General features: G+C 41.9%; 1 protein-coding gene across 1 annotated transcript; it reads left to right on the top strand.

The window, feature by feature from the left end:
* Positions 1 to 24,144: 24,144 nt before the first annotated feature.
* LOC144464617 (uncharacterized) lies at positions 24,145 to 58,367 on the top strand. The gene is made up of 4 exons (XM_078172132.1): positions 24,145 to 24,886; positions 24,936 to 25,126; positions 45,280 to 45,422; positions 58,205 to 58,367. Exons 1-4 carry the CDS (start codon positions 24,145 to 24,147, stop codon positions 58,365 to 58,367), a joined length of 1,239 nt encoding a protein of 412 aa, XP_078028258.1.
* Positions 58,368 to 60,948: the final 2,581 nt, after the last annotated feature.

Genomic DNA, 60,948 nt, shown 5'->3' with positions numbered 1-60,948 from the left:
AGTTTAGAGCGCAGCCTTGCCACATCCAATATAGAGGCGACGTTGACATACGGCTCAGCGCTAGATGCGGCATCCACGTATATATCTATGGATTTCACCATGTTGTTACCAGCTTCTTCTTCTGTTACGAATTTACTGCTATTCAACTTCCAGGTCGAAGCCTGGGGCAGAAACTGCAGAGCATGCACAGAGCGCCTCAGCCAGTTTGAGTCCGGTTGTCTGTTTACATGCAGGAGTAATTTGACTCCTAATTGCATTATTTGGGTGTGTTAGTCTGACTTTGAGAAATTTGATTTAGTACAATTTCAGTAAGACTAACTTGTTAACATGTATTTTAAAAGTCAGATTTTAGTCAGACTAAAACAATAAATCCATTTTCTCTAATATCATGTAAACATGACAGTAGCCTTTTATTCAGCCCATTTATATCCTTAGGTCTTCAAACAGGCTTACCTAGGCTGTGTCACACTCATCACATAATATCACAACACATGCTCATCCCAGGTTGTCACATATAGTTGCTTTGTCAGTGGCCTTTCACAACTATATATTACACTCTAGGTATCGTCCTGCGTCTGTTGATGGGACACCACAACCAACGCTGTGTATCAACAAAAGCATGTGGTTAAGTCTAGACAAAAAACATCATGGTTTTGCTCTCCAGTCTCATGGGAAGTGAACTCTGGGTTTCAGGATGAAAGGGCCCATCCACAACCCCTCCCACCCACCCTATAGGGAGTGTCCTCCTCCTTATATTCCATCCTTACTGGCAACATTTCAAAGTGATTCTGTTCATATGTTACAAGGTGGTTCAGCTGTGCACCACATACAGTACATTTACATGATATTAGAGAAAATAGATTTATCATGTTAGTCTGACTAAAACTGGATTTTTAAAATACACGTAAACATGTTAATCCAACTGAAATCATACTAAATTGAATTCCTCAAAGTCAGATGAACACACCCAGATAATGCGATTGGGAGTCAAATTACTCCTGCATGTATACAATCAATCAGGGCCAAACTAGCCTAGGTAGGCCTACTCTGTGGATGCTCCACAGTTTCCACCCCGGGCTTTGACCTGGAAATTGAATTTTAAATGCATAACAGAAGAAGAGAAGAAAAAGTAAAACATACAGCACAGTACAGAATGCACAGAGGTGCAAAGTTGTCAGCTATGGCACCCATTTGCCACTAGCTAATCATAGCTAGCTTGTTTGTTGGTTGTTTGGTCTGTGATGTAATAGGTCAACCGGAAAAAGGTCCACTACTAACATGATGAAAGGGGGCATATCGCCACCTAGTGTAGTGGAGTCGGACATACTTCAGTCAATAAATGGATTCCCCTCCCATAGGCCTACTTGTATACTGGGACAAGGACAGTAGTCCAATTAATTGGCCTACTGGAGCTTTAACCATAGCTCAACTAAACTGTGCATGTAAACATACTGATAGAGACACCAAAAGGTGCCCTGTGTGCCACTTTGAGATGCTGAAGGGCATGACAAAGCTTCCTCCAAAGAGAAAGACCTCTGTTAAGTCCCTTTCCCACTGCACAAAAAACCCACAAACACTCACCATCATCTGGCTTTTAATGCAGTGGAAAATGTTTTAATTGGCATTCACATACGGGTCAAATGACTCTGCTGTAGTCATGGGTATTTATCGCTTCCGGTTCCGATCGGCACTGATAGGAACAGGATACCTGAGTGCTTGCATTAATTTTAGCCTCGGTGAGATGCAATGACGCGCCATCACACAACACCATCCATCTTTACCCAAGCAGCGCTCAGACATTGATCCAAATTAGCATCGACTCTGAAAGAGAGAGTGAATAAGTAAGAGATAAAAAGAACCAACCATCATAAGTTTTCTGTCCTCCATACTGCTGTCTCATAGTGCTGTCTACTGTTTACCTGTTCTCCGGCCTGTCCATGACAGCAACGTGACACACCAAAAAAATCATATACATACACAGAATGGCATACTCATCTGTTGTGGAGCTGTGTACACAGCTCTGCTCTACTGGCAATGGGAAAGCAGTCTATCACCTTTTCTTAGTGAGTTTACTCAAGTTTTTAAAAACCCAAGTACACATGCTAATTTTGGTGGAAACAGGATATTAGTGGTGCCTTTTGTAAAAAAGGAATCAGTAACATGAATAGTTACAGTGGTGGCAGTAGCAGCTGTACCAGTAGCAGCAGTAGTCTGTATTTTATCACTTTTTTCAAAAACAACAATCCCAAATAGTGCTTCACAGTAAATATCAGCAGGAGACATAGTCAAGGCCCACAGGGCTCCATATTTATAGGGTCTGCTCAAATATAAAATTGACTGTAACTTGACTACCAGTGTCATATACATGACATATTCTAATGGAAGATCAACCCATACCACTTTTCATTTCTAGGTTAAAGATTGTTCCACTTTATTGGGCCAACATAAAACATAATGGTGAAAAACACACCACAGTTAATACCTTGGCACATAGTCCCCATGTGTTTTGTTTCATAATGAACAGTGAAATAGGGGGCAGTCTAAAATCCAACCTGAATGGAGACTTCTAAATAATAATTCCATAACCTGTCCTCAAATGTGATATATCAAATGCAGCTTCATAAAGTCGCCTGTCAGTTAAATGAAGAATTAGGCTAAGTAAGAATAGCCTAAAGTAACTTTTTAGTCAGCATCTCTGAACACGAGGCATTTTCTTGGATGAGATCCAAAATATGAGAGTTAAAAGAATATATTTGCTATAGTGTTGGAGATTTACTACCTGCCTTAGCAAACAGACACCAAGTAAAAGGAACAACATCAGCTGCTCTTCCTCCTGCACCCACTGCTCTGCTATCATATCAAGCTGTGTTATTGGCTGCTTGTAATTAGCCAGTTGAATACTGTACCTTCTAACCTGCTGCAGCCCCTCCGTAGTGTTTAAACAGTAACTCACTTCATTGCCAGAAGTATAAACAGAGGCTGCACTTAACATGTCAGTCAGGTAAATTGGATAGTTTTCTTTTACAAGGCTGTTGTTCACAATAGGTGTTATCTGCAATTTGCATTTTGAGTAGTTAAAGTCTGATCAAAGTCCTCACCAAAGTGCTATTCATAAAAAGTTGACGCCCCTGCATTTATTGTTGTTGTCTGATTGCACCACGAGTGCTGCTCACTAAATAATTTTTTTTGTTGAGCTGTTTAACATCAGCCTTAACTTGGATGACCAGACTGGCTCAGCAATTTGGATGGTATCTCACCTTGTAACCTCTGAACTGGAGTGACCTTTCATCTTTGAACTCTGGACCTGAATGCCACATGAATGGAGATACAATATCCCCCCTTTCATTCCTTCTCCCAACCAGAACACACTGGACTTTGCCCCTGAAGCTTCTCACAGAAATGTGCCCCAGGAAATGCTGTCCTTTGACCTCTGATAAATGGACAGATTGTGGCAAACAAAAAGTCTGGGGCTTGTGTGAAAACATTTTGTCATGATTTTATTTATGTATTTGATATGACATGCTCTGTGAGGAGCTGCAGAAAAGAAGGCTGGTTATAGATGTTAACAGACTGCTTGTGAGGCTTGATAGATAGTCTGTGTTTTCTAGTGACAAAAGAAGTGAAGACCATGGAAAAAATGTTGCCTTATTTAAAGGAAGGTTATCAACCATTAAAAGGCCATTAGGAAGGAGGACTTCGTTGTTTCACATGACTGGTTTTTACACTTGTGTTAACAGTGTCGCAGTAAGTAAAAGTGCTGCAGTGGGATTTTGTGACTGCCTGTGATCAACAGCTGTACAGCACAATAGGACATAAAATGTCAAATTTCAGATGTTTTCTTTTGACAACAGTCAAAAAAAAGTAAGGAAAACTGTGTTTGGTACATTATTTCTTTGTTGTAACAATGCTTCTTAGCAATACAACTTATGCTGTTGGAAAGCCTGTTTATATCCCTTTTAAATGGTGCCACATTTGTAAGGAACATGCATTTGTGGGATGAGCAGCAGAGCTGAGTATGTGGGTTGCACCCATGAAAAAATTGTCAAATCTTCTCTGCCAATGCCAAACAGCTTTTTTTGCTGTTGCTATCAACTCTTCTTTTGAGCTTCTGGCACCTGTGAGCATGGGCCCTGCTACAGTGGTCCAACGGCGGTTTTGGGCGGGGGCCAGCAGGGGCCAGTGCCCCCGTAACTCCGAGTCCGGCTTCCCCTGTGGCCCCCCCGCCGAGGAGTCGGAGGGGGAACGCGGAACTAAATCGTCTCAACGGGTTGCCGGTCGGACCACTTAAAGAGGCACATCCAGTGAATCATGCAGAATACACCACACAAGAAGGAAAAGGGCCTGAGTTTTCTAGTGTTTAAATACAGTGTTTCCCATACATTGACTGATTTGCCCTGCCACAGTCTCCAGAAATTGGCCAGATATAAAATGCCTCCGGTAAATGAATGTCACTCTGTAGCGCACCGGCTGGAGTGCCTCCTAAGAATTCTTTGCCCAGAGGCATTCAATTACCAGAGGGCTTTTGAAATGCTCTGATTCAGGGTGCTGTACTTGCAAATTGAGAGGGAGGGAGAAGACAGCAATTTGTGCCTGTTTGTGTGTAATTTATTTGAATCTCACCTTTTGTTTTCCTTTCATTTTGCGTATTTTGTATTGTTTTGCGTATCTGGAACTGTACTTGTGAGTGTGAGAGTTTTAAAAGAATATTTTGTCTGCACATGATTTTAAATATTAAAATAGCTCTCCAGAGGCAGATCAGTACATCAGTCATTTTTCTTTTGATTACTGAAATGTTTAACCACTAATACTTAGCCGTATTTTAAGTGTAACCCTTCACCATAACATACCACTAGTGTTTTTATCAGTAAAAACAGAACATTTTTCACACATAAAAAGCACAAAGATGTTGAAATCTAGGCATATTCTGCCATCATAACTTTGCTCTCAGAATTCACCAGATTGATGCCTTTAAATCAAATACAAAATTTTCTCCCGGGGGAGCATGCCCCCGGACCCTCTTAGACACATATATATCTTATTGTTCAGACTTAGATATTTGACTGTGCTTGTATGTGCCCCTGTATCAAAAGGACTGGCCCCCCCATTGAAACTGGCCTAGAACCGCCACTGCAGTGGTCAGTTGGCGTCTGCTCCAAGAATTGGCATGCAACATTTGACTGATCTGGATAAGGCCTGTGTGATAGGCCAACTTCAAGCTGGTGTTCCGCAGAACCAAGTTGTGGCATTATTTGGAGTGAGCCCTAATACCATCTGCAAACTGAAGGCCAAGTTCCATATAATGGGGGATGTCAGAGACAGGCTGCGAAGTGGGCGTCCCAAGAAGACGGCACCCCAAGAACTTAGGAAGCGTAGACAGTCTTCTATAGATTTGCAGTCAGGGTTTGCAGGACGATATGGCCAATGGCTCTCTGCCCAGACAATCCAGAACAGACTGCGCGCAGCCAATCTCTGGTCTCAGAGGGCTGCCAGGAGGCCTGCCATGACTGCCCTTCACCATCAGGCCCGGCAACACATCCACTGGAACCTGAACATGAGGAGGAATGTTATGTTTAGCGATGAGTCCAGATTCTGGATCATAGGGTCAAAGTGTGGAGAAGATGCAGGGAACGCTTTGCTGATTGCTGCACTGATAGAGTAACATCTTTTGGTGGAGGCAGTGTGATGGTGTGGGGCAACATCTCCCTCACTGGAAGAACGAGGCTTTTCATCATTGGAGGCAATCTCAATGCACAGAGATGTCGAGATGAAATTCTGCAACCAGTGGCAATCCCCTATCTCCACAGTTTGGGACTGAACTCTATCCTCCAAGATGACAATGCTCGCCCCCACAAAGCTAGGTTTATCAGAGACTACCTCCAGAATTTGGGAGTGGAGAGGATGGAATGGCCTGCCAGCAGTCCTGACCTCAACCCCATTGAACACTTGTGGGATCAGCTTGGGCATGCTTTTTGTGCCAGAGTGACCAACACAACCATGTTACCTGACTTGCAACAAATGCTGGTTGAAGAATGGGATGCCATCCCACAGAAGTGTGTGACCAGGCTGGTGACCAGCATGAGGAGGAGGTGCCAGGCTTTTGTGGCTGTGTATGGTTCTTCCACACGCTACTGAGGCTCCTGTTTGTTAAATGAATAAATTGTTAAATTGCCAATATGTCTTGTTTCTTCAGACTTCAATCATCCAATCCAACAAACAAGACCAAACAAGAGTTAACAGCAAGAAAAGCTGTTTGGCATTGGCAGAGAAGATTTGGCAATTTTTTCATTGGTGCAACCCACATACTCAGCTCTGCTGCTCATCCCACAAATGCATGTTCCTTACAAATGTGGCACCATTTAAAAGGGATATAAACAGGCTTTCCAACAGCATAAGTTGTATTGCTAAGAAGCATTGTTACAACAAAGAAATAATCTACCAAACTTTCTACTTTTTGTGTTTAGTTTAGAATATTCTTTCTCTAATTAAACAACTGTGACTTTATATCTGATTAAACACAAGTATTTTGTAAAGCAACATCAAAAAACCATAGGCAGATATACTGCAATTGAAAAACACATTTCAAACCTATGCAGGAGATTTTTTGGCCTGTTGAATACTGTAATAAAGCCAGTTCATCACATTCACCTTTCATGTCAGCATGAGTTCACTGAGTGGTTACTGGGGCAGATTATCATTCAAATCTTTGGACGGGATATGCAGATTTGATTTGTCCCTCATTCCGGGAACAGAGTTCACTGACCCCAGCCCTCTTTGAAATTGGTTTTCTAAACACTTTTACTGCACTGCACTGCATGTTTCAAGGTAAAGAAAAAATAGAGGGAAATCATATGAATGCGTGGGCGAAGGTCGGCTTCTCTTGGCCCAGCAATGCAAACAGGGGAGAGTTAAGATTCAGACGTCTGATTGTCTCAGAGAGTGGGGGCTGCAGTGTCAGCAGATATTAACCCTCCACCTTTGACCTCTACTCCCCAGTTTCAGCTGCAGGTTTGGAGTGAAGGAAGGCTCTCTTGGGGAGGAGGCAGGTGCGAGCTGCAGTGGGAGGGCCAGCTGGAAGTCACACCATACTGTAACCTTTGAACTGGAATGAATATGGGATAGTTGTGACATTCCTCACTTATACAGCTGCAGAGAAGTTCTACTAAAATCATATGACACAACAAAACTTGCCCACAGAGAGACAGATGAGGCACATTTGGATTCTGATTTGCTTGAATATATCCCTGCCAAGCCCACTAAATTCAACATAGTAAACAAAGGAATAAGCAGGTAAATCTACATTCACTTTTCGAAGTAATTTTGACAAGGTCAGTGCCTGAACTTGCCACACATTGAACAACATCATGAAAGGGATTTCTTTTTACAGACTCAACATTGGCCTTGTGATGAGTGGATTATTCATTAATGAGTAAAACTGTCTTTATTGACTCAACAAACTACGGACGGAGAAGAAAATGCATGACCTCTGTTCAAAATAAACAAACGAGTGATTATGACTGGATTATGGCAGACATGCTAAACAGCCATCTCAGTCGTCTCAGTAAATATTTCACCTTTGTCCTTGAAGTGTGTCAGGGAGATATAACTATGTATGGTAGACAAGATAAATAATTCCAGTGCAATGTATTACTGCATGAAGAGAGGAGATACACAAAAGTCAAAGCTGCCACTGTCATATAAAACATGCGACAAACTACTGATTCATTCAGTACATTTACATGACATTAGAGTAAATTGATTTATTATGTTAGTCCGACTAAAACCTGACTTTTAAAATACATGTAAACATGTAAGTCTGACTGAAATTGTACGAAATGTAATTTCTCAAAGTTGGACTAACACACCCAGATAATGCAATTGGGAGTTGAATAACCTGCATGTATATAGTCAATCAGGCCCGAACTAGCCTAGGTGCTCTGCACATGCTCCACAGTTTCCGCCCAAGGCTTTGACCAGGAAGTTGAATGGCATTAAATGTATAACAGAAGAAGAAGCTAGTAACAACATGGTGAAATCTTTATCCAGAGATGTGCATTTGTGGATGGACAAGGAGACACAGTTCATGCCGTGTCAGCTGAAAGAGTTAAATATTTTAAAATACATGGATTGGAGGAAAGGTGGCCTGTTCAAAAACGTGGTGGAGCAGCTAGAAAGCACTCAGTTGTTTGGTTTGTGATGTAATAGGTCAACCAAAAAAGGTCCAATACTGACAAGCTAAAATGGGGCATATCGCCACCTATCGTAGCGGAGTATGACATATTTCGGTCAATAAATGGATTCCCCTCCTGTGCTTGTTTACTGGGACGAGGACAGTAGTCCAATTAAATAATAAAGCTGCAACTGTAGCTTGACTCAACTGTTTATGTAGACGTACTGATTATGAAGACCTCATCTCTTCCTTTTAACATTATTCTCTCATTAGACTCACAATCAGTAAGGTCTATGACTTATTTGAGTTTGTGCTGCCAGAAAAAGTGCTCCAAAAACATCATTATACTTGACTGAGATCATCATGGAATGCTGTGAAATGTTTTCTGGAGTATTGATGTTCAGACAGTTGATATTACAGTCACTGCTCAGGTATGTCAGTGTTATGTAGTACAGCATCTCCGTCTAGAGTTTCTTTGGAGAGCCACTGATCTGACTGGAAGAGTCCCTGTGAGGGGATATCATGATGTTGGACTCACAATAGGGACGGTGTCTGCTTTCCCATTCAACAATTTCTTCAGCCACCCATTAGCACAGAAAGGAACAGGCTTCATAATCACCCAAAAGAAAAAAAACTTCAAACAAACCTGAAAGTATCTCCAAGGCCATCCTGCTTGGAGCTGTTTTGTTAAGTTGTGACTGTGAAGCTGCAGAGATGTTATTCAATATTCTACATGATCTGAATGCACATGGCATGTCATTTTGAGAGGTGAAACAACTAGTTTGTTCTAAAAAGGACACCCTCCCTTATTAAAACTGGTCATTTCATAATTTTATCATTTTGCTTTTAATGTTCTGCCAGGGAATTGATTGTGAGGCTGCTGACAGAAGTGGGAATGTTTACATCTCCCTACATCTGTCCTCATATCTAATGCTTAATCCATACCCACTTGCTCTGAAATAGAAAAATCAAGAGGAATTTTGGAGTTGTTTTTTGGATAACTGTCAAAGTATGGGAAAACAGGTCACTGCGGAAGTGTGGCTGCCTCTTCACTGTGTGCCTGTGTATGTGTGTGTGTGTGTGTGTGTGTGTGTGTGTGTGTGAGAGAGAGGGAGACACACAGATCATGTGTGTGAATAGGAATCCAGGCAAGACTAGGTCGACTCCTGTTAGGGTGTTGCCTCACGTCCCCCCTGAACATGCACTGGCCCTGCTTCTTGTTGACCTAGTTGGTGTTCTTTGACTAATCCCTAATGATTCCGCGGGTGGTCTGGGAGGAGCTCTGCATTTGAATATCGTATGGCAAAGGCGGAGCCTCGCGAACCCCCCCATCTCTGTACTGCCAAGGGATTTGACTGGAGCACCTGCCAACACAACATGCAATGTTTTTTTAGGTCTCCCTCCCTGCACCTCCTCTCTCTCTTCCTCTCTGATATGGCTCCTCTTCTTTCATCCACTTGTCAGACATAAAAGGCACCCATATTTTTTTGCTCATATTGACCCACTGGTTCAAAGCGACACTAATACTTTAATTGTGTTTGTGTGCAAGTGATTAGAATTCGGAGAGTAGTACTGATTATGCAGCAATCCACATCATTCAGCTATCAGTGCTGGTCTCTAAGTTTAACAGGAGTTTATTCTTTCACCTTGCAGTTTTGGCTCCTCTAACCCACTCATCCACCCAGTATAGGCCATACACCTTCAGAGTGAGGAGGCAGGGACTGAAAGTTTAAAAACAAGCCTCCTATTGAGATATTATAAGTTTCTAATATTGCTTTTTGATATGACAGTGAACATATGATGTGCACAGTTGTTTAAAGTGTGTGTGACAAATGTAGCAGTAGAGCAGCGCTAACCTGTAGTCAGAATAGTTTTACACTGGACAAGCTGCTTTGTTTGACTGTAGCTTTACTGGGAGGACACAGCGGAGGCTTAGCTCAAGAGTCAAATATCAGGGATAGAGGCACCTTAAGCCTAGTTCACATTACATGATTTTCACCCTGATTTTGCATCCAGGAGACTATCATAATCTTTTGAGTGTTCATGCCTGGCGACGTGTGTTTCTGTCAGCGGGAGTCTCGCTAACTGTGTTACGACCTGTGTGCGCACACCACAAGATTTCTCCACTGAGGCCTCGCCGACAGAGCCCCAGATAATGCAGTGACGTCACCAAACTTGGAGAAGACACATCGTAAAGGCATGGATATTCTTCCCAGTGTTGAATCAGATCTGCCTCCAGGGCCACCTGTGTCTAAACACAACGTGCTCCCTGTGATCCTGTGGACGCTGTCATTGTTGTTGCTTGCCGGCTTGTCACTGTTGCCAGATCTTTGGAGAGAAACAAGAGAGGTGTGTTTAAATGTGCATACACAGGGGAATGGGTGGGAATGAGAATTCTCAACTATCATTCTCCAGAAATTGCTTGTTGCTGCTTCAAACTTAACCTTAAATTTAATTTAAATATTTTAAACCACTGTAGTTATCTGAACATGCTCGGCTTGCCCACTGTAGAACAGCTAACAGCGAGTTAGTGCCAAATCCGAGCAGCAGGTGCCAGTTGGTGGAGGTATAAATCAGGTCAGGGTTCCAAGCCCTTTTCTGTAGTCAAATTCAAGCACTTTTCAAGCATTTTCAGGGTGCACTTACAAGCTGTTCCAGCACCTTTCAACTGTGGTAATGTACACATATACTTTCAAAATGATTTTTTCACTTCACATTAAATCAGATGTTATTGTGCTATAAACAACCAAAATTATTTTTCATGATAACTGGGGCTGCAACTAACAATTTTTTTCATGATCAATTAATCGGTCAGATTTTCTAGATTAATCGATTAGTTGTAAGAAAATGGTGAAAAATGTTGATCACTGTTTGCAGAAGCCCAATGTGACATCCTCAAATGTCTTATTTTTAATACAACCTAAAGATATTACATTTACAGTTGCAGAGGAGCAAAGAAACAAGGAAATATTAACATTTGAGAAGCTGAAATCTGAGTGAGAATTTGAACTTATATTCTTTGAAAATGACTTAAAACCTAATAATCAAAATAGGTGGTGATTAATTTAATAGACAAATCGATTAATCGTTGCAACTCTAGTGATAATTTAAAATTTAACAAAAACTTTCTTTTCCTGTGTAACCTGGCTGAGCCAAAATCAAATTATGTAAGTATGATGCAGTTAGAATTTAAAGTATTTTATTCAAAATGCGTTTTCAAGGATTTCCAGCACCCGTACAAACCTTGATAAATAGACCTATCGTGTGTTAGAAAATGAACCAGCCAGAGCAGCAATAACATTAGCCTATTAGCTGAAGTGCGCCCGTCCCTGTGGGACATGGCAGCAAGAAGCCTCGTCTCGGACGCTAGTCTGTCTTAGCAAATAACGCAGCCTGAGCGGCAATAGCTTAACCAACAGCTGACATGCGGGCAACAGTGACATGAGGCCTCAGTCTTGGACACAACGAGGCCTGTAGTTTAACGTTAGGCTACTAACTTAGCGAGGCCGGTTCTACGCAGGGGCAAGAGGGGGCAATGCCCCCTTAAGCAAATGTCTTGCCCCCTCAAATCAAAAATGCACAAAACTGAAAAGTCTTCTTATCTGTCTCCACTCAACTCCGTGCTGTGTGCCAGCTGTGTGTGATCTACTGTCTGCAGTCGGCAGAGACCCTTCCCCCAGTAAACACCCAATCACTTTTTAATATGCAAATGAGCCAAGGTGCATCGGCGTCAGGTTTCTCAGTCTCAGTGAGGCAGACTGCAGCGATAACGTGAAGCTCTGTTATAGCGTCTCGTGTCGTGATACTTAATATATAGTGTTTTTTGATAATCACAGCTTTTTTTTTTTTACAAAGCTTTTATTAACTTTTCACTCCTGCAGCTTTCAGCAGCTTAAAGAAGAGTGGAGTAAAGAAAAATCTGTTAAATTGCTAACAAAAACAACAAAAAATGACAAAAAAACAAAACAAAACAAAAAAGTATAAAATGTTCTGCTCTAGCCTGTATCTGTTGTGTTTGTTAGTTCTGTTAGTTTGATAAGTTTTTTTATAAGACTAGCTTTGGTAAATACTGGCTATAGTGAGGTTACTGTAATTATTAGGTTCAAATTTATTTCATATGTCTAGATACCTAATGGCCATCCAATAAGATAAATGTTAAGATGTTGGTTGTGCCTGGATGAAGGATATTTTTTATTTTATTTTTTCTTAATTTTTATTTTAGTTTTTGTTTATTTTATTTTTCAGTTTTCCTCCCTGAGGGATTGCCACCTTATTGTGGTCAGGGGGTTTGTGTGCCTCAGTGACCCTAAGAGCTATACCAGCAGGAGCTTAGTCTTCAGGTGGGACACCCAAGTTGGACAGGTCTTAGGGTAGAGGCCTGACAAAGTGCAATCCATTTCTTTAGGTTGGGGGTTGGACACACAGCTAACAACCCAATTCCATGTAGAAAACACTGTTATCAACAACAAAACAAGTGGTGTGCACATTTGAAACCACGGTGCTTTGACACCCTCTATAGGGCACTCACACAGCCTCCCCACATCCTGCGAGTGAGTGAGTGAGTGAGTGACCTTTATTTGTCAGCTCTACCTATGGCAAAAATATGCTGGAGCATGATGCCCCCTTCATATTTATGACTGCCCCCTCATATGTGCCTGCCTAGAACCAGGCTTGCTACTAACATTAGCATGTGGAGCTAGCCTGTCGTAGCACATGGCGCAGCCCGAGCGGCAGGTCAGGCGGCCATTAGTTGAAGTACGTTCCGCCGGAGAAGTCGACAGAGGCTAGTCTCTTTTAAAAGCAACGTCGCGACGAAGCCGAAATATTTCATAGCTTGACTAACCGTGGTCGTTGCAGTGCTAAATGCTATTTCAGTCATGCAAGCCAGACACGTGCTAACCTAAATTCACCAAACTCTCTAGATCTAAATATAGATGCCAAAACAACCACACACGATACACGAAAACACGGTTTATATTCATTTACTTCTAAAATGACATATTACTACGGCAACACAATGGATTGCAAACGATTAGACTTACCTTTTCACTTTAACGCCTCAGTTGCCCCACAAAGTCGGTCATTCATTCACAGTCATAACCCAGATCCACGGTCAGAGTCAATGCCAAGTCTGCCAGGGGCGAGGGTGAACCCATAGATCACGTGGGTCACGTCTCTTACGTTGGTGACAGCATGACGTTACCTTTTACTCTGGCACATGTACATTGCCTCCTTACGGGATCCAGTCAAATAAAGTTTACTCGATTGGGTTACATTCAGTGTATAATAAGCATATTCACATTATGTGAACTGTCTGCCAACTCACCTCTGACCTAAATCGCAGTGAAAATCATGTAATGGGAACTAGGCTTTACTGTCCCTTCTGCATACTCAGACACTTACATACACGCACACAGACACAGACACAGACACACACACACACACACACACACACACACACACACACACACAGATGGTGGTGAGCGAGGACAGCGAAAACACAGCCCAGTGTCCCTGGGCCCTCATCCTTCCTCCACCCATGCAACACCAGTCATTCCCACAGGACTGTTAACATCCTATTTACTCTGTTCAGTAATTATCAGATCAGCATGAAACACACTGGGGGCTTTTAACCCACTCTGTAAACACACACACACACACACACACACACACACACACACACACACATGCACACTTGTCCTTAGACTCCACACTCACACTGGTTGCAGATTACTCTGCTCTCAGAACAGTGTTTCGGCTTGCTGTTTTATAGCAACCCCACCTTCAAACCCACAGTAGGGCACTAAGCTAACTCCAGTGATTGCTCCTCAGTGATGCATTAGGACAGAGTGCTGCACTAGGAACTCAACGCCCACTGGTATGTCTCCTCCACAGATGCTGGTGGGTCCCATGGGACAGCCATAGCCTCCAAGCATCCTCGCATTGATTGTCAGTAAACGTGTTGACATAAATGTAGTGTGGCTGCTAGTAAGCTGCCAGCCAACAACCACTGTCAGACCTGTCACTATGAGACAGAGGCCAATTTTAGCTCTTTACACCAAGATGTCTAACAATAGATTAAAACATAAAGATCACAGTGTTTTATTCAACTGAAAACCCAGTCATTAGCTGGGGAAATATCTCAGACATTTGAATGCAGCGTGGACACGTGTAATCTGTGATGGCCCCTTCCAGGCAATTGAAATTCATGACAGCTGTGAGGTAGTGTGATACTCATGTAAGCACAAAGCCTGCACATCTAATGTTTATTGATAGCAAAGCCTACATAGGCTGTTATTATTTCAAGGCAGTATGGTGAGGCATGGTGAGGCTTAGTTTCAATGTCTGCATGTGTGTGTGCGTGTGCCACCTGTGTGTATGTGTACATGGCCTCAGTGTTTGTTTGTGTCACACAAAAAACAGATTAGTGAAAACACTAAAGGTAAAATAAGCAGCCTGACCTTGCTCTGAAAGTGAAAGGCAATCCTCTGAATGATCCGCGGGTCAGTAGCTTCGTCCTTCAGACAGTTAAAGCCCCCCCCCATCCCGACCCCCATCCCCACATCCCTGCCTGTCTCCCTGTTTCCTCCTCTCTCTCTCTGTCTTTGCCTTTCTTCTCCAGTAGTTGCATTCACATTAAATCCCTCTTTTTCTGCACCTTATGTAAAACGTATTCTGTCTTATGTCTTAATGTGACACACACACACACACACACACACGCACGCACGCACACACACGCACACACACACACACTTGATAGGCATGTCATCTTTTCATGTCTGGTCTTTGAACACAGCTGTTTGTGTTATTTCAAGACGTGATTGTTCCTCATGACAAGCCGAGATGGCACTGATGTGTCTGATCTGCCGCTACACATGAAAGACAAATGAGCACAACGCAAAGGCAGCAGCAGATTCCAGCCATATTAAAGACTTCCCCCGCAAACTCTGCTGTGAAATATTTGACGCTTTAAGAGCGTAACCAAAGCAGGCTGCAAGGTGAGCACTGGCACCCCCAGTCTTTGGGCTAGTTTGCCACATAGAAAGTCAATGTGCTCATTCCATTAAGCTGGTTATCTATTATCACTCCCAGATATTTATAGGAGCCAACCTGCTCAATTTTACAGTCGCCTATGACTACAGGGTCGTGTACACACACACCTCTGGGACTGAAGACCATCTCTTTAGTTTTTGTGAGGTTAGAGTGAGATGGTTCTTCTCACACCAGACCTGAAAAGTGTCAATTTCTTTATGGTACTCTGAGGAGGAAACATCTGCTTGTAGCAGGCTTAAGACAACAGTGTCGTCAGAGAATTTTATGACAAAGTTATTTGGCTGGTCACTTGTGCACTCATTTGTGTATACTGTGAATAAAAAAAGAGAGCTCACAAATCCTTGAGGTACCCCAGTGCTACAGTATTTTACCTCTGACAGTGTTCCATTTACACTAACCTGTTGGGGTCTGTTTGTTAAGAGTGAGTGAAACCATTTAACTACAGAGGAATTTACATTCAGATCAATAAGCTTTTGGATAAGCAGCTGTGGACAGACAGTGTCAAATCTAGAGCTAAAGTCTGCAAATAAGACCCTGGCGTAGGCCTTGGGATCTTCAAGGTGTTTACTAATTAAGTGAGACACACTGACAATGGCATCTTCTGTGCTACGACCCGCTTTATATGCAAATTGGAGGGGGTTGAGGCTAGAGGATACCATAGGTTTAATCATGTTCACAATTATTTTTTCGAAGCATTTCATGTCCAAGCTTGTTAAAGATATAGGTCTAAAATGCTTATTCTCTGTAGGACACAGTACCTTCAGAAGATATAAACAAGCTTTGTATCACTTTTGATAAGCTTTGTCCAATAATGATTCACAGAAAATTTGGTACCAATCGGAACGATGGTTTTAGAGGAGATGTCAAAAGTGTGTTTTTCAGAAATCACAAAGTGGCCCAAAGTTCTTGAGCATTCTTTATTTCAAGTCAATTGGACTTAAGGTGTGAGGAGCGTGGCAGTTCCAAAATTGAAAATTTGGGCCTTAATTACAGTGCCACCATCAGGTTGATTGAGGTCATATTTCTAGGGCAGCATTTGCACATAACTTTTGATGAGCTTGGTCCAGTAATAGTCCACAGAAAATGTGATACAAATCTCACCTTAGGTTTGTCAAATGTGACAAACTATTTCTGATTTGTAATCTGATTTGTGGTATGTTCTGATTATGTTTAACATTTGTAGTTTGTTTCAGGTACCTATGCAAACATATCCTACAAGTTTCATAATTACTGGCCCAATGGTTATGGAGTCAGGTCAAATAGTGTGCTGAGCCAGGTCCCTTGTAAAATTAATTGGTCATTATCTTCAAAAGGCAATGAGATGTAGCATCATCAAGTTTTTGATAACTTTTGAAAAACTTGGTCCACTAACAATCAAAATCAAAGTTGCAAGCAGCGTTGGGCGGGACCTCGGACTCTTGCCGTTTCGGCCTCCAGCTCATGTAGACAGTGTGAATTATTTGTAAGAGTCGAAATGTCAAGAAAACAAGCAATGTCAAGAGTACACAAGGTCATTTTTGGCAATAGAGGGACTTAATATTACAGTACGTTACAATATGTATTTAACAGTCATAATCACAAAAGTAGCAACAGTATTATCAGTAATAAAGGCTGTAGTAGTATGTGAGAAATGGAAAACACTGATATATAATGTTTAGTTTAGTTTATTTATTTATAGTTTCGTGGACAATCCCCATTAATTGAATGTAGCAAAAAAACAAACAAACAAACAGTAAATAGGGCAGCTTTAGCTGAGGTGGCTAATTTCCAGCTGTAGTCCCCGATGATGCTGATGATGATAGGCAACCTAAAATACAAATACAATACACAGAGGTCTGTGTGTGTCTGAGTGAAGGCGTTGTCATGGCAATTAATGAGCTGCATGCAGCAGAGGGAGAGACAAGCTGTGAGATCAGGCAGATTAACATGGCTTTAAAATGTCTCGAACTCCTTTAATTCCAAAACTGTGGGTCCAGTCGTCAGTCTGAGCATACCAGCAGAGAGATACACTCATCCTGAACACAGACATTGTTTTTATGTTTGCGGAGTCAAAAATCTTGGTTGCAAGTTTAAGATGTGTTGGCCCTCAGCTTTTTTCCAGAAATTTCTCCTCTCACTTTACATGGGAGTGGATGAGAAAAAAAATCAGCTTTTGTGGTATAAATTGTGTATGTACAGTGAAAACTGTGGCCTTGGCAGCCAGTTAAAGACAAAAGTTTTAGCCGATTTTAGACCCCTCTCCACTGTAGCTCACAGCTGACAATTTCTCCACATTTGCTCATGGTACTTTCAGAGGCACAGATTAAAAATGGTAAAATACATGAAAAAGATGAAAACATGACTGAATAGATGAGACCTGTGGCAACATTTGAGAGTTGGAATAGAGTCTGTAGCATAAAATATGGAGAAGCTGTATAGGCTCAAAAAAGGCCAATGATTGGTCCCTTTCTCCATTCATTTCCTATGGGACAGCTTCCGAAGACTGTCAGGAGGTTTTGTGGCACGTCACCTTTAAGAGCCCATAAAATCCAAACCGTTCGAGAAGTGACAAGTTTTTCAAAACTTTTGTTCAGCAGTGTGTGAGCTGTCATGTGTGTGAGTTTGAAGCCAATACGATAAACGGTATAGGAGGAGATAGTTTTTGAAAAGGAGGATTTTTGAGGCAAAATCTTACTGTGAAAGGGCAAATAGGTCACTTCCTGTTGGATTTAGGTCAGGGGTGTCAGTGCGTGATTTGTAGGTCTTGATGAGACGAACAAGCCATTTTTGGTTTGATCTTTCTACGACATTCCTATGGGCTGCAGTGGCAATGTTAGTGTGCCTAGGTGGCGCTAGAGAGCCCATTCTGACACTTTTGGGGTTAATTTTTTTCATGTTATCAAATTTTTCGCCAGTCCTGACAAGTGTGCCAATTTTGGTGAGATTTTGAGCATGTTTAGGGGTCAAATTTGGCCTCAAAGTGGTGGTGGGAGAAAGACTAAAGAATAAAGAATAAAGAAAGAAAGAATAAACGCACCAAAAACAATGTCGGCCGAGGTCCCTAATAAAATTTGCTAACAATCGGATCCATGGCTTAGGAGGCAATGTCAAAAATGTGTTATTCAAAATATTATAAGTGGTTTTGTGGTGTCCCCTATTGAGCAATTTCAAAATAATTTTGTACAGGTTGTTCATCGTTATGAAGCTTAGCCTACTGTTCCCTTTCAGTTGATTCACTTGGTACAACACATATACTATGGGATATCACACCCCTCTCGACCTACCTGGACACAGGTAGGTCGAGAGGGGTGTGAATGAAAATTCAGCCATTATCTACTCACCCTCATGCCGAGGGAGGCTCTGGTGAAGTTGTAGAGTCCTCACATCCCTTGCAAAGATCGGCGGGGGGAGCGGCTAGCACACCTAATGGCTGAAGGCGCCCCAGACTAATGTCCAAGAACACAAAATTGAAACCACAAAATATCTCCAACATGCTCATCTGTAGTGATCCAAGTGTACTGCAGCCCCGGCATAAAAAGTTGTTTTGAAAAACGCCATATGAACTCTGTTTTTAGCCTCATTGTAGCCTGCAGCTCTGACTGGTTCTCTGTGCTCCGCACTCACATGTGCACGCTTGCGCGAGACCAGCAAAAGCATGAACTTTGCTTACCCGTGTTTACATCACGTGACACGTGCACCGCAGGGAGAGACAACAGTAACCACAGTAGCTAAAAGATAATTTGCACTACGGTCTTTTAGCAAAGGACAGCCCAACATGTCTGAAGACTTTGAAATTGAGGAGGAACAGCATTTCTTTGTTGAGCTGTATTTGTTTGAGCCCGAGTATACGGACGTGGAACTCAGGCTACTGGACGAAGCAGCTGTCACAGCTCATGAGCCTAACCCTCAGCCAGCCACAGAATACCGGAGTCGAGCACTGGAAACCTGGTGGTGTAGTTGTTTCAAATGCAAAGCAATGCCAATGGATGAGGAAAGTCTTTGCTGCTCAGACTGGGAATTTGCGATGCCCGCACCTGAGAATCTGGACATCAGTACTGACGAGACTGCTGCTCTTCAGAGACCGTGCATCACCGATCACCTTGAGTTTCCAACACTACTGACCCATGGTGTTCTGGAGACATTTTTTTACTTCCCCAAGATCAACTGGAAGAAAAGGCAGAGGTCCACAGGACCAGATGGCAGGCTTTCAGAGGAGTAAATCATTAATTTCATTGCGGAGCACAGAGAGGCAGTTAGAGCTGCAGGCTACAATGAGGCTGAAAAGAGAGTTCAAATGACGTTTTTCGAAACAACTTTTTATGTCAGGGTAGCAGGACACTTGGATCACTACTGATGAGCATGTTGAAGATATTTTGTGGTTTCAATTTTGTGTTGTTGGACGTTAGTCTGGGGCGCCGTCAGCCATTAGGTGGCTCTGGCTCAGAAGTTTGCAGAGTACACACACAAGTCTCCCAGAGTGCACTCACTGATACTGTGTAATTCATTCAGTGATACCTCCATCTTTAATCAGACATAGCTGAGGCTCCGCCCATGTGCTGAGTTCTGTAAACATGCTCCAGACATACCAAGCCATGTGACTGGCGGAGCTTGGTGTGCTGGTCCCTTCTGACAGTCCATTAGCACTGCTTCTCAACAAGGTCAGAGTGGCTATGGATTACATCCTTTGTGTCACCCACTTTGCAGCACTTGGAAGGCAGAGGAGGAAGAAACCTCACTCATCCCAGCACTGGGATCAAGAGGAGAGGGGCTCCAGCAGCTGGGAGACACTGCAATATGGACTAATTTTTGGCAAGGCCGAGGAGGAGCTAATTGCAGCTCAGGCAAACACCCACTGTCCCCCGTTTTTTTCCATGATGGGCCGCAACACGGCTCTGGCAGTAGATGAGCTAGCACACCCATGGCCAAACATGCTTCTGTATGTACAGTACAGGCCAAAAGTTTGGACACACCTTCTCATTCAATGCGTTTTCTTTATTTTCATGACTATTTACATTGTAGATTCTCACTGAAGGCATCACAACTATGAATGAACACATGTGGAGTTATGTACTTAACAAAAAAAAGTGAAATAACTGAAAACATGTTTTATATTCTAGTTTCTTCAAAATAGCCACCCTTTGCTCTGATTACTGCTTTGCACACTCTTGGCATTCTCTCGATGAGCTTCAAGAGGTAGTCACCTGAAATGGTTTTCCAACAGTCTTGAAGGAGTTCCCAGAGGTGTTTAGCACTTGCTGGCCCCTTTGCCTTCACTCTGCGGTCCAGCTCACCCCAAACCATCTCGATTGGGTTCAGGTCCGGTGACTGTGGAGGCCAGGTCATCTGCCGCAGCACTCCATCACTCTCCTTCTTGGTCAAATAGCCCTTACACAGCCTGGAGGTGTGTTTGGGGTCATTGTCCTGTTGAAAAATAAATGATCGTCCAACTAAACGCAAACCGGATGGGATGGCATGTCGCTGCAGGATGCTGTGGTAGCCATGCTGGTTCAGTGTGCTTTCAATTTTGAATAAATCCCCAACAGTGTCACCAGCAAAACACCCCCACACCATCACACCTCCTCCTCCATGCTTCACAGTGGGAACCAGGCATGTGGAATCCATCCGTTCACCTTTTCTGCGTCTCACAAAGACACGGCGGTTGGAACCAAAGATCTCAAATTTGGACTCATCAGACCAAAGCACAGATTTCCACTGGTCTAATGTCCATTCCTTGTGTTTCTTGGCCCAAACAAATCTCTTCTGCTTGTTGCCTCTCCTTAGCAGTGGTTTCCTAGCAGCTATTTGACCATGAAGGCCTGATTCGCGCAGTCTCCTCTTAACAGTTGTTCTAGAGATGGGTCTGCTGCTAGAACTCTGTGTGGCATTCATCTGGTCTCTGATCTGAGCTGCTGTTAACTTGCGATTTCTGAGGCTGGTGACTCGGATGAACTTATCCTCAGAAGCAGAGGTGACTCTTGGTCTTCCTTTCCTGGGTCGGTCCTCATGTGTGCCAGTTTGGTTGTAGCGCTTGATGGTTTTTGCGACTCCACTTGGGGACACATTTAAAGTTTTTGCAATTTTCCGGACTGACTGACCTTCATTTCTTAAAGTAATGATGGCCACTCGTTTTTCTTTAGTTAGCTGATTGGTTCTTGCCATAATATGAATTTTAACAGTTGTCCAATAGGGCTGTTGGCTGTGTATTAACCTGACTTCTGCACAACACAACTGATGGTCCCAACCCCATTGATAAAGCAAGAAATTCCACTAATTAACCCTGATAAGGCACACCTGTGAAGTGGAAAGCATTTCAGGTGACTACCTGTTGAAGCTCATTGAGAGAATGCCAAGAGTGTGCAAAGCAGTAATCAGAGCAAAGGGTGGCTATTTTGAAGAAACTAGAATATAAAACATGTTTTCAGTTATTTCACCTTTTTTTGTTAAGTACATAACTCCACATGTGTTCATTCATAGTTTTGATGCCTTCAGTGAGAATCTACAATGTAAATAGTCATGAAAATAAAGAAAACGCATTGAATGAGAAGGTGTGTCCAAACTTTTGGCCTGTACTGTATGTGTGTGTGCTGTCGGCACAACATCCAATCAAATTAGATCCACGTTGTTTTGATCCGACAGCATCCTTCCAATCAAATTGCAGGACAACAAATGAAGAGGAACTGTCAAACAACAAGCCAGTTGGCAAAAATGATACTAAAGATAGTTTCATTCGAGTATAAAAACTATGAGGTGGTCAACAAAAATACGAATTGCAGTATGCAAAACATGCGGGTCGAAGATTACAGACGGAGATACAACAACTTCCAACTTTGTTCGACATTTGAAGTTGCACAAAGAACGGTAAGTTCTGAATGAAAGCTAACGTTTACCAGCTAAGTAACTTTGCTAGCTGCGTAGTTAAATCAATGAGGCTGTAAGCGTAAACTCACTGTTAGTGTTAACGTTACATTGCAAACACGGTAATCTGTTGCGTCCACTGCTGGTTCACTCCTTTACTTTTGTTGTTAAGTGATTGTTGGGGATTTTTTTTTAGCGGGGTTGTGTGAAGTACTTACACATAACATTAGTCAATGTATCACATACAGTAGACGGCGGTCAGCAGCTAAACGTATTTTAGCCACATAAAAAGAGGCAAACCTATTAAAATCAGTCAATTTAAATGTACGCTATATTAAGAATATGTGTACTGTTTTAGCTTGCTGTCCGACGGACTTTTCCAACAGGAAAACAAAGTTAAACTGCTTGTTGTTCTCACTCTCTCCAGCACACCAGAGTCCATTGACAAAAACAGCAATTTTACCTCGCAGCACAATGGACTGTGGTGTGCTGGAGAAAGTGAATTAACAAACGATATAACTTCAGTTTCCTGACAGAACGGGCTGTCTGATGGCAAAGTAAAGCAATAAACATACACACAATTAAAGACACACAACATATGCCGTTTCAGTAGCTAACGCTTAGCTTAGTGCAATCTACATATCAACAATAAACAATAAAACTACAATACTACATTTCTAGACAAAAAGAGCTACCAACACCAACAGCTGTTCTATCAAAGACCTTAACCAGGGTTTTGCCACTTGTCATATCTTACAACAGTTAACGTAACCTCACTGAAACAATGTGACCTAACTAAACACGGTGCGGTCAGCACAGACATTACAACTACATTAGTAAGAGTACATTAATAATAAGATGTGAAGTGCTTTATGACTTTAATCCTACTCGAAAGAATAAATGAAAAATATAAAGGATGAGTTGGCTGATAACTGCCAACTGAAGAAGCAGCCAAGCCACCGCTTTAGAGAACTGAACGTTGCCCACTAGCATGGTCTTGCCTTTCATACTCAAACAGAAATGTATACAAAAGTGTGTGCCAGATAATATGCATAGAACAAATAAGCACACACTAATACTCACTGTATGACATTAATATAAAACAATGAATGCACGTTACTTATCACTGATTATTAAAACAACAACAACAAAAAAACAGCTCATAGAAAGACTGCATGCTCTTACTTTGACATGCGGAAACGACGTCATCAGCTGGGTGATCATGTGCTATCCGAAAATGGCCGAGTGATACGAGTGCATTTTCGTTCGACCGGCAGAAAGTTTGTTTCAAAACTCCAATCCACACGCGTAGAACTGAGATCCACAAATGTTTTTTTCGATTCACAAATAAAAACTGAGTTCACAAATGCCTGTTCGAAAGTTGTAAATGTTAGGAAGATATTCACAAATGCTTTTCATTTATTTTATTTAATTTAATATATTCACAGATATTTTTTTTTAATTTGTGGAATTTGTTTGTGTATTTGCAGATCTGTTTTATACTTGCAAAATATTTTTGTGAGTTTACAAATTTGTTTTATATTTGTGGAAGGTGTTTTATATTTACAGATTACACATTTACACACAGATTGTCGATCTGTTCACACACATAATTATGGAACAAATCTATCTCCATATCCACAGCAGAACGCTATCACCAATGCACTACTGTCTTGATTATTGATTACAACTCGTCCCTGTCTATTGTGGAAAACCAGAGTTTTTGTCACTTTCTGACAGTACTTGACAGTAAGTACAGCCCAGTGTGTCGCAGAACATTGACATCAAAAACAGAGAGCCTCGCTGAAGAGAGACGTTCAAAATTAAAAACTCAATTGAGCAACACTGACCATGTTTCAGTCACTGTGGATATTTGGTCTGACCGAAAGACGAGAGGATTCCTTGGTGTCACTGTGCACTGGATAGAGAAAGAGGCAGAGAGGAAACAGCTAAAGTCAAATCTCTTGGCCTGCAACCGCTTCAAAGGCTCACACGCAGCTGAAAGAATCTGTGACCAATTTGAGGCGGTATGTGATGACTACAACATTAAAGATAAACTGGACTACATTATTAGTGACAATGCTACTAATATGCAAACAGCATTCACTGTGTGCTTCCCCAGTGAACAAGAGGATTACGATGACAGTGATCATCTTGATGACTCTGAGCTCTGGTGTGACTTAACCCTGGAAGATCAGCAAACAGTTGATGCTGCTATGGCAAAGAAACAGCACTTGCAGTGTTTTTCGCACACTCTGGGAGACGGTTTGAAAGACTCAAAACTCAGCTCACTGCTGCACACAAGCACAATATTCAAAGATGCGTTTGATGCTAAATTTGGGGAACAGAAAGGCATCCCTGCTGCAGTCAACACAAGGTGGAACTCAACACTGAGGCAAGTGAAGGCAGTTCTCCAGTGCAATCATCTAAAGCTCTGTGCTGTTCTAGAAAAGGCTGGGCACAAGGAGTTGTCATTCACAGCACGGGAGTGGAATCTGTTGAAGGAGTTGGTGGACATCTTGAAGCCATTTGGAGAAGCAACTGATTTGACACAGGGGGAGAGGGTCATTACAATCAGTGCTGTAGTTCCATCCGTCTTGTCCTTCAATCACCACCTTGAGAAACTGAAGCCTCAAGTCAGTTTCCTGAGCGTCCTGGTCAGAAGTCTCCAGGCATCCCTGAACAAAAGATTTCTTGGAATCTTCATCAACGTGAAAATGGCCAGGACACAAGATGGGATCACTGCCCCCTTTTTTCCTCATAATCTGATCCAATTGACTGCAACAATAATTATGTATTTCAGTCTAACACAGTGCATCACCAACACAAATGGTAAAAAGGGCTCTTTTGTTTCTGCTATTGTTTTTATATGTTTTGCCAGAATTGATCCTGCAAGATGCTGCAGAGACTGAGCAACCTGTGCCTCTTGTTGATGAAGAAAAGCAAGATGACCTTTATGCTGTATACCATAAGAAGCAGAAGAAGGATGTTGGGACCACTACAGCACTACAGCTAAGTCACTACCTTGACATAGCCGAAGAAGTCTTGGCAGTGCCTGCCTCCAGTGCTCCAGTGAAGCGAGTTTTCAGCCATGGTGGCATCATACTACGTCCCCATCGTGCACAAATGACTGACACACTTGTGGCCAATTTGGTCTTTTGCAAATGCAATGTAGCATAGGACCCTGACATATAAAAAGCACAACCCTGTTCATTGTTGTGTTCATGTATTTATGCCCCCCCCCGCCCCCCCCCCCCCCCCATCTCTCTCTCACTCTCTCTCTCACACACACACACACACACACACACACACACACACACACACAGGCAATATGAGATTAGATAAATACAAGACGGGACAGAAACTGCAGTGGAACTAGTTAAAGTGCAATATGCTATGGAAATACAATGTTAGCACTTTTTGTACAAATAATTACTGTTGCACCTTTTTTTTCAAATGTGTTTATTCTGTAAAGGAGTAGTTTGAAAAGAAGAATATTCTTGCAAAATATGAGTTCAATTTGAAATGGCACTGGTTAGTAGTGCAATTAGGATTTTTTTTGTTTTTTGTTTTACAATTGCACTTGTTTTGATAAATAAATACAGACTTTAAAAGCATATATGATCTGTGTAAATATATTATAACTCTTTGGTTAAGAGGACTCGAAAGGACCCGAAACTCAAACTGTAGGACTTGGGACTTGACTTGAGACTTGACTCTGGACTTGCCTGTCTTGACTTGGGACTTGACTCAGGACTTCAGGGCAAAGACTTGAGACTTACTTGTGAACTGCAAAACAATGACTTGGTCCCACCTTTATAAGTGATATCTGTGCAGCAGCCAGTTGGTCATCATCGCACACTTTTCTGTTTTAGATTTTGGATGTGACAGCCCCTTTGATGAAACAGACAGTTGTATGTGTACAAGTAAAATGTGGCAACTCGGTGAGCCCAGCCCAGCATTGATTTAAGCTAGCTTGCACTTTATTTTGTTTTTATGAACCTGAGCTGGTGGAAACTAGGGATGGCCAAAATGAATCAAAATTCATTATTCGGGGGCGTCGATGGCTTAGTGGTAGAGCAGGCGCCCCATGTACAAGGTTGTTGCCGCAGCGGCCCGGGTTCGACTCCAGCCTGTGGTCCTTTGCTGCATGTCTCTCTCTCTCTCTCTTCCCCTTTCACACTTCACTATCCTATCAATTAAAGGCAAAAAAATGCCCTAAAAAATATCTTAAAAAATTTATTATTTGATCATCCAAAAAATTAACGATCAATTATCAATTAATTGATAAGCGAGTATTTCAAAAAAGAGAAAACAAAAGAATGCAGTGCAGACTGTCAGCGCAAGAGAGCTCAGCTGTCCCAGTTTTGAGCTTCAACCCCCCAGGCCAAAGAGGAAGAATGGCACGCATGTGCAGTTCATCCCTGGATGTTTACAACCGTTGCCAGCCAGGGGTTACAGGCTTCAGTTTTCAGCGAAACCTCCGTCTTTCAATGGTGTAGTGTTTTCAGAGGCCTCAAGGGAAGCCGCCGAGGCTTTGGAGAGCAATGAGAGCCTCTGTCTGTTTATGATTTTTTGCCCGGCATAGGTCCGCAGGGGGTTTAGTAGGCACGGCAGCTCGCTGGGCGTGTAGGAATGTAGGGGAAACACTCCAACTATCGAGCAAAATTATTTGTGATCGATCAAAATCCTTAACAATCAATCATTGATAATCGAAAACTGATGCCCATCCCTAGTGGAAATGTTATCAGGGGTTGGAGGGGACCAGTATGCACAATAAATACAACTGTAATACATAGTCGCCTACTGATGTTGCACTTGAAAATTGTAACAAGTTATCATCCTGACTGCCCATATATGGGCATATGCCATGTAAACTGGTGTGTCAGTGAGTGTGTTTTGTGCTGCAGTGCTGCTATGCTGTTGTGCTCCTGTGCTGTGCCGTGGACTTTAAGTTGGAAATGAGGTGCTTTATTAGTTAAACAAACAAACAAAAAAAACAACAACGGAGGTTTTAAAGATCAGGGGCTGAGCCCAAAAGATCTAGGGCTATAACCGGGAATGCCCAGGTCTAACGACGTCCATGCTCAAGGCAGAGGGAAACCTGAACCAGAGAAGTTAGATTTGCAAGCACAAGGTTTGCAACTAACTTTCTTGCAACAAAAAGAACCGAGTTGAGTTGGCACACAGCGTCTAACTCTGCAAAGACCCTGAGCAACCAGCTTCCTCGGAGTTTCACCTTTGGAACAAAGGACACAACAAAGATTGCATCTGGAACCACAGCTCTTTCCCACTTTCCTCTGCCAGCTAACAAAGCAGCACACCACCAAAGCGACTCTTTCTTCCATCCATTCATGGATCGGTAATGTAACAACTGTGCATAGCTTTATCACAGCTTTACAGGCTAAGCAAGACTGTTTAAATTGTTGTATGTGATTTAATGCTATCATTGAGTTATTGTTGTGATTGTTTGCAGTTAGGTCATTGGTTAGTTGGCTTTGCCAAAGCTAAGTGTTTAGTTTGCTAATGCTGTTCACAGACAGATTCTTGCGCACAACTAAACAATCTCTGCACTAATCCAGACCGTTTGCAGCACAAATCACATTCACATAGACTCATTAACAAATAGGCTTTCAACAGAGCTAGACCCAAAGAGGCAACTCAAAGTTCTCGCTTCTTTTCCTCTATCTTTGTCCTGTCTACACAGTCAGACAAGACCTCCCTCGATCAGAAGCCAGCTTTGATTTGGCCATCTTGTAGTTCTAACAGCCATTTTGTTTTGTAGGCCAAACGGCCCTTTGATCACCACACCTGCACAAGGGTTAATGAATAATCAACCTCTGCTGCATCAAGAACTCCTAAATCCTTCAAGCTTTACTGTTAATTTTGGTTAGCGTATTTTATGAGACTGATATCTTTAACTGGCTATCATTTTCCCTTTCTGTGAATGGTGCCCCACGATAGCCAATTTACAATATTAATGGTGTCCCCTTGGTGAGGCCTAATATTGTTGTTCCCAACATAATTGGTGCCTCCGTGTGACATCTAGAAATACTGATCCCTACATAATTGGTGCCTCCATGTGACGCCCTAATTTATGTTCCCTACATAATTGGTGCCTCGGTGTGACGCCTAATTTATGTTCCCTACACTGCTCTGCGGGGCGTGAATATATGTCCCATAGAATATGTGTTGTCCCGAGTGAATCGATTGAAAGTGAATGAAATGTTCTGACTATAACTCCTGTGCCTTGAAGGAGAAGACTGAGGTACAACACTTCGTTGCTCCACTGTGCAGCAGTGCTCAATGAAAAGCAGCTTTCGAACTGAGGAATGACTGTGGTGATGGGTGTGTATGTACTAGGGCCGTAATGGTACATGTATTTGTGTCGAACCGTTCGGTACGCGACTTTCGGTTCGGCACGACCCTGTACTGAATTACTGGGCGCAGGATATTATTTTATTTTATTTTATTTTAATTCTGTTTTTGCGAGTCGAACCATTTAAAATATCTAGTTCCCCGACGGACATAATTGAGTGATGGACCGAGTCCCGTAAATCTCCGCTTTCACTTTGTGCAGCACATTCTCGCATTTTGACAACATGGCAAGTGAGCCTGACGAACCTTTAGACCCACCCGCAAACAGTCCTCCGTTTCGGAACACTTTGGTTTCAGGGTAAAATACGAAGATGGAAATAAACAAGTGGACAAGACAAAAGCAGTGTGCCGGCACTGCAGAACAGCGGTCGGGTATGTACTTGGAAACACGTCTAACATGCTAACGCATCTAAAGCAACACCACCCGAGTTTGAACGTTAACCGGTGCGACTAGAAAAAGCAATCTGGTGCAAACTACGATATCGTCGTCGTTTAAAAAGAAAGAGCGTTTCCCTGACCATCGCGCTAAAGAAATAACCAACGCCATTGGAGTTGAGTAAAATTGTTTAAGCTGCACTTTAGATATAAGCATGTTTTGTTTACTGCACTTTAACAAAGTGGGAAAGCTAAGTAAGTTCCTAGTAAAACTGAATCTGAGCAGGCTTTAAAGCTGACCAGCTGCACTATACTTTTTATTTTAATTGAGTAAAACTGTTAAAGCAGAAATGTATATTTATATTTTTCATTCAAAAAATGTGTTAAAAAAACAGCAGGATTTTATTTTTCACTTTTATATTTCTATTTTCATTCAAACAATGTGAAAAAGCAGGATTTTATATATATTTGTGTCATTCAAAAATTGTGTTAAAAGAGTTAACTGCTGTGGTGGTATGTTTTAATAAGGTTACCAATAAGTAAAAGATATTTAATAGTTGTCTATTTTTTTCATTACTGTACCGAAAAAAACGAACCGTGACTTGTGTACCGAGGTACGTACCGAACCGAGATTTTTGTGTACTGTTACACCCCTAGTATGTACATATGTGTAGGCAGAGCCTCACATATATCACCCCAGGTCATCTGCCTTAAAAAGTGTGAACAGAGGTGTCTTCAGGTAGGTCACAAGGGGCGTTATATCCCATAGTATATGTCTTGTATCTTGTTCCTCTCCTTCAGGGAACAGAAGTTATAGTTGTAACATTTTGTTTTGTATGATTAGAAAAACAATTTCTGATTTATGGTCTGATTTGTGATATGCAACACCCAATGTTGCATTTAAGCCCTCAAATGAGACCTACAGTTTAGAAGGAGAGGTCAAAAATGTGTTCTTCCAAAAATTTAAAATGATAGGAAATCTAGTCATGTGGACCTTAATAGTTCTAAAGTTTTGTCTAGAGCACATAGAGCTGGACCTGTGTGGCAAATTTCAAATCAATCCGACTTACAGTGTAGAAGCTATGATTGTTTAAAATTGACTATTAATTGTAGCGCCCCCATCATGTTAATTTGGGTCACATTTCTTTGGCAACATTTGCACTTTACTTCCAACCATTGGTGAATATTTAATGTCCTTACATTGTACCAACTCATGGGACTTTGAGAAAACATTTCTGAAGAACAATAATAAATCAGCCCAAAGATAAAAGGGTTTCAGCTCTGTTCAGGGATTCAAGCCAGCATAAGTTGATGGAAGTTGAAAGCTACGAAAAATCAGGACCTCTGACACTTTACAACACCTGCATAAAGATAACTAACAAGTCTTATGACCATCAGAGAGACGGTCATTCATTTATGTCCAAATCTGTGCTGGGCCACACTCTCCTTTGGCAACACTGTTTACCCCTTTTGATGAATTGCAGAAACAATTTGGCGGCATGTTTTAATAGCTTAGTCAAAATATGCCTAAAAAAAACCTTGACCTAAATCCAACAGGAAGCGCGCTATTGCCCTTTCAAAGTAAGAAAATTCTCTTTTTACAAAAATTATTTTCTGCTACACCGTTTATCGTTTCGGCTTCAAACTCGCACACATGACAGCTCTACCCCTGGTGAACAAAACTTCTGAATGACTTCATCATTACTTAACCAGTTTGGATTTTATAAGCGCTCAAAGGTGCAGGACACAAAACCTCATGACAATCTTCGGAAGAAAAGATGAGGGCCAATACATCTTTAACTTGCGACTAAGGTCGCATTTTTGACTCCACACACATAAAAGCTATATGTCTGAGTTCGGAACGAGTGTATCTGTGTGTGTGTGTGTGTGTGTGTGTGTGTGTGTGTGTGTGTGGTTACAATCGTTAAAGGACAGATTACAGCAGCAGAATCTCCATTTGAAACAGCATCTACATATTATATATCAGTGTTTTCCATCTCCCACATACTACTACAGCCTTTATTACTTATAATACTGTTGCTACTTTTGTGATTATGACTGTAAAATACATTTTGTAATATACTGTAATCTTATACACACATAGTGCTCAGTAATTGTAGCACATGTAGTATGCAGCATGACAAGTGACTTACTTATCAGAGTATTTCTTTGGTCAACAGTCAAGTAACCACACACAAACACATAATCAAAACCACACAATCTCACACAGCCCAGCTGCAACCTCCCATGGCACTGGGGAGTTCATGTCACTGGGCACCTTCTCTCTCTCTCTCTCTCTCTCTCTCTCTCTCTCTCTGTCTCTCTCTCTCTCTCTCTCTCGTGTCCTGTTACTGCATGTCACTAACACGGCCGTAATGCATGTCAGTAAACTATATAGCTGCGTTCAGGACAAGTGTATCTCTCTGCTGGTATGCTCAGATTGACAATTAGACCCACGGTTTGGGAATTAAAGGGAGGAGTTCGAGACATTTCAAAGCCACCTCCATTTGCCTGCTCTCACACAGCTTGTCTCTCCCTCTAAGTGACGGACTCAGCAGGGGCGTAGCCATCATTTCAGAAGTGAGGGGGACAAATTGTTCAGAGGTTTATTGAGTGATTTATCATCCTCTCGCATTCAATTTCACCTCTCCTTAGCGGCTAAAGAACCACATAACCACAAACAGCCACAGTACAGCACCAGGGGACGGACTTTAGTTCTTTAAAATTATATCCTATCAAAATCTAAAGTTTTAGCAAGCTGTGAGCTAGAGTGGAGAGGGGTCTAAAATCGTCTAAAACTTTTGTCTTTAACTGTCTACGTAAGCTGGACGCCGAAACGGCATGAGGCCGAGGTCCAGCACAATGCTGCTCGCAACTTTAATTAGGGAACTCGGCCAACAGACAAAGTCCTTATTGTTTCTGGTATGTTTATTATTTGGGACCTCGGCCAACGGACGAAGTCCCTTTTAGGCGGAGGACTCCTCACAGAGGACCCTATTGTTTTTGCTGCGTTTATTAGGGACCTTGGCTGAAGGGCGAAGTCCCTATTGTTTTTGGTGCATTTATCAGGGTCTGAGCAACGACGAAGTCATCCATAGGACCCTATTGTAATCACGCTGTTTGTTATTAGGGCCCGAACGAAGTCGTCCGCGTAGGACCCTATTGTAATCGCGCTGTTCATTATTATTATTAGGGTCCGAGCGATGACAAAGTCGTCAGTCAATCAATCAATCAATCAATCAATAAATTTTATTTATAAAGCCCAATATCACAAATCACAATTTGCCTCACAGGGCTTTACAGCATTCGACGTCCCTCTGTCTTAGGACCCTCACAGCGGATAAGGAAAAACTCCCCCCAAAAAAAAACCTTTAATGGGGGAAAAAAAACAGTAGAAACCTCAGGAAGAGCAACTGAGGAGGGATCCCTCTTCCAGGACGGACAGACGTGCAATAGATGTCATACAGAACAGATTAGCATAATAAATTAATAGTAATCCATATGACACAATGAGACAGAAAGAGAGAGAGAGAGAGAGAGAGAGAGAGAGAGAGAGAGAGAGACAGAGAGAGATGCAGGACAGATGGTAATGACAGTAGCTTACAACAACATTAATGAAAGTAATAATATTATAATTATAGTTCTGGCTACTGTGGTACAATATGTTGAAAGTATATATTAATATCTGATAGTATACATATGTGACAATAATCATATGTGTAGTCTAGTAATAATCATAAGTCTACTCTTAAATGTGGAGACGGTGTCTGCCTCCTGTACCGAAACAGGATGATCTCGTTTCTTAGTTCCTGTTAGTACACGTGCTGCTGCATTCTGAATTAGCTGGAGAGTTTTTAAGGACTTACTGGAGCTACCTGATAATAGAGAGTTACAGTAATCCAGCCTTGAGGTAACAGAAGCGTGGACCAATTTTTCTGCATCTTTTCGGGTCAGGATAGGCCTAATTTTCGCAATATTACGCAGATGAAAAAATGCAGTCCGTGAGGTTTGTTTTAAATGAGAATTAAAAGACAACTCTTGATCAAATGTTACTCCAAGGTTTCTTACGGTAGTGCTAGAAGCCAGAGCAATGCCACCTAGAGAAACTATGTCATCAGATAAAGAGTCTCTGAGTTGTTTGGTGCCAAGAACAATAACTTCAGTTTTGTCTGAATTTAACATCAGGAAATTGGTGCTCATCCAGGTTTTTATGTCTTTAAGGCAATTATGAAGTTTAGTTAATTGATTACTTTCTTCTGGCTTCATAGATAAATACAACTGTGTATCATCCGCATAACAGTGGAAATTTACAGAGTGATTTCTAATGATGTTACCTAAAGGAAGCATATATAGAGTAAATAGGATTGGTCCGAGCACAGAACCTTGCGGAACTCCAAAACAAACTTTAGTACGTAAGGATGATTCATTATGAACATGAACAAACTGAAAACAATCAGATAAATAAGATTTAAACCAGCTTAGTGCAGAACCTTTTAGGCCAATTAAGTGTTCCAGTCTCTGTAGCAGAATTTGATGGTCAATAGTGTCAAACGCCACACTAAGATCTAATAAAACAAGTACAGAGATGAGTCCTTTGTCTGAAGCAATCAGAAGGTCATTTGTAATTTTAACTAGTGCTGTCTCAGCGCTGTGATGCACTCTAAATCCTGACTGAAATTCCTCAAATAAATTATTATCATGGAGAAAATCACACAGCTGGTCTGAGACTACTTTCTCAAGGATCTTCCAGTAGGACCCTATTGTAATCACGCTACTCATTATTATCATTATTATTATTATTATTATTAGGGTCCATGCGACGACGAACTTGTCCGTAGGACCCTATTGTAATTGTGCTGTTTAATATTATTTATTATTAGGGCCCGAGCGACGACGAAGTCGTCTGTGAGGACCCTATTGTAATTGTGCTGTTTATTCGGGCCCGAGTGACGACAAAGTCGTCCGTGAGGACCCTATTGTAATCACGCTGTTTAATATTATTTATAATTAGGGCCCGAGCAACAATGAAGTCGTCCATGGAGGACCCTAGTGAAATCGCGCTGTTTATTATTAGGGCCCGAGCGACGACGAAGTTGTCCGCGGGGGACCCTATTGAAATCGTGCTGTTTATTATAAGGGGCCCGAGCGATGACAAAGTCGTCCAAAGACCCTATTGAAATTGTGCTGTTTATTAGGGCCTGAGCGACGACGAAGTCGTCCAAGGACCCTATTGAAATCGCGCTGTTTATTAGGGCCCGAGCGACGACGAAGTCGTTCGAGGACCCTATTGAAATAGTGCTGTTTATTATTATTATTATTCTGACATTTCGTGTCCCAATTTTGCCCCTTTCCCACATTTCAAAATGCTTCTAACTTTCCACATTCGTCCGGCCACATCCGAAATTCGATATTTTTGGACGGTTACACATGGTCGGCGCGAAATGCCGAAATAGCGCCCCCTACAAATTTTCAAAATACCCTCCCCATCGGGGTTAGTTTGTCGTGGGCAAACGAAATTTGGTACACACATGTATCATACCCAGACGCACAAAAAAGTCTCTTAACATCAAGGTAAAATCCCAACAGGAAGTCGGCCATTTTGTTTTGAATTTTTTCATTACGGCGATTTCCACAACTTACATTTGAATGAACTTGTCCTAGGGCATTTGCCTGATCGACTTCAAATTGGCTACAGATCATCCAGAGACCATGCTGATCAAAAGTTGTGCTCTGCATGTCTGTAGGTCAAAGGGCGTGGCTGCTAGGGCATGACAAATTTTGGCAACATTTCATTTTCTCGCCATTGAATTTCGAATGGCTCTCACGCCCACAGACTTGATTGTAGCAGCTTCAAATTTGCTGGACACGATGATGGCTCCGCCCCGAACGCCACGATATGTTAATATCCTACCTTACTCATAGCGCCCCCTGGTGGTAATAGGAAGTGATCATTTTTTTCTTTAACATGTACTAATACAACAAACTTGACCGCATCAACTTCATTCCCCTTCTAATGCATGCAGAACAAGTTGGTGAAGCTACCTTATGAACGCTGTGAAGCTACGTCTAATGGTGTCGATCTGGCGGCATAGCGACTATTGATCCCTCGCCACCAAATATGTTTTGCATTTTGATGGCTTCAGCGACCTCATATCCTTATGAAAATTGATACACAGGTCAAGATTGGCAACCTCATGCATCTGATGGGTGTCGCCCATGGGGGGGACAAAATGCCTCTAAAGCGCCCCCTTGAAATTTTCAAAAACCCTTCCCCATAGGGTTTTTTTTTAGAGTAGGAAGATGAAAATTGGTACATATGTATAAGTTGCCCAGACGTACAAAAAAGTCTCTGCCACCAATGGTCTACTCCAAACAGGAAGTCGGCCATTTTGATTTTGACGTGTCATTTTGGCGTGATTTCCACATGTTGTATTTTAACGAACTAGTCCTAGGGATTTAAAAGTTCAAAAAAATAATTTATTACAAACAGGTCAATAAAACAGGTTCCAAAATTTAAAATACCTTGTAAACAAACAAAATATTCAGTATTACACATTTTCTTTGGTTACCTTTCTTTCAAACATTTTTTAAAGTTATGATCTCACTGCCGGTAAACAAAAACGGTTTGCTCCTGCAGCCAGCCAGAAACGAAGGATCCATTCCACACACCTGAGCCAGAGAAAAAAAAGGGAGAGAAGGAGAGAGATCGAGTTTCTGTCTTTGATGAATGAAGCCTTATTGTTTTGCTGCTATTAAACAATGAGAAACATGTTTTCTCCGCTTACTTAATAGCATAAATATTCACACTACTGCGCACAGGGAGACAGAGACCTGGGGCCTCATGTACAAAGGGTGCGTACGCACAAAAACGTGGCGTACGTCCTTTTCCACGGCAAAGTTCAGATGTATCAAGAGTGAAGTGACCGTGGAAATGTGCGGTGCCTCACGCCAACTTCATGGCTGGCGTACGCACGTTTCTACAGCTGTTGATCACTTGGCGATACTTAGAGGTGATGCTGGGAAACTGTTATAATAAATAAATGTGAAAACAATTAGTCCTCAAGAGTGATGTGCACATCAAAGACACATGAACAATTAACACTGATGAACAATTAACACACCCACGTGTCTGCAGTTAGATGAGTGGATATAAAAGCATGCGCAAAGTGGTGCCGAAAATACCGTTAACAACAACGGCTGCTTTAGCAGTATTTGCCGCATTGGCTCCAGAGGGCAATCCTCCTGGAAGTGTGAGCAGAGCTGCGGCCGACCTTGGAGCGCGATACGACGAGGAGCCATGCGCTGCCTGTATCCATACAGGTGCTGACCACACTGGGACTCCTAGCAACACGGGCATTCCAGAGGGAGCTGGCCGACTGATAGGGACTGTGCCAGTCGACCCTGAGCTGAGTCATGCCAGCTGTGTGGGACGGAATTATCCACACGTCAGCCAGGTATATCAAATTCCCATACACAGCTTAACAGGCCAACATTAAAGCGCAATTTGCAGCGAGAGCCGGTTTTCCTAATGTTACTGGAGCTATCGACTGCACACACATTATAAAAGCGCCATCGCAGAATGAATTTGTTTTTGTCAACAGGAAGTATTTTCATTCGATCAATGTACAGATCATTTGTGATGCGCAAATGCAATTAACCAACATTGTGGCGAGGTGGCCTGGTTTAACGCACGATTCATGGCCTACATTCTGAGTAACAGCATGGTTGGGAACAGACTACTAGCTGGCACTGTGCGCGATGGGTGGCTTCTTGGTGAGTACATAATTTATTTGTTTAACTGTCTTAATATTAATCCCCATGATGCGCACTGAGCATGTGCGCTCCCAAATATTATCCTGTCTTCACAACATCAGTTCTAGTCAGTGATTAAAGTTAGTGACTTGCTGTTTTTGCTGGTTAAACTACAGCTTCAGAGCTTTCTAACAAGCCCCTGATTGTCTCTGTGTGTAAAGTACTCATGTCAATAAACCCGTGCGTAAAGTGTGACATTTATTAATCAGCCACACCTTTTCCCCGGGGCACTTCTGCATTCATTTACAACAATAGTATGTGATCCGTGTAAGTGGTGTATAAAATTAACAAATGGAAACTGTAAATCCAGTTCACATAATTATTTGTCTGCTTTCAATTGACCCCAGGCGACTCTCTGTTCAAACGGGGTGAGCTCCTCCTCTCCTGTCCCCCCACCTGTTTTGGCCATACTTTGGCGGTGGGCAGCCCTCCTCTGCTTCATGTCCACCTTAATGTCGGACCACTTCTTTTTTAGTTCTGCGTGTGTACGCTTTTCTGTCCCCACAGCATTGACAGCCTCACACACACTCTCCCACTCACTCCTCTTGCGTTTTGTATTGATGCCGGAGGACAGCGTGCCAAAAAGTACATCTTTGCGCGCCTCCACTTCAGTGAGTAGCGATTCCAATTCACATTCTGTGAATTTTGGCCAGACGCACAAAAAACTCTCCGCTACCAATGGTCTACTCCAAACAGGAAGTCAGCCATTTTAATTTAAACTTTTCATTTTGGTGTTGATTTCGTGATTTCCACAAGTTTGTATTTTCATGAACTCCTCGTACAGACTTTGTCCAATCAACTTAAGATTTGGTACAAATCATCCAGAGACCATGCTGATAAAGTTATTAAAAGTTTTTCTCTATGTCAAGGGGCGTGGGCGCTAGGGCATGAAAATTTTTGGCGACTTTTCATTTTCTTGCTATCGAATTTCGAACGGCTCTCACGCCCACATACTTGATCTCAGCAGCTTCAAACTTACTGGACATGATGGTTCCGCCCCGAATGCCCCGATATGTTAATATCCCATCTTACTCATAGTAACAGGAAGTGACCAGTTTTTACTTTAACATGTACTGATGACACAAACTTGACCGCATCAACTTCATTCCACTTCTAATGCATACAGAACAAGTTGGTGAAGCTACCTTATGAACGCTGTGAAGCTACGTCTAATGGTGTCTCTGTGGCAGCGTGGTGATTATCGATCCCTCACCACTAAATACGTTTGGCATTTTGATGGCTTCAACGACCTCATATCCTCATGAAAATTGATACACAGGTCAACAATGGCGAGCTCTTACATCTGATAGGGGCGTCACCCATGGTGGGGATAAAATGCCTCTATAGCTCCCCTTTGAAATTTTCAAAAACGCCTCCCCATAGGGGTTTTTTTGGAGTAGGAACATGAAAATTGGTACACATGTGTATGTTGGCCAGACGCACATAAAAGTCTCTGGCACAAATGGTCTACTCCAAACAGGAAGTCGGCCATTTTGATTCTGACTTGTCATTTTGCTGTGATTTCCACATGTTGTATTTTAACAAACTTGTCCTAGGGATTTCATTCAATCGACTTCAAATTTTTTACAGATCATCCAGAGACCATGCTGATCAAAAGTTGTGCTCTGCATATCTGTAGGTTAAAGGGCGTGGCTGGTATGGCGCTGACATTTTTGATCCATCGCCATGCATATTCAAGCAGCTCTCTCTCCCACATAAATGATCCAAACTGCGTCAAAATTTCTTTACATGATAAGAGCCCCACCCTCAATGCCTCCATTTGCTTGTAAGAAATTTTGCTCCTGCCGCCCCCTTGTGGAAACAGGAAATGCCCTATTATACACTGACGTCCGATTTGCTAGAAACTTCACATGTGTGATGAGGGTCCGCCCCTAGACACACCTACACACATTTAGTTACACTCCCAGTGCCACCTGGTGGATGAACAAAACATTGCGTTTTTTCGCTCCTGCCAGGTTTTTTCTCCCTTCTTGTGTCACGCCACAGCCCCCTTATGCCTCAGGCCCCCACGGTTGCATGGGGGAGCGAGGGCCCGTTCATCACTGCTTGCTGCTTTAATTAGGGCCCGAGCAGGAGACCTGCGAGGTCCCTATTGTTTTTCTCCTGATTATTTATTTATTAGGGCCCGAGCAGGAGACCTGCGAGGTCCCTATTGTTTTTCTCCCGATTATTTATATATATATATATTTTTTTTTTTTTCTTCCACCCATATGATTGCATTTTTCACTGCCTGAACATACCCCAAAACTCACCAAAGTTGGAATATAAGTCACACCTGGCAAAAAATTGTATAATCTATTGTTGTCCTGAATTTCCACCACTAGGTGGTGCTATTATTAAGGAAAGTGCGTTTTGGCTCATAACTCCCATATACTTTGTCGCACATTCAAAAACCTTATATCCACGCATTCAGTGAATTGTGCTGAATCTTGTGGTATATGCCATGCCCATTTCCGCCAACCACTTTTTTCCGCAATTTCGCAAAATATCGACTTTTTCGAACTCCTCCCAGGCAATTTCACTGATTGGCATGAAACTTTGCACACTGCATCTGTGGACCCTCCTGACAAAAACTTATGAAAAGAATTTTGATATTCCAAACAATACTCAAGTTATTAAATAGCAACTTCCTGCAGATTTCGTTCTAAACAGGAAGTGCTGCATATCTCCACATTGGTGTATCCGAATGATATCAAACTCAGGTTACCACTTCCCCATGAGCCCCTGAGGCTCTGTGTAAAGTTTGGGTGATGACCACAAGGTGGCGCTCTTTAAATGGAAGTATTTTATATCTCAACATCGGTTGGGCGGATTAACACGAAACTTGCCAACACCATAACACTCATGGAAATAAAATTGATAGGGGTGGTATAGACTGGCCCCTGTAACTCACACACCAAAAATGACCATCAGGTGGTGCTATTTTCAATGCAAAAGCGTTTTTGGCTAATAGCTCCCACAAAATATGTCACACACTGTTAAACCTTCTATTTACGTGTTCTCTGAATTCAGGTGAATTGTGTGGTGTAAGGCATGCCCATTTTCGCGGTAACTTTCCATTCGCTAAATCGCGACAAATGAAAAACTTACTTTTTTGAACTCCTCCCAGGCGATTTGACTGATTTGCACCAAACTTTGCATGAAGCATCTGTGGACCCTTCTGACGAAAAGTTATTAAAAGAATTTTGATAGTCCAAAAAACGCCCAAAATATGAAATAACAAATTCCTGCACATTGTTTTCAAAACAGACAGCCTTTCATATCTTGACCAAATACAGTCCGATTACTACAATACTTTTGCTGATTGTGTTCCATGGCCCGATGAGAGTTTGTGCAAAATTCGGTGCAAACTGGCGAATAGGTGGCGCTCTGGTGGCAGTCTAATTAGTGTGAATGGAAGTAAATTGGAAAATCTTCAAATCCTCTTCAAAACTCATGAACTTTCAACCTCTTCTTGTCCCTCATATTTTGAGCTAGAGACACCATGTCAACTTTTAAAGAGTCAGAAGACCTTGAACGCATTAACTGTACATAATTATCTATCTTTATTTTATTCTTGGCAATGACCAATATTCTTTTGTTTATAAACACTGGTAGATAACTATCTTGCCACCAGGTGATCTTTGGCTGCTCCTGACACTACCGTCATAAAAACAAGAGACCGCACATGCGCAGTTGCGCACTCTCAGCTGATTGTAAACAGATAAGATGGCGACAAGACGCAACTTCAGTGTTCATTTAAAGCTAGAAGTTTTGAAATATTCCGAACAAATGTCGGGGGAATACGCCGCGAGCCATATGACGCGTGGTATGCAGAGGACGGCAACAAGACCTTCACAAAAGGAGGGAACATGACAGCAGCTGACAAACGCAAGATAGCGGCTTACAGTCTCCAGGTCCAGTAATTTCCTCTATGGTTGGTGTCATGAATGCCCAGTACCTGGACAACCGAGCAGTGGCGGAACACAGGTATGTGGCGTGTCAGAGGAGAAACGAGCCGTTAACAGTTTGTGCCACACAGTTGTTACGGTTACAGGCTCTTTAACCCTATGGGCCTGAACGATGCATAGTCCCTCCAAATTCACACCTGTTCTTCTCTGTGGATTTTCTCCGCGACCGTGCGTCATAGTGAGAAGCCACGCATATCACGTGAAACAGTGGAATCATAGCTTTCAAACAAGACCAAGCACTTGTCGGTAGTCCAATGTTTTGACAGAAAAAAAAATGATAAAGTTACACTAAAATTATGTATAACAGAGCTTTCATACAGCTCTGCACACACATTACTGTTGGATGGATTACTCACGAATGCAGCATCGCACAGAAATACCAAGCATATCACATGAAAGCGCAGGAGCAGAGCTTTCCAATGATACCACACATCATTGTACTGTCATCCCATCATGCTATAAATACAGATTAATTTTCTACAAAATAAAAACCTGACGAATTTCTGTACAGCCCATTATACAGATCTTGTTATCAGTCACTTCATATAGTGAGGAATATCGTATCTTACCATGTCTTAGGCTTGCGTGTGTTTCTCCCTGTCTATCCACGTTTGTAGTCCGGCTTTCAAGATGCAAATATCTCCATATTGTCCAGTTGACACTCCATCAAACTTTGTATGACAAGACCAACCACTGCAAACAAAGTGGCAAATATTATCTTGGAGGAAATCATTGCACTTGGTTGACTATTTTTCTATTATCTTAGATGTAAATATTGCATGTTTCTTTAAGATAAAACACATTTTTGACTTGTGAATGAGTCAATGGAATTTCTTGCAATAATGAAAAAATACTGGCAATCATGTCCGCCTGGCACAAACCACATGTTTTGCACAACTGTGAAGTGACAGAATGTCCCAGCATCATGGTTCTTATAATGCCAGATTGCAGAGAGTCTCCCCTCTTCAGATATGGCAGAATATGTCATTTTCCAACTTGCTATGCTGAGATACATGTAAAAATGTAAGAATTTAGTAACACAAATTTGTTTTTTTCATTGATATAAAAATTTATATAAAATACATGCACATAGAAGGACTGGATAGCCCACATTGTCCTGAAAAAAAAACAAGATTTCGCATGTATATGTAGCCTTTATAATGACTGTGATATCAGCTTAGAAATAAAGGCAGTAAAAATACCCCAAAAACTCCTTGGGCCCATAGGGTTAATCACTTATTGATGCTGTTTTTGAAGTATGAATAAGTCAATAAGTAATTTATTCCATTGAAATATCAGTGATGTATTATAGAAAAGTGATTTATCTTTTTATAAATGACAAAAGGCACATCTGCCTCATTCTTACCGTGGTATCGTGATACTACTCAGAACCGTGATACTTTCACTGGTATCGTATGGTGGGGTGTGGGGAGAGGTGGGGGATTGGGGAGTTGGGGGGGGGGCGCCGAGGGATGGTTCGCCCAGGGTGTAAAACTAGCCAGGACCACCTCTGGCACTGATATTTTTACCATAACCATCTTTTTATCTATGAAAGCCCATTTTCAATCGCCAATCCTAATCAAAAATGTGAGATAAAAAGTCATAATTATGAATGTAGCCTAGTTTTCAAATTAATTTGTGGCATGTTGTCTTGTAAGGTGTGTGGCCTCACGGTGGCTGCAGATGGGACAGAGGATGAGATGATTCACTGTTTCAAGGCAGGACAACTAGTACACTGTGCTGTAGTAAATAGTAAATAGTGGTGATTTACAAAAACACCAAAAACTATTTTTACTGTTAAAGTAAAGTTTGTTACTGTAAATAATTCATCTTCTAACCGCTTCATCCTCTTGAGGTCCGCGGGGGGGCTGGAGCCTATCCCAGCTGACATCGGGGGAGAGGCAGGGTACACCCTGGACAGGTTGCCAGACTATCGCAGGGCTGACACATAGAGACAAACAACCATTCACGCTCACATTCACACCTACGGACAATTTAGAGTTATCAATTAACCTAGAAATGCTGCCTGGCAAGAATGGGTTTGACTTTTGCCAACCGCTTTAAATGATAAAAGCTGGACTTCACGACTGCACTGATTTGACTATCCAGTTTAAAATCGCTGTCCATCCTAAAACTCAGGAAAGGGCCCAAGTCAGTAGGGGGTGACTCACAGGATCCACTGGGTCCAAACACCACCAATTCTGTCTTCTTTTCATTAAAATTTATAAAGTTTAAGGCCATCCAAGCGTTCATGTCATTAAGACATGCAAGAAGTGGTTTTACTGAGAATGCATCCTTCTGCTGTAAAGGTACATAGATCTGACTGTCATCAGTATAAAAATGGAAACAGATACCATGTTTTCTAAGAATGGATTCCAGAGGAAGTAAATAAAGAGAAAAAAAAAACAGGGGCCCTAAAATTGAGCCCTGTGGAACCCCACATGACAGGGAAGCAGGGGAGGATTCAAATCCACCAAGGCTTACACATATGGTTCTATCAGCCTGATAAGACCTAAGCCATTCTAGAGCAGTACCACAAATGCCCACTAGGTGCTGTAAATGAGATGTTAAAATGTTGTGGTCCACCGCTGCAGTTAAGTCAAGCAGGACAAGGATCACATACTCACCAGAATAACACGCTAAGAGGATGTCATTAAAGACCTTTAAAGGAAATGGCCAGTTAAGAATGAAAATACAGACAGTACTTACTGACCCTCATTCCGACAAGAAGTCGAGACTAGCTGATGGCTCGTGGTGGTGCTAGTTCTCGAGTCTCGCGCGAGTTGCCATGTAAACACAGCACACCTGCAGGGTAGGCTAACTGACCACGGTGAGAAATTATGCTTTAAAAGTGGAATAAATTACGTCTTTTCAAGTCAATTTTGCATGCTGCGGCTACAGGGCACTTGGATTACAACGGAGAACCCGTTCTGATGTTTTTGAAATGCATTAGCGGAGTTGTATTACATTTTCAAAATGTGGGTTCCATGCACTTCAAGTGTAGCTGTTATTCCGGCTAGCTGTTATCCTCAGATACCCTGAACGAGTTTTGTGGATTAAAAAACTACACTGGACTTCTTGTCAGCATGAGGATCAGTAAGTACTGTCGGTATTTTCATTCTAAACTGGCCATTTCCTTTAACAATGCTGACTCTGGACTATGGAGGGTTTTGAAACCAGATTGAAAAACCTCCATGATATCATGCTCATCCAGAAAAGGTTTCAACTGAGCATATACAATTTTCTCCAAGATTTTTGAGAGGAATGACAGCTTGGAAATAGGCCTACAATTAGCCAACACAGTCTGATCCAGCCCAGGTTTCTTTAATCAGAGGTTGCACTACTGCATGTTTAAAATTTGCAGGAACCACACCGGACGACAGACTGCTTTTAATAATGGCAAGAATCGACTGCCCTATGCTTGGAAAAACCTCTTTAAAAAATCGAGGCGGGACAGCATCACGAGGGGAACCTGAGGGCTTAATATGGCCAACCACATCTTCTAAGAATGACAGAGTCACAGGCTCAAACTGGTTGAAAACAGCAGAACAAGGGACAAAGACAGAGGAGTTGGAGGCAGGAGCTGAGATGAAAGCCCTTGTGGTGGCGACCTTATCAATAAAAAAGTGCAGAAGGGAATTACACATTTCAGAGGAGGCTTCCACACAGACAGTCTGTGGGACATTAAGAACAGAGTAAATGGTTTTAAATAATATGCGTGAGTTATGACAGTTGGATAAAATAATCTTTGAAAAGTGTTCCCTTTTAGCCTCTTTTACTGTGCTCTGGTAATTACCTGAAAGAGGTGCTGTCTGACATGGAGAGGAAAGGCAACTTAAGTAAGTCCATCAGTGAATATGACTCGCCGCTAGTGATGGTCTGGAAGAAATCACGGGACTTGAAAATCTTCACCAACTTCTGCTGGCTGAAAACAAAACTGTTAAGGATGTCCTGCCGCCTTATTAGGACTGCTTGCAGGACTTGGTGGAAAAAAACTCTTCAGTACCATGACATTGAGATTTTACAACATTTTCGTCCATGAGACTGACACACCACACCACCTTCACCACATCGCTTGTCCTTTATGAGTACAGCAGATTTCCCCAAGGTCTGTGCAACAGTCCAGCATCTTTTATGTGCAGCATTTCAGCAAGTTCAGCATTTTTGGAGATTTGAACATTTTTATGATGACACACTAGTGTTTGCACCTTTCAGGGTAAAATACCCTAAAATGACTGGGGGTTGTTTTCTGAGGGACAGCAATCTGAAGCTTGCACAGAAAAAGTGTTATTTTCTCAGAGAGTCTGCAAGGTTATTTGGAGACGTGTTTGATGCTTTTCGGTTTAGAAGTGACAAAGTGAAGGTCATCTCCAGCTTCCAAAAGAACGACCTCATAAGTGCCACAGTGATGTTTTAGCAGCCTTTTATCCAAGGATGCTCTTGTGTTGCTAAGCCACTCTATGCTTTGACTAACAGTCAGAAGAGGAGAATCAAGGGTTGTCATGGACGGGGGAAAGTTGGAGCCTTCCGTTGGTTAACTCCCCAAAATTGGATTCTTTTTTGTGGGAGAGCATTTCAGGAACTCAAGAGTGCACTCCTCATCAGTGTGGCACTAGCACTGATTTTGAGAGGCTGCTCGTCCTGTCCACCAATGCTTCCATGGATGGTCTGGGTGCTGTCTTGTCCCAGGGCTCAGCTGATGAGGAGTGGGCAAGATCAGTAGCCTTCACAAGCAAGTCTCACCCGCAGCAACACATCCTTACCAAGCCAAAGCTGGATGCCTGTGAGCAGCGCTGGATCTCCAAGCTCGCTCCATGCTCCCTTGAGATAAAGTATGTTCTCAGCAAGCTAAATGCAACAGTCTTGCAACAGGGTTTTGCAAACTGGTCCCAACTGAGATGCCCTCAGTAGGGACCCATTTGCAAAGCTCTTGGCTTACTGGCTGCTGTCAGAGTCATACATTGAGCTGCAGGAGCAAATCTGTAATATAAAGGATGTCAGTGAGCAGGACGCCTTCTCTTTGACCTGCCAGCCCAATCACTGGATGGCCCTCCCTTGTAAGCTGCTGTTTATGTCTCCTTGTCAGAAGATGACATTAGTCTCGTTGGAGATGAACTGCGCCTTACCTGGAAAGTAGATGAGAGCAGGCGGCTGCAGCAGGAGGCAGTGACAAAAAGCTGCGGTGAAGTTGGACAGTTTCCCGACAGTTTCCAGCAGCCTTCACTCCGTACAGGAAGTCACAGACACACTTACATCCTGTCAGATATGATGTTAATTCATTAAAAAAGTAATCAGACCCATATATCAGTTTGTTTTCAGTCTCCAGTTGTTTTAATTATGATAGATTGATTTATTAAAATGCTTTACAGGTGATCTGTAATTTATGTTCATGGTTCAACCACCACTTGACATGAACTCTCCTGTAAATCAGCATCATATCAGTTTGACCTGTCCCCTCAGCTACACAGGCTGAATACACTGTGTTTGACTATTCATATTTTATACAAGACAACAGCTTTCATTAAAAGTCAGTCAGATACAGTCAGGGCTTCACATCTGTACAGATGTTATTTTAAGAATCCCACTGACCACCAGTCTGTGTGTTGCTAAATAGGTTACTTCAATAATTAAAACAGTCCAGTGTTAAAGGGATAGTTCGACATTTTGGCAAATTCACCTATTGCCGTAACCCTTATAGTCATATGAGTAGGTACATTACCTTTCATTATCAGTGCCTGTTGTTCTGAGATCGGTGGGGCAGAGCTGCCTGCTGCTTGGCGCACAAAATGGAGGTGAATGGTACAGCCCCATGGAGTCATCAAATGACTCCAAAACGCTCTTGTGGACAACTTGTAGCTTACACATTCACCACACTATGAAATAATAATGTTATATTAGGAGACAGAGTTGTTTTGAAGCCAAATGCACAGCCGGAACTACATTCCAGACATACAGTACTTGCTGGGCGGAGTGATTTCACGCAGCGTATGTTTAGTGCAGTTACTCCCATCATCAAAACAAATTTGTTGAGAAGAAGCCAGAATATACAGAGGAAAAGTTACAGGTTTTGGAAGAAGAGAGAGCAAGAAGAGAGGCTGAGGCTGCCGAGCAACCAGGGGCCGAGGGGAGACCCAGGCATGGATTGGTGGTGTAAATGTGCGGCTTACTGGCCACTTTATTAGGTACACCTGTGCAATCTAATACAATCCAATACAACAGCTCTGCCACACATTCTATGTTTACAAAGCTTTTACATTTTCAGTTTTGTTGACATTGTTAGAAAGGTGATTATTCTACTTTATTATTGAGGTCGTAGTGGGTGGTGCTGGTGTACTGGAGTGCAATATATTTAAAAGTGTTCCTAATATTTTGTCTCCCTCAATTAGACAAAATTAGGAGGCCACCCCAGTACACCACTACCATTCACTATAACCTCAATAATAAACAAAGTAGAATCATCACTTTCTAGACAATGTCAACAATAACTGAAAATTTATAAGCTTCAGGGAAAAAATCATGGTATAGCCGTTTTACTGGATTGCACAGGTCTACCTAACAAAGTGGCCAGTGACTGTATTTTACATACATATGTTGATGGTGGGATGGGACGAGAGTACGCCTCAAAATAATCACCGGAACACGGGGAGAACATGCTAACTCCACATTCATAAATCACCACAACTCCTAAGGGAACAACAACATAAAAATATTCCCAACAATGAGAAGTAATACCAGTCACTTCACTATATGCTCTGGGCAATTACTTATCCATAACATAACCACAACAACATTTGCATTTTAGCCTTATTTACCATGCTTGGATTGTAGGCTAATGTTACTCAACATGGAGGTAACGTTACAGCAGAGAGATTGTTGAGCAAAATACACAACGATCACTTCCCACGTCTGCTCATTTTGTGATGCCAACAGATGGTATGGCAGTATCTTTCAAGAAAAGCGTTTGAACCATTCCTGAGCTTCTGCGCTCCATCCTTTCGTTGTAGTCCTCCGGTAAAAAATGGTTGGAGCGAACAAACATTTTCCGGACCATTTCCACAGGCGTGTTGGGGTCAATGTCCAGCACAAATAGCCATTGTTTCATCCTGTCCGTATTTTTGGTTTGTACTATGTGAAACTTCACTCTGTTCCATGTCTTCGGCTTGTTACTGCAACCTTTTACAATAGATGTGTAAACCATGATTTACTCTGTAAACTTTTCTCAAACTTTCTGGTGTGTCCAGCTGACGATATTGCAAATGCAAGGCTGCAAGCAATAACAACAGCATTGTCTCAAGTGCACACTGTGTCATTCCGCCCAGTGGTTTACTCAAGAAAGTATTTGCTTCATGTGTTGTAATGTTACTTAATTATACATTATTTCATACCAGATCTGAATCTGGTAAGCTGCTCTCGACCGACTGCAGCACCTGGCTCTAAAAACTGCGTCCGCCTCGCTCTTGCAGTTTTATCGCCGTCCACTTTTGTAATACGTCAGAGCAAGTCGCAATGAAAGTAGGACACAAAACTAACCGGCATTGTGCGCCGATCGCAGGCCTGGCACATCTCGAATGAGCCTATTTCCTCTCTTCTGTCTTCTCTTAGCAACTGGTTGTCTGCTCCAAGGTAGTGTGCAGTATCTCTGGCTGATCACCTGGGCCCAGTATTTCAAAGTGATCTGATAGGATTATCCTGGCCGGATTGGATTAAATCCTGATCTGATCTGAAAACTGGGTATTTCAACACAGATCAAGAGGATACTGATCCTGAAGATCAGGATTCAGATCTGGTAATTCAATCCTCCCTTTAATCCAGATAAAGGCTGCATTTGGGTATTTCAAACGTTAAGGCAGAGATCTGGATCAATTTGATACCAAATTTCAGGATTATTTGGATCCCACCTCAGAGGTGGATTTGACAAAGCCTCAGCTCCACTTCTCCTAGATATTGTTGCTCAAGATGTTCATTACACTTAATCTAAATTAGTGTTTTAGTTGTAAGTAATTTCAAGCATAGAAAAATATTGTTTGGCCATACTTCCTGAAACTGCTGTAAATAAGAGTAACAAATACAGACCTATTTCTCAACATCAAGTTTCACCTAACATTGTAACTTGTTTGTACCAAAACATCCAACATATGTTTGTGGTCAGACAAAGGGAAGGAAATGCAATGCAAAGCAAATTTATTTGTATAGCACATTATTTTCTTTGCATAGAGTCCAAGAAACAACACAGGGATTAACATAATAAGCACATGGACAACAACTCAGTCCACTGACACTTCTGAATGAACCGCATAATTCATACTAGTACTGTGTATTTTTCCAATACTGCAGCAGTGTGCTCTGCACACATGTAAACATTTATTTAAAACATCTGCTGTGTTGGCAATAACATAAGGTTAAACTGGGAACAGGTTGGTGTTTAAAGAGTTCATGTATGACGTACTTCAGATTATTTCCCTTTTAAATTAAGCCATAGACCGCAAAATACACCAACAAAGCCAGCTACCTCCCTAGCCTGCTAGCTACTTAACATGCAAGTCAATGGAGCCGCATTAGCTACCGTTAGCATGACCTCGGCTCAATTAGAGATCAGTACACCCAGGTTTTAAGTAAGTGACAATTCAAATAGCTGGCTCACATGAGATGGTGGGTGGCCTTTGTATGGTCTTAAAAACGCTACTCATTAGGTAATGGTAAATTTACATTTTGATGTGAAAGCTGTACTACCAACTGCTCCTTTCGTGAAAGAGTCCGCCATAGAGAAAGACGCAACACGTCATAATCTGAAAGCCACGCCCCCAAAGGTGAAACGTTTCAGATCTGGGGGCGGAGTCGTGAGATTTGGAAATCCGTATCCAGTCAGATTGGGATCAAAGTGATCCACCCTGCCAATGTTTTGAAATACCCAGAAAAAGTCAGCAGGATCACCTTGATCCCTGACTGAGAAAAGGAGGATTTCATTATCCGGATTATTCTGATCCAGATTATAAATTTTGAAATACTGGGCCCTGATGACACTGACTACACCTTGCCATGATGACTCTCCTTTGTCCAAGGCTGACATCCTGTTTTACCAGAAATTAGACCTCATTATCAATAGGGTTACCCATTATGTTTAGCAGAGTTGCAGAAGAGAGCGTAATGACAGTCATCAAACTCTACACATTACACATGTGGTGCACTGCAGCTTGTTTCCTCAAGTCAACTTTTTGTCCTTGGATGTAGCTCTGGATGATCATGCTTCTCATCCTACTGCCAGTTTGACCAATGGCCCCCTGTGTCTGGTCAGCCTCAGACTGTAATGTCAGTTGTGGATACGGTAGCTGCATCAGTTAGGGCCTCTCTTGTCCCTCTCCTGTGAGTGAGTGTGATAATGGCTGCACATCATCCTGGGTTCAGCAACAGTCCTCCACTGTTGCAGGTTCAGACACTGATCTACTTCCCCCATCTGTGACATCCTCACCTGTCCTTCATGGGCTGGTTGATGCTGACGTCTTTCTTTGATCCTCCCAAAAGTCTTCCTTGGAGTTGCACTCCCTGCCTGCCCACTTTGCTGAACCTGCAGAGTCGGATATGAGATGGAAACTCACCACCCTTTGTAGTCCAGGGGCTAAGGCAGATTTTGATATCACTTAAAGGGACCAAACAATTTTCGTATTTTTGACATCCTCTGTGTTTCTAGTTTACATTTTGGTATGATAGACCTGCCTATCTAGTAGCTTAATAAAAAAATTTGGATGATCTTTGGGTCCTCCCCAAAATTGAACATAGTCAAAATTGAGGCTTCTCCAAAAGGGACAGTGTCTGCCTTATCACATGAATCTTGGGAAATAATTATCAGAATGTCACCAAAATTGGACTGAATGTTCACAGACAGTTGCTGCACACAATGCAGCAAAGATTTCATCAGTACCTTGCTCCTTTTAAAAAATGTATACACCTAAACAAACATTAATTATAGGTCGACATGGAATAAGGAATAAAAAATCCAAAAGGCATGTATATATGTGTTTGCCATTATTAATGTAAATAAGCCAGTCACCCCAAAATTGCATTTATATGTGCCAAAGAATGTCATCTTATCATCAAAGTAGGTTATTAGATTATTCACCTCACCATCTGATGTCACCAGCCCCTGACAGGTAACTGGTGCAGCCAGAACTTCAAACAGACAAATAGAATGGGTCCCTATTAGTACAGGGGCTAAAGGGATAATTTTCACAACTTGGTAGGCCCCTATCACCCACGGGGACCAAACAATTTTGGCATTTTTATCTCTCTACAGGTCTCTAGTTTATATTTTGGTATGATAGCCCTGCCTATCTAATAGCTAAATTATAGTTATCACTCTGTAAACAAACTTATTTATTTATTTATTTATTTATTGCCTTTATTTAACCAGGTCGGTCCCGTTGAGACACAATGATCTCTTTTCCAAGGGAAGCCTGGCCAAGACAGCAGCATAGAAAAGTTGCAACAATTATAAGACACACAGAAATCACACAGCAACAGAGATAAAATACATTACAGAATAGAAGCAACAGGACTAAAACTCCGGATTCACATTAAAACAAGAACAAGTGCGGTATGAAGCTGCTCCAATTTCTCTCACACGAGTTTTCAAAGATCCAAGGTTGATGAGCTCCTTTAACTTTAGAGTTTTCTGCAGTGCATTCCAAGCAGCAGGTGCAGCGTACTTAAAGCAGTGCTTACCAAATTCAGAATTAACTTTGGGCACGTTTAATACATAAAACTCGTTAGAACGCAAGCGGTAATTGCTTTGGGATTTAGAGAAATAATTACATAAATATTGGGGGAGCAGACCCAAGATGGCTTTATAAATAAAAATATGCCAACGTATAAGGCGGCGTGCTGCCAGAGATGGCCACTCAACTCGAGCATATAAAGTGCAATGGTGAGTGAGGGCTTTACATCCAGTGACAAACCTTAAGGCACATGATACACGGTGTCCAGAGAATGCAGACAATTTGCAGGGGCATACATATATAAGAGTTCACCATAATCAAGTACAGGGAGGAAGGTGGCAGCAACCAACTTTTTCCTGGTAGAAAAAGAAAAACAAGATCTGTGGCGGAAAAAGAATCCCAATTTCAATCTTAATTTTTTTTTACCAGATTTTCTACATGTGGTTTAAAAGAAAGCCGATCATCAATTAAAATGCCGAGATACTTGTAACAGGACAAAAGTTCAATCTCACACCCTTGTAATGACAAAATGCTGGGAGGAGACACAGGTACTTCCCTGCCATTGGAAAATATCATCAGTTTAGTTTTGGCAGCATTTAAGACAAGTCTTAATTCAATGAGCTGACTTTCCACAAGGTTAAAAGCAGTCTGTAAGTTGCCAAGGGCCTCGGCAAGAGTGGAGCCACAACAGTATATAACCGTGTCATCAGCATAAAAATGAAATTTGGCATTTGGGATGTTTCTGCCCAATGTATTTACATAAATAACAAACAAAATCGGGCCCAGAACTGAGCCCTGAGGCACACCGGTAGAAACATTTAGCAGAGTGGATGAGCTGCCTTCAAAATAAACACATTGTTTTCTATTTGACAAATAATTATTAAACCAACCAACGGCCTGCTCAGATAAACCTATGTCAAACAGTCGTCGTTTCAGAATAGAATGATCGACTGTGTCGAAGGCCTTAGAGAGGTCAACAAAGAGAGCTGTACAAAATTTCTTATGATCCAGCCAATCTATTATATCATTGGTGAGTTTAAGGGTGGCTGTAATTGTGCTATGTTGTTTCCTGAAGCCGGATTGATATGGGGAAAGAATGTTGTAAGTATGAAGGAAATCCTTCAACTGGTCATTTACTAGACCTTCAAGGACCTTCGACAGGATGGACAACTTGGAGATAGGTCGATAATTATTTAAACAAGTAGGGTCCCCTCCTTTCAAAAGGGGAAGGACAACTTTCCAAATTTCAGGAATACAATTCGTAGTGATAGAAAGATTAAAAAGATATTGGACAGGTTTGGCAATAAAATCAGCAGCTAGCTTTAAAAAATATGGTTCCAAGTGGTCTGGGCCTGCAGATTTAGAAATAGAGAGAAGAGCTCTATGGACCTCTTCCACTGAGAACAACCTAAAAACAAAGGAAGGTTGACCAGCAGAGATATGGCCTAGAGACATGTTACCAACATCTAGGGCAGAAGACACAAGATCAAGGGCAGGCATAGCAATCGTGGAAGAAGACCTAGAGAATAGGGAACCAGAGGCAGAAAAATGATTATTAAAGCTATCAAGTATAGTAGCCCTGTCAGTTACAGTAGTAGCATCATTAACAATACAGGATGGGAGTTCGCAATGATTATCAGTGGCTGAGATAGATTTGATCACTTTCCAAAATTTTTTAGGGTCGTTTAAATTTTTCGTTATTGCAGAAAGATAAAAACTGGACTTTGCTTTTTTGATAAGAAAGGTAAAACGATTTCTGAGTTGCCTAAATATAAGTTTATCTGCCTCAGACTGAGTCTTTCTGGCCTTAGCCCAGGCAAGATTTCTATTATGCAGTAAATCGGCTAAGTCAGACGTGGACCAGGGATTAACCCTCCCCTTGACCTTATATTTTCTGAAGGGAGCATGCTTATCAAGCAGGGAAGAGAAACCCTCAGAGAAGAATTGCCATGCAGTCTCTACATCATCAATTAATTCAATACGGTCCCTGTTAGTATTATATAAATCATAGAAGGACCCCTGTTCAACAAAGGCCTTCATATTACATTTTGTCAAAATACGAGGTTTGAATTTTGGAATTTTGGCATTTCTGACTGCAGCAATCACACAGTGGTCACTTATATTGTTTGCAAAGACACCTGACATAGAATACTTGTGTGGAGCATTAGTCAAAAACAAGTCAATTAAAGATGATTTGTCAGGACACTTCAAATTGGGGTGTGTGGGGCTTTCAGTGAGCTGTGTAAGATTTAATGAAACACAGGAATCTTTGAAGGCATCGGATTTAGAATTTAGCCAATCCCAATTGAGATCACCGGTTAATATTACTTCATTATAGTGCAGGTCAGCTAAAAGCTGATTCAGAGAAGTTAGCGCTTCAGCAGTGGCTGATGGGGGTCTATAGCAGCCCACAACAGTGATGAAGAACCCATTCGAAATTTCAAGATTTATGGCTAAGAACTCAAACTGTTTACTAATTGATTTGGACTGCAGGACATTTACATTAAATTTTGTTTTACAATAAATTGCAACCCCTCCCCCTTTCTTGGGACGGTCGGCCCTAAATACATTATACCCTTTAATGGAGATGGCTTTATCAGAATAAGATTTACTAAGCCACGTTTCAGACAGAACAATGACATCTGCATCAGTTGATTTTGCCCAGATATGCAGCATATCAATCTTTGAAGGCAGACTACGAATATTCAGATGGATTAAACCTAGCCTGGTCCTATCCTTAAATTCAGCAGGTGTGTTACAAATAGCGGTACCAGGACCAGGATTAGACTGGATACCAGAAATCAAGAGTAAAATAAACAACAGAAATCTTTTCCTAGTAATTTCAAGGTTGCTAGGTGTTTCTGTTTTAGAGTGTAGTCTAGCATGCAACATGACAAGAGACTTATCGGACAATATGAAGTTTGATTCTAAGACAGAGGTGCAAACAAGACATAACCATTGTGCAAAAATAAAAGGATCCATATAAGAATGGGTCGGCACTTGTTCACTTCGTTCACTGAGCAAGTTATTAGTTTCAGGGTTTGGAGTAATTGGAGGAGAAAGCACAATAGCTGGTGTGCACTCCCCATGGTAGGTAGTTAACCCAAAGTCCAAGAGAGTCACAGTAGCGATGAGGACCATGAAGAGAGAATGCATAGTACCTGCACAGAGTTCAATCCCAGGAGAGAAAATGGCGTGCAGGAAGCGGTGTATCGCAGAGCAGGGTGGATGGAGCAGGCCGCAGGCTGCAGAGCAGGTTGATGAAGCAGGCCTCAGGCTGCAGAGCAGGGTGATGAAGCAGGCCTCAGGCTGCAGAGCGGGGTGATGAAGCAGGCTGCAGGCTGCAGAGCAGGGTAATGAAGCAGGCTTCAGGCTACAGAGCAGGGTGGATGGAAAGGCCTCAGGCTAGAGAGCAGGGTGGAAGGAGAGGCCGCAGGCTGCAGAGCAGGGTAATGAAGCAGGCTTTGGGCTGCAGAGCAGGGTGGATGGAAAAGCCTCAGGCTGCAAAGCAGGGTGGATGGAGAGGCCGCAGGCTGCAGAGCAGGATATTGAAGCAGGCTTCAGGCTGCAAAGCAGGGTGGATGGAACAGGCCTCAGAAGCAGTGCAGGATGGGTGAGGTGGATCCCAGGCCCCAAAGCAGTGTATAAAAAAAACTGTTGTATGCTGCTATAATCCAGGACCAACCTCGAGCCCCGACACAGCAGCTCCAGACAGAAAGTCAATCACACCTCACAGTTCCAAAAAGCTCAGAGCAAGCCACGGCTAGCAAACCAGTCCACAAGCAGAACGAGCAGGCCAGAGCGTACAAGGCAGAGCAGCCTTCCAAAGCAGACAAAACATGAAACAATCCACAGACCTTTGAGAGTTGGCCATTCGTCAGTGCAAAAACCTTAGGTAAAAATCCTTAAAAACACTAAAAAAAACACTAAAACAAACAGACACATGACAGAGACAAAGGACATGCTGCCATCTTGGTGGTGGGAGTAGTCATCTGAAGGTCAAGAAGGTCTCAGTCTGGTTGCTGAGACCAGGCTGGCAGAGAGGTTTGGGGTGCATGAGAGAAAGAGGAGTGAGAGGGTACAGTCAGGTAAGTCTAGTCTGTTACCACTCCGACGGCCCGCCAGCAAGCCCAGAGGGTATTTAAATACAGACGTCATTTACACAGTGTGTATATCACATGGGCTACTCATACCTCATATCCCTGGAAAGCTAAGCTTCTTGTGATTCAATTGATGCCAGCCATTTCAAGATACAATCATCACAGCAGGTACAATCAACACCTTTGTCAGACTACAAACAAACAAACAAACAAACAAACAAACAGTTACAAAGCTGACGTGACTCACCAATGAAGCCTCATAGTCATCCTCCGGTCAAAAGTATTTCCACAAACATGGTCTTGTTACATTCACAAAGGTTCAGTTGATCAAATCCAGTAAAGTATTAAGTCCAAAACACATCATTATACCAGTAAATATCCACAAACTGCTGCTGCATTGTTTGAAATGCACCAGTCAATATCTAAAAACTCTGCTGTATTTCTCGTTGTAACTCCGGATTACATGCGAGTTTACCGCTGGTCCTGCATTCAAAATGTAGCCTGCACTCTGAGCTTTTGATTGACATCTCACACGACCAGTTAGGAGCTTCCACAGAAACAGCAAACTGTTATCTGGTTGAGAAGATCAAAGCCTCTCTGGATAAAGGAAATGTAGGGGCAGTGTTCTTGGATCTAAAAAAGGCCTTTGACACTGGTAACCACAGTATTCTACTTAAGAAACTAAATCAATTCAAAATGTCACCTGAAGCTTTGAAGTGGCTCAAATCATATCTGGGGGGGAGACAGCAATGTGTCAGGGTCAATAGGGTGAAGTCACATATGAATGCAAACAGCATGGGAGTACCGCAAGGGTCTGTTCTTGGTCCATTGTTGTTCACAATATATATCAACGACCTACCAAGTTGCTGTCAAGATGTCAACTGCCAGATGTACGCTGATGACACGGCCATCTATGTGTCCACTAAAACTTTTTTTTTTTTTTTTAATATACTTTATTAATCCCCGAGGGGAAATTCAATTTTTCACTCTGTTGTCAATTACACACAGGTCCGAACACACACATGCACAAACTGGACCTATACATGCACTAAGTGGAGAGATGTCAGAGTGGGCTGCCCATGACAGGCGCTCTGAGCGGTTGGGGGGTTCGGTGCCTTGCTCAGGGGCACCTCGGCAGTGCCCAGGAGGTGAACTGGCAACTCTCCAGCTACCAGTCCACGCTCCATATTTTTGGTCCGGACAGGGACTTGAACAGGCGACCCTCCGGTTCCCAACCCGAGTCCCTATGGACTGAGCTAGTGACTGAGTTATCCCATCTAACTCTTAATGTCAAAAAAACTGTATCCATGTGCTTCTCCATGCGTAATAGGCCCGCATATGATGTATTTGAGGTCAGGATTAGGAAGGAAATCATCGATGAAGTGAATGAAGTCAAGTACCTAGGCATCATTTTGGACAAGAACTTAAAGTTTGATAGTTAGGTTAAGTACATCTGTAACAAGGTTAGACCAAATCTTAACTGCTTTCGTTTTATTAGAAGGAACCTGTCACATCAAGCTGCAAGACTGTACATGCATGCAATGATTTTTTCCCATTTGTCATATTGCATCACATCATGGTCACAAGCTTCTTCAACCACATTAAAACCTATAATCTCAATATACAAGCAGGCAATAAAAATCATGGACCGGAAACCAATGAGATGGCATCACTGACGCATTTTAAGAAAACACAACTTTCTCACCTTTGAGAATTTTATGAATTTTAGTACTCTTAAATTGTTTTTTAAATGTCGATATAATCATGTGTCAGTACTGTTTTCTGAACTGGCCATCAGGCGTCAGAGCTCTCACAGAGCGACCACACGAGCCTCCACCAGTGGTGATTGTCTTGTCCCAAGTTACAAGACTTCATTCTGTCAGTCTGCTCTTTCTGTAAAGGGGGCAAAACTTTGGAACTCTCTACCCACTAAACTAAAATTAGAGACCAACAGTAATGCTTTTAACAAAGGACTTAAACAATGGCTAAAATCAAAACAACAGTGCTCACATGAATAGTTTTAACTGGTTGATTGCTTGATCATGTTGCCTTTGCTTTGTAGCTTATGTATTTATTTTAATCTGAAAAATTGCTTCTCTTTTACTGTTGTATGTTACTGTACCCTTCATTTTTTTCTTTTCTTTTCATTTTACATTTATTATTTTATCATTTCAAAAGCCTCCTGTGGACAAGTGTTGCGAATTAGCACATGTGCTAAAACACTCAAACAATGCATCTGGTCCGTCCAATGCAATTGTGATGTTCACATCAAAGAAACAATAAATAATAAATAATAAAAAAAAGAAGTATCTGAGGAAGACAGTGAAATCTCGTCTGATGACTCTGTTGCAGAGGAAATGTTTCTCGGGGGAGAAGACATTACTCTTGACAAGTAAGTATTTTATCATATTATAACTTATATTACATTATATTATAATATTACATATATATTGTATTATTATGATTATATTATGACTATATTACGTGTTATTATACGTATTACTGTAGTGAATACAAAGTTTGTTTTTAGTTTTGTGTGTGTGTGTGTGGCCCCCAACCCCTACTGCAAAACTAGAATACAGAAAAGATGGAAAGTAACTTATATTACATTATATTATAATATTATATATATCTTGTATTATTATGATTATATTACACTATATTATACTGTAATGAATATAGAGGGATGTGTGTGTGTGTGTGTGTGTGTGTGTCCTACCCCCCTCTGTGTTTCACTGTGCAAAACTGTAGAATACAGAAAAGATGAAAAGTTTTGTAAATAATTTCTTTATTTTCACATGATAGTAGCTCCTCAGGAGAGGAGCAACCTCCCCCAACTTCAAAGAGAGATTCTAACCACTCCCAGCAGGAGATCAAGAGGCAGAGGACCAGGGAGAGGAAGGGGGAAGGGGAGAGTGGTAGCTGCGGGAGCCAGGACCAGTCAGACAGGTTTGTCAGCCAGCCCTGAAGAGAGACGGAATGATGTTGACAAGCCAGATATCTCACCACCACAGCCCACCTTCAGACCCAGCCGTTCACCTGGACCCCAGCTCACACATACAGCCACTTACACAACCCTGCAGCTTTTCCAGCTTTTTTTTCACAAACACTATTATACAGACAATTACCCAAAACACGAATGACTATGGCTCCACTCACCATTCAACACCCTCCAATGTTGCCAACAACCTGTAATATGTTATATTTCTAACATAATGTAAATAGTTTGCTGTGAGTTTGCTGTGTAAAAGTTAATTATTATGTTTACATTTCATATAAAAAGCAATTTTCCATAACAGCACTTGTTTTGACTCTTTTATATGCATAAATTTTAGTTTATGCTTCAGTAACTTTTTTTCAGCAATATTGATAGTGATTCTGGGTATGTGATAGGATACCTCTAAGTGTCACCTTTCATTAGAGCCCAAAATTATGACTGTACGTTGAAGCGTTCAAAAGTTATGCCCTTTTATCCTAGCTATGTGACCATGGTTATCCAAGGGTCCTTTTGGAGTCTCCAAATGGCACATTTTTGGAAACGCCTAGACATACCCTTAGAAAAACGTGTAAAATACAAATTTTCTGTAGCATTGTTATCACATTTGAACTGGGACTAGGTAAGGCTTCATGTGGTGGTCCCATTGTGTTTTCCAGCTAAAAAGTCCCAGCTACACTCATCTGCAGGTATCTTTTTGCAACAAAAATTCAGGTGAGAATAAAAACCTTCTACTTCATTGTGTTCAAACTTAGATTACTCAATGACAGTAGCACTTACAGTGATCCTTACAGTTTGGGAAAAAAACTTTAGAGTGTTTCCTTTCAAAAGAAACCAAAACCATCCATATACTCCATACGGTTCAAGAACAGCGTTCAGTTTACTTTGGGTACACCTTGGATAGGCATTTTAGGCGAAATTTACAGGAATGGCAAGAGGCTAGGCGGCAAAGAGAAATAGAGAAGTTAGTTAAGGAAAGGAGACAGTTAAGAAAGCAGTAGAAAAGGCTACAGAAGAAGAAAGGGAGGGAATTAATGTGTTGCAAGAGGAGTTGAGAAGCAGGCTAGCAGTTCTTAGAAGGGCAGAGCATCTCAGGAAAAAGAGGCGGAAGAAGGAACATGTAAGGACAGGTTTTTTCAGGGACCCTTTTAAGTTTGTTAAAGGATTGTTTAGCCAGGAAAAGGGAAGCCAGCTTAAAGCAGAAAGGCTAGAGGTTGAAGAATATTTGAGAAATACATATTCAGATTTAGAGAAGAATAGGATAGTAGGTTCTCCACCAGATATTCCTCCATTAGGAGGGATAGAGCATGAGATGGATGTCAGGCCACCTAGGTGGAAGGAAGTTCAAGAGGTGGTCAGGCATGCAAAGGCTTCTTCGGCCCCAGGGCCTAATGGAGTCCCCTACCGGGTTTATAAAAGTGCACCTGATATCCTTAAATTTTTGTGGAAACAGCTAAGAATAGTTTGGGAGAAACAAATTTTCCCAAGAGCATGGCGTAGGGCAGGGGGTGTCCTTATTCCTAAAGAGAAGGAGTCTGTGGACCTTAGCCAATTCCAGATGATTTCTCTCTTGAATGTGGAGGGGAACATTTGCTTCAGTGTACTGGCGCAGAGATTAGCTAGCTACTTAGAAAGGAATAGGTTAATAGATACTATGGTGCAGAAGGCAGGAATACCAGGTTTTGCAGGGTGTTTAGAGCACACTAGCATGATTTGGCACCAGATTCAGGCAGCGAAGATTAAAATAAGGGACCTGCATGTAATATTTTTAGATCTTGCAAATGCGTTTGGTTCAGTACCGCATAGCCTCATTTGGAGCGCGTTTGACTACTTCAAAGTTCCACAGGTAGTTGTTAATTTAGTGAAAGCATATTTTCAGGATATTAGGTTGTGTCTAAGTACGGCAGGTTTCACAATAGATTGGCAGAGGCTAGAAATAGGCATCATGGCAGGTTGTACAATTTCTCCATTAGCATTTACTATGGCGATGGATCAGGGCTTCTAAGTAGGTGGTAGGTGGGGAGAGACGGCAGAACGGGTTGCATCTTCCACCAGTTAGGGCTTACATGGATGACATGACACTGGTGACCACAACAATGCCATGTACAAAGAGGCTACTTGAGAAGTTAAATAAGAACCTCAAGTGGGCCAGCATGAAGATCAAGCCTAGTAAGTCTGGAAGCATCGCGATACGTAGAGGGAAGTTAAGTGACAGGAAGTTGAAGTCACAGATGATGAGGAAATCCCAACAATTAGGGAAAAGTCAGTAAAGAGCTTAGGTAGGTGGTGTAATGTGGAGTTGAATGCTGAGGAACAATGGTGCTGGTGAAATTTAGAAAAGATGTGGCTGAAGGATTGGATACAGGGTTTCCTCCAGGATTTTTTGAAACTGTGGGAGAGGGCTCCGGCGGTGATGGGTGGGGACGGGGGGACAGGGGGTACTGATGTGAAATTATGACATCTTAAAACTGAATGTTTTTATAAATCCACTATTTGGTCACTACACAACTATATACACAACTGTAGCCTAATCTAATGGCACAGTTTGCAGCCT

The sequence above is a fragment of the Epinephelus lanceolatus genome, chromosome 11 (genome assembly GCF_041903045.1).
Source record: "Epinephelus lanceolatus isolate andai-2023 chromosome 11, ASM4190304v1, whole genome shotgun sequence".
In the NCBI taxonomy this organism is placed as follows: domain Eukaryota; kingdom Metazoa; phylum Chordata; class Actinopteri; order Perciformes; family Serranidae; genus Epinephelus; species Epinephelus lanceolatus.
Note: the sequence above shows the minus strand (reverse complement) of the source record. Positions and strands in the feature narration are given on the sequence as shown.

Excerpts from the sequence above, each read along its gene's own strand:
- LOC144464617 (XM_078172132.1), top strand. The coding sequence starts at position 24,145 with ATGCAAACAGCATTCACTGTGTGCTTCCCCAGTGAACAAGAGGATTAC. Across the intron at positions 25,127-45,279 it reads TGCCTGCCTCCAGTGCTCCA|GGCTCAGCTGATGAGGAGTG; the intron begins GTGAAGCGAGTT and ends GTCTTGTCCCAG. Across the intron at positions 45,423-58,204 it reads CCATGCTCCCTTGAGATAAA|TAGCTCCTCAGGAGAGGAGC; the intron begins GTATGTTCTCAG and ends TTCACATGATAG.